A 72089-nucleotide genomic window follows, 5' to 3' on the forward strand; every position below is an offset into this window, starting at 1 on the left:
ACTGATCTAACTTCATATGATATGTTAGATCTATTTTATAATAAAAATAACTTTACAATCTAACATATTACGCAAAACCGCATTAATTTGTGAATTTACTTTTATAGGATCTCTTTGTGGCTAAAACATTTCTATTTCAGAATAAGTGGAAGCATGACAAGATTTATGATATATTTATTTATTTTAGAAGATAAAATTAAAAATATATATTTAAGAATAGGAGTTATTTGATTTATAAGTGAAATAAAAAAAAATAGATCTTACAAATCAAAAATCCCTTCATATGCAATTTGAATGGTGTAATATTTATACACTGACTTACAAGTTTAAAGATAGAAAATTATTAGGTATTTCTAAAAACGGATGACGTTGTGCTCTTTTCCTATCACAACATATTATGAATAAAAAGTATTTGTGTAAGTATCAATTTTAATGGACATTACATCCTGTGATAGAATAAAATTACCACGTGTTTGTACTCCAAGAATATCTAATAAATAATGTAAAGATTATAAAGTATTGTACGTCAATATGATAGTAGTATTGCCTATGATCTTTCTTTCAAAAAATTAGTTCTTGTAATGTTAAAAAATTTGAGTGGTTTTTTTAAGGGTGGGCGGTAGGGACCTGCCAATCGTCCGTTTGTCACCACTAGCCGACCCCTACTTGACTGATCGGGCACCTTCAACCGTCAGATGTCAAGGTGCGTGCCCCTGCCCACACCATGAAACTCAAGCAGAGACGGGACCCGAGCTGGGCCCAAGCCTGCCCATGCTAGGCCCTGTCCATCTGCATATATAAATGGGTAGTGATAGGGTTACTACATATTTACTACCCATTTACTACCTGTAGTGTATTTATTTTTTTATTATTTTCTTTTAAGTATTTTTTTAGTATCCTTAATCATTAAGAAAAAATTAAAAAAATATATAATTTTACTAATAGTTACTTCCTTAACTATTAAGTAAAATTAAAAATTAAAAAAAATCAAATACAAAAATAATAGTAAATTGGTAGTAAGAGGGTAATAACTCTAACATTTTCCTATATAAATATAAAAAACAACGTCTATGTAATTTAGGGTTTCGTTATTTCGTATAAAAGGTCATCCCCCAAGCAATCCCCTCTCTCACTGGTCTCTCTCTCTCTCCCGCTCGCCATTGCCCCCAACCGGTATATATATATATATATATTTCTCTCTCTCTCTCTCTCTCTTTCCTCTCTCAAACTCTCAATGCCTCTATTTTAGTGTTTTATGGCATCTCTATCGCCATCATGGTCTCTCTCTCCCTCTCGCTGTCACCCACAACCGATATATATTTATATATATATATATATTTCTCTCTCTCTAGTTGGTGGTTCACTAGTTAGGCAGTGGCTAGCTAGTTAGCTAGTATTTTATCACTAGTTGGTTAATGGTGGGTGGGCGGTGGGCGCTCTGTATTTACCAATGGGCGTATGGACCAGAGAGTCAATCTGCCCCTCGACAGCTAGTTGGCCTCGGGGACCCAAACCTCCCTCCCAAGTACAGGGGCGAGGGTGGGGGCAGGACAGGGGCACCCCTAGTTGTTTTCCTAACAATAACTTAACAACGAAAAAATCATTCAAAATGTAGAGTAAAAAATTTCAAAATGTGGGTCCCAAAATTGACCCTTTTTTTAGAGAAAGTGCACGTGATTTGTACACCATAAGACTGCAAATATCAAATTTCTTACTTAACATTAATGATATAGTTATAAGGTCTTCCCACTAAATACTTCTTATTAAATTTTTCAAAAAACAAAAACTATATCCCCGTCGCTTATAACAAAGAGTATCAATTCTAACCTTGTCTTAAAGAGACTTGCTCTAAGTCAGTTGGTTACTAGAAAAAAGAAAACTAATTCGAAATACATATTATTCTCATCTTACTGTGTTGATGTTGTATTTTGTATGAACGCTACTTCCATGAGCTCGTATATAAGAAAAATGGAAAGATAAAAGAGATGAAGAACAATCTCACGTCATGATCATAGTAAAATATGAGTAAAATAGAAGTTTAGTATAAACTTGTTTTTCAATTCCAAATGGCCACTTAATTATTAACTTTAGAATTAAAAATAGGAGGAAACAGTAATCATTCAGTCTTGAATCTTTTACGCTCATGAATAAAGCATTGTTGACATATTTTAAAGAACATTAGGAGTTTTGTTTTATGATGCGTTGCGTTCACTCCAAGACAAAGCATCCTATATATAGTTTGTTTATTCGCATTCTTTCATTTGAGGCATGATCTCATCAGGCCATCTTGACAACGACTTGCCTGAGTGTGCCTTCCAAACCTCAATTAAATAATTGCAATTTCGAAAAGCTTATAAATTCTCATTTCATCATAAAAGAAATATGAAGCAAATAAATAAATAAATAAAAGTTTGTGGCGATTTCACTATAAGAAAACTGATTAATTGTATCCAGCTATTTCATGCGAAAATGACTATTTCTTACCGAAATAAGTCTATTCTCGTCATAAGTAATATGTCATAAATACTCATTTTTCTTGTAATGTTTGGCTATTATGTAGCCTAAATTTGGCTATTGTGTGGGTGGCAAGATTCGGCCACCACCACGAGGGTGGTTAAATCTAGCCACTCATGTGGTAGCTAGACTTGGGACATCACAAGATAGCTGAATCCAACATCCCATGATGGCATATGCTCGATCAGCATAGGAATTGCTAGATTCTACCACCCCATGGTGGCCACAGCCTTGTGGCCAAAGGGACTATGTTTTTTTTTTTTTTTTTCTATTTTTAAAAATAAATATTACTTGCTTTTCTATTTTTCAATCATTAAAATATAATTTTGCACATGGTAATCCCAAAAGCTTCTACATGATTTTTGTTGGAGTTTTGCTAGACATCATCCCTACATATCACACTTTTTTTTTTCTTCTTTTTAAATTTATTGAATTTTTTTACTCATCATCCGTATATCACATATTTGATAAGATAAAAAAAAAAAATATGGTGTGAGGTGTGTGAGAATGATAAATATAATTTTTCTTTCTGTTAACTAAGATAGACGAAAATCCTAGGAGAGTATCCTTATTCAAAACTTGTCATAATACAAAACTCCTAAAAAGAAATTTCTCTTTCAAGGAACAAATTTCAAATAACCGAGGCACAAGGGATTACTAGTAAAATACTTTAACAATTAAAACAACGTAAAAATACATATTTTAAATAAACTAGAGTTGGGCCACCAGACAGTTGGCCACCTGCGAGTTGCGGGCCCTATGGATGGCCATATCGGCCACCCCAATCTGCCCACCATTTTTTTTTTATTTTTTTTAATTTAAATAATATGTTTTTAAACATTTAAACATGTTTTTATGGTGGGACTTACAAATTTCACAAAAGATATAAAATTTTGCATCAACTTCATTTTTTCAAAAAAAAAATACTTTAGCTACAAAAAAAATCATAAAAGTAGACACAAACTGACGTAACTTTGTGTGGTAGGTTAGACTGTAAACCTACTTTTATTGTAAAATAGGTCTAATATATCATATAAAACTATATCAATTTATGGATTTATTTTTATAGAATCTTTTTGTGGTTGTAGCACGTCTCTTTTTTCAATATGCATAAAAAAACCTTTCTAAAATTTTTACCTCCAGATCAACGTTCTAAATCTTCTTTTCTTAAATAAAAGTTTCATTAATGAAATTGGCATTCAACCATTACAGTAGAGTGAATAAAAGGCACAACGTAATCTATAGCAATAAGCTATGCAGTTCCTTGTAGTACGTCCTTGGCCAGTATATGAGTTGGCATTCCCATCTTGCATTAAAAAGGAAAAAAAAAAAAAACATAGAGAGTAAACAAACGAATACAGTGAATTGTATAATGCATGGCTTAGGGTAGTGGACTAGATGACTAATCTAAGTTCTAGTTGAGGTTCAGTAGGCCAAAATTATTTAAACAAAACTAGGCTTTCGCTTTGGGTTCTTGATTGGTGTTGTTAGCATAGGCGCGCACTCGCAACCATGACATGTTTTATCATAGTTTTTCTTTTTCTTTCTCTTTTTTTTTTTAAAGATATTTTATCATAGTTAGTGCAACCATTTGAAGGTATTTGTAAGCTATCAGGAGTTGGTGCTAAGTGATGATTGATTATACTTTCAACAAGACTTACATATACGGCAATAGTTGCTTCGACTTTTCACAAGTGTTAAGATTGTTTACAAAAATGAGATATATTTTTTAAGCAAATAAATATATAGAACATCAAACAAGAACATAAAAAAGAGGGTGGGGAGCTCAAAAAGCACCTCATAACAACCAAAATAGTGTCAATTTTTTTTTTTTTTTATTGGCAATGAGTGTCCAAAAACAAAGTCTTGACTAATCTCGAGGGTGCACAGGCCCTTAGTAAGGATAATTCAAGGAAAAGTTCCCTCAATCCAAATGCCCTTAGCAATAGTTTATACACAGGAGGATTTCAACATTAGACCTGAAGGAATTATACCACCAAGACCAAGGTCTTTACCACTCAAGCCAACCCCTAGAGGTTCAAAATAATGACAATTAAAAACTAGAGAAAAAATAAAGTTGAATGTGTCGAAAATGTGTCCACGGGAGCATTATCCCATGGATAGATCCTCTAGAGTTTTTTTTATCAAATTCTAAGATCAAGACTGAGAGAAAGATACATAAATAGCTTTCATGGCACTTATTGAATATTTAGTGCTGCTTAAGTAATTCACTTGGGCAACCATTAATGTTGTGGAAAAATTTCATTCATCTATTTCTCTTTCACTCTAAGCCATAGAGTTTTTTTAAGAATTCTAGGAGATCCAAATCCTTCTCCCATGATTTCTGGTTTTGGACTGCTTTCATTGCTTAAAAAATTTCGGTTTAGTAAAGAATGTTGCCACTAAAGAACATTAAAAAAACTACTTCCAACTTCCAAGATTGATATCCAAGGAACAAGAAGCATTCTTGAAAGGGCGAAGTATTTTATGGAACACCTCACTAGCTCACTCAAAGTTGGGACAAAAGACTAATAAAATAGTGAGTGGAGGAAAGTGGACATGTCACCTCAACAAATTTGAGTTTTTTTTTACGGTTACGTTTTTGGGTCAAAACGAAAACCATCACAAAATGGTATTTTAATTTTATATCTATGAAAAATTTGACTTTTTATGACGATTATGTTTTTGTGACGGTTATGTTTTTATGTCCGCCACAAAAACTGTAAACTGATGTAGTGTGACCAAAGCATATGATAAATTGGATTGAACATGTGACTTGATATCCTTGGGGAGTTTGGGTTTTCTCAAATTTGGATTAAGATTATTCTAAATACATCTCCACTCCTTTCTTTCCAATTGTAAATAAATGGGACTTACAAAGGTTTATTGAAGTCCTCATGAGTGATTAGCTAGGCAAGATGACAATCCCTTGGCATATATCATAGATGCTATGTATGCAAAATGACCATCATTTTCCTGAAGAAAAATAATTTGTATAATTTTAGAAGATGCAAATCTCATGCACTCATTTAGAAACAAGTGAGCAAATTTGAAATTCACATAAAAAATGTGTTTTTAAATGGTAGATCTCATTCTTTTCAAAATAAATGCGCAAGACTTGCACAATATAAGATTGTATTTAATATTACTCTTTTATGAATAATTCAACTGTGAAAGATATTATGCAATCATATGAAGAAATCTCAATGCAGCTGGTTAATTAGAAGTCCAAATTAAGCACATGCCTTGTATCCCACACGAAAGTCCATGTCATTGCATGTCATTTCACTACTATTCACAAATTATTTTACTATTATTCATAAATTTTTCATCCCATCTCATTCCTCAAATAATGTCTTGGTAATATTACTTTTATTCAACTTAAAAGTAGACATGAAAGTAGAGAGAGAAATAAATGATAAAATACATATTTAATGTATCTACAGTAACTAGCAAATTTGAAAATGATTTTAGTATTCACTATAGCTGATCTAAATATTTAGATTTTAGCTAATTCATTGCGATGATATTTTAAGATCTAATAGTAAAATATGTGATGAATTTAACTTTTAGCAAGATGCTCCGATGCGTGTCGTGAATTCAGATCAAATAGTTGGCTATTGACCTGACTAACTATATTTTACCAAAAAGTCCCTTATTCCAAACAACCACCACATGGGGGTAGTAATAGAATTAGTGGACTCGATAGAGAAAGACCAGCCCTAGGCCCCCGAGCCTATATAGCATTATGACAGAGAAAGATCAACCAAATATTTTCTCTAAAATTAAACTTGACAACTGGTCAGTGGTCATACTAAAATTTTCAATTTGAATAAAATGAGAAAATCGCATCATATATATAGTTTGTGTATTTTAATTTTTTTTAATTTTTTGAAGGAGAAAAAGAAATTGATTGAAAAGGCTTAGGGGGAGGATATAAGAATGACAGATTTTAATAACCTTTTAACTTCAAAAAAATGGAACAAGTTTGAGTTTTACAAGGAAAAAACCATGAAAAATGCTAAAGCGAGGCATGAACCGGGCCTCCCCATGGACGACTTCCTACGTGGACTCAAAATACACCGTTTTGTAATAAATAAAACGGTGCGTTTTGAGTCCACTGATATGCCAGCCTTCGACCCAAAAAACACACCGTTTTACACTTTTGATGAAATTTGGTTCTCCCTCCCAAGCGCTCTCTGCTCCTTCGTTTCTCCTCGGATTCACTCGATCTGCAGCGGATTCACTCAATTTGCAGGTTCGTTTCTCTTCCTTTCTCTTGGTTTCTATTGGTTTCTCGATTTGTTCTTTGTTTCTCTTCGTTTCTCCTTCCAGGAATCTCTCCCCTGCCCGATCTCTCTCCCAAACCTAAACCTAACCCTAAGAGAGTCGTGCGACGTCGAGGAAGAAAATTCCTCAATCTGGGTATGGGTTTCTATTATATTTTTTGTTTTGGTTTGTTTTTGTTGATTTTGCTTCTGATAGCACTATCTTTGTGTGGGAGTGCATAATTTTTAATAATATCATACTCAATATTGCAAAGATTGATTTAGTTTTCCAGAATTAAGGAATTTTCTTCCTCGGCATCGCACATTGGGGGTGGCTTGTAAGGCATGCCTAAATGTCATCTAAATGGTTGTGGCATTATGCAATAGAGAGAGGCTTTGTGCTGTTGGTGGTAATTGGTGATGGAAAAAAGGTGTGGGTCAATGGGTCCTGCAGAGTAGGGGTGTGGGAAAACATTCATTGAGGATGATGAGATTTTTCTAGATCCATTAGATATAAGGTGGGAACCACACTTAAGAATTGATGAAATTATTAATGGGTGTGAAAACTGTTGACTATAAAATGGTTTTGAACTTTTCATAGCTGAATATGCTACATTCAAGACATGCTACATTGATGGTAAGCTCCACGTTTGGCTTTGTTGCTTTTTTCAAGTTCTTGAATTTTTTTGCCATGCCATAATGTTACCTCTTCTACATATATTTTCTTTAAAGTATTGTCATTAATGCACATGAACCAATTCTCTTGGGACATGAAACCATTCATCTCATGGCTTTATTGTAGATTATTTTTAGTCCTAATAGCATGATGTTTTTCAAAAGGGGTGTTAGCTCATGAGTCCACTTTTTCAAGTCCTGTTTGTTGGTGTGAAAACCTCCATTGATCCTATTACGTGTTGAAATTTTCAGGTTAAAGGACCTTCTGGTGGTCATATTCATGATTTTTGTGACAAGATAAGTGAGAAGTTTGAGTTTGTGGCTACCAAGGGACTCCACCATTTCTGCTTTACTAACAAATCTCCCTATCATGAAACAATAGACTTTGATGTTCATGTTAGCCATTAGACATACCATGATCAGCATGCCAATGACGGTGAACCATTCTTAATCATTGTTTTGGTATTTGTCATCATGCCCTTTGAATTATGAATCCTGACTTGCTGGCTTTGTAATATCTGCAGAGCATTTGAACCCTTTGTTAGAACATATATCGAAGTAAGAGGAAGCTCTTTACAACATTCAGTTTGAACAGCATTGGCTAGAGGCTCAGACTGAACGCCAGGCAATAGGTATCTGTTGGAACCATGAATACTTATATAGAAATGATGAATAGAAAAAAAAAAAAAGAAAACATGGTGTTAAAATGCTTTGATGCTTGCATCTTTTTTCTTTTCGTTGTTCTGTCCTTGGGATTCCACTAGGTCTCATTTTCCTTCTTCTCATGGATTAAAACCTATCAAGGCATATGAGCAAGACTCTGTTCTTCCAACTAATTGCCCAACCTTTACCTTTCTGGGAAAAATTAACCTCGTTGGCTTCATTATCCCTTATCTGCAACAAATAGTTGAGTAGTTCTGTGATTCAATTATCATATCTACCATGCCGATCACTCCATAAAATAGGGAATCTCTTATTTTGCCACTACCCTGGGGGTTTACAAGCTTGATTCTTTATTATTATTGTTTAGTATTGTCATTGCTACATAAAAAAACTGTTTAGTTTCAATGAAAATTTTTTCTTGTTTGAATAGATTAAAAAAACTGACTATACTATTGGAGGTGCTATTTATTCCAAGAACAGATTTAAAATGTCGTCATCAGTTGCTTCAACATCATTGCTTAATCCCGAGACTTTGAGCAACGTCCTAATGTGTAGCTGTGGAAAACAAGCTGTACTTAGAATATCAAATACTCGAAGAAATTCAGGGCGAGCATTCTTTGGGTGTCCACTATACAACAAAGAGATAGATGCAATTAATAGTACTTCCGTGTGTCTGTTTTCATATTAATGTTTTATTCAAAATTTTGAGTTGTAGACATATTATCTACATTTATTTATGTATAATCAGGGGTTACCGCACTGCAAGTTTTTCAAGTGATCAGATAGTAGTGAATACAAAGAGCAAGCCCTTGTAAAGAAAGAAGCAGAAGTATTAAGGAAAGAGGAAGAGCTAAAAAAGAGAGAAGCAGAATTAAGGAAAGATGAAGAACTTAAAAACAAATAAGCAGAAGTATGGAGAAAAAACCAAGAACTTAAAAAGAGAGAAGCAGAAGTATTAAGAAAAGACAAAGAAGTTAAAAAGAGAGAAGAAGAGATCGGGAAGAGAGAGTTGGCACTCCATAACGATCAAGTCTAGTTTCGCAGTCAAGAAGCCGACATGTGGCATGCACAGAAACTATTTCGTGTATTTTGGCTAATAGCCATAGTTATTTACTTGTATTTGATACTCTCAATGGGTTGACAACTTTGTATCTGTATTTTATACAAACTTAGCGTTGTATGTCGAGACTTTAAAATTATGTATTTCATCTTCAATCCCAAGACTTTATTTTGTATTAACGTGCCATTGCTTATTAAAAGAGTATGTATATTGCGTGAAAATAACTTATCAGCCTGATATCATTTTGTCAGAATATTTGACAAGACTAATTACAGGTTTATTGATTATTTTTTTTTCACCTGGACATATGAGGCAATATCAAAAACAGTGTAATCTCAACTCACTAATTCCATTCACATTCAATCAAAATAACATAAATTGAGTACTTGGATACAAACTCACTGCCACATAAATAGCGTACTTGGATACAAATTGTGCAAAACATGGGCTCAAATACTAAGATACAATACAAAATGTATGCTTGCACCACTAATACATAACATACTCCAACATACCATACACCAACACGCAAATTCTTACAAATCACTCCTAACACACAAATGCATACAAACCACATCCAACACTAATTCCAACATAAGTAGGCATAATGAATCTATAAAGTCTTGCTACAAGAAGTTGCTTGGCTGCGTTCGGTCTACCATCTCCGGCTGCGTTCCATCTGCCATGGGTGGCTGCGTTCCATCTACTCCTAGTTGCATATGTGAACATAATAGCAGCCAAAGTAAGACCCACATAAAAAACCACGAACTATACAATAAAATCAATTTAAGTGGTAATTGTACACTTTCTTGTGTCCCTATCACTGGAGTTTGTACACATTCTGGTGTCCCCATCACATCTTGTTGTCCACTTTCTTGATCCACCATTATGGGAGTTTGTACATTTTCTTGCAAAATGGGCATTCCTGATATCCAGAGTTGGTTTCCACTGGTTTCCAATAGTTCGGTATCCAATCTACGCCTCTAACAACATAAAAAATAATTAGAGTTCACAAGTAAGTGGAAATAATAGTATATGATCAAATACTCAAAGATTTGATCATCAGGTAACTATGCTCTCACTGGTCTGCTTTTTCCCTTATCTTTTTTCTTATTTGCAGCCTTAGTTTTTATTTTCTTCAATTGTTCATCCATCTTCGACATCCTCCTCTTACACAGGGGTCTTCCCTTGCCTCTGACAACATGTGGACTTAGCACCTTTTTGGAACTTCCTTCTGTTTCTGCATTCACGGTACTTCCTCCAATATTGGAATCTATGTTGTTAGGCTTCGAAGTGCGCCATGCCTCATTCATCGCATACAATTTCGAAATCATTTCCTCAATATGCCTATGGATATGGGTAGGCGCTTGGAGGAGGTCCCATCATTGGTACGGGAGAACTATACAAGGTAGCAGTACTACTTAGGGCAGTAGTACTTGAGGTGGCAGCGGCATTAGAGCTCCATGGGTGTTGCTGTAGAATTCCAACAAAAATTAGATCAAATATTCAAATTCATAAAATAAAGCACATGAACTACTTTACCATCTAACGATCACCTGATTGCTCCATGGATATGGGCTAGCACTTGGAGGAGGCACAAAAGGTTGTAACCACGCATGAGGTACTAGACCATAGTAACTTGGCATGTAATTTGAAAAAGTTGGATAGTGGTCTTGATATGTTGTCCTAACATATAGCAGCGTAATGTTAATCAACCCAAGTCGATAATGACTACACATAAAATAAACACACGCCAACTGTTGAAAGAGGTTTACAATTCCTGGGTTGATGGATTGGTGATAGGAACTGTTATGCGGGATACATCTTCTCTCTCTTTCTCCATTTATCTCAATAATAAAATCAAGATGCACGCACCTACAATATTATATTGGAATGACTTTCAATATGGCAAAAATACTTTTTTTTCCTATTACACATAGCGACCAGAAGTCAAGATATCCCTTTCGGACTTAGCTTAGCATCATAATTTATTCTATGCCTTTAAAATTAAAATTTTATTCTATACGAGAAGTCAATCTTTACAAATATATAAGTAAAATGAAAAATCTTTACATAAATACTTGAATAAGAAAAAATAATTTAGTTGGACACTTTTATATATATACAACTTTTTACTATATTTTTCACTCAGTATTTTTTGACACAAAAAAATTACAATCAGTTTGGGTATACTCTTTCGAACTGAATGCAAATGTTCATCCCAAATAAAATTCTCCCTTTCAGATGCAAGATGTAGGAAAATGCTAGCCATTTTCTATTAAAACTTATCAATAAGAAAAAATAGACTAAAAAAACAGAAACATCTAAACAAAATAAATTTCTTTTTTCCATTTTTTTCAAACAACAAATCACTTAATAGTTGCAGCAACTGGATATGTATATTACCAATTTCAAATGGAAATGGGTTGCAGCAATTGGGCGTTTTCCCCTTCCGGAGACGGCAGATGGTCACTCATGGCGGAGACTCACGGCAGATGTTCACTCACGGCGTTTCCCCTTCCGCTCGAACTGGCGTCGACGGCTTACACAGGTTGTTTCTCCTGACAGCAGATGGAACGCAGATGGTCCCTCACGGCGGTAGATGGTCACTCACGGCAGATTCACTCACAACAGATTCACTCACGGCGTTTTCCCCTTCTGCTCGAACTGGCTTCGACAGCTTACACGAAATATTTCTCCCGCTCGTTTACATTCTCAGCTTCTATTTCTATTGTTTTTTATTTCAATTTCCTTTTTTTTTTAATATGTAGTTGCTGACGTGGCAAAATGCCACATCAGTGTCGTCCGCGGGCAGGCACAGCCTGTAGCAGTACCCAAACTATATATGCACACATAGCTAGTACATGAAAAAATATTGAGGTAAGGGCTGAAAGCAGTTCAAGAAAAAGTAGAAGGAATCATCACTACCACATTCTTGACCTTTTTCTCATCCGCCCCAAACGTGGGGTTGGGGGAGAAAAGTCTCCACATCCATTGAAGTCTTTGACGAGATCAGTGCGGAAGTCTTTTCTTGTCGACAAGTGATCAGAACTAAAAATAAAGACCAAACAATACGTCGAACAATAATTTTTCCAATCGAACTCTGTTTCTTGCCCAATATTTTCAACTAATTAAATCTTATTATTGGTTGTATGAATAAATTATTGACACAAAAATATTAACAAAATAATATTAGTACAACTTAATCAATTTAATTGGAGTTAAATCTGAAAACGAGCTATATAAAAGAAACATTGAAAATCCCGTATTTATAGGAAAAGAATAAAATTGTTGAGGAGGAAAAGGTTGAAAGCATTTCAAAGGAAAAGCAAAAGGAAGCATCACTACCGCATACGTGTTCTAGACCTTTCGTTTCGTTTCTTTCTCACATTTATAAAATTTGAAAATATAATTTATTTGTGTTATATAGGTCATGAATTGTGGGTTTATTAATCGTATCTTACGATTCAATCTGTTTTGACCCAAATCTATTTATTTCGTATTATGTTTTTGTTAGGTTCACGGATCGTGTCATATATTCCTATCCATAATTTCATATTGTTGGAGTTTTCATTTTTAGCTAAATTCAGTTTCAAAACAACGAGTTATGTTTGTTATTTGAGTTAGGTTGATATTTGGCAAATATATAAGATTTATCTATAAGAAAGTTTAATAAGAAATTAAATATATCCACAAATGTGCTATTTGAACATATAAATTACAATATTGGAATTCCTTATCGAATGGCCTATATATGGGAAACATTAATAACTGAAACAAGCCCCCATTGTGCAACTATTTCTGGGACAATTTTGAACTAATAATTAAAAACCTGCCCTTCGTTTCATCAATTTCCCGCCCTTTGTTTTAGCATCCCAGCGTTGAGGAGGAAACTTCTCGTTTCATTTTCTCCCTTGACTGCACGATCTCAATTCCCCACTGCACATAGAAAATGTTTCTGGTCCCACTCACCCGCAAAGCCATGTTTCATTACTTTTTCAAAGCGCAAGTCTCGGGAAAAAAAAAATGAAATGGGAAAATGATTTACACTATAACTTTTACAAACGTAGGCTTGGGTGAGAAAAGTCTTTCACGTCCGTCGAAGTCTTTGACGGGGTGAAGTCTTTTCTCGCAAGTGATAGAATTAAAAGGTAAAGACAAAATAATACGTCGGTATGAATAAATTATTGATACAAAAATATTAACAAAATAATATTAGTACAACTTAATCAATTTCATTAGAGTTATATTTGAAAACGAGCTACGTAAAAAAACATTGAAAATCTCCTATTTATAGGAAAAGAATAAAATTATTAAGAGGAAAAGATTGAAAGTAGTGCAAAGGAAAAGCGAAATGATAATAATATTAAAAAATAATATTCTAACAATATTTTATTATCTCAACTCAATTCAGTTTAACATCTAAACGAAGACAAACTCTTCAATATATAAAATTACTTTTCTAAAAACCTGACTATAAATTTCAATAATTTTAAAGGCTGTGGAATCTTAAAATAATATGAATGGTTATGGAGTGTTAAAATTACTAAAAAAAACACAATATATTTTGTCCTCTTTCATTTTGTATTTCATTGAAATTAGTACTCACAAAGTTTAAAATAGAAAATAATTTTTTTTTAAAAAAAAAAAAGTAAAATAGAAAATAGTTAATAACTTTACAATGACGTCCCACAAATTGCGCATGCAACTATTAGTATTTAATCACATCAAGTACATCGTTAAGATGCAATAATACACTATAAATTCTGTAGTAGTACCGTGTTGAAACTATATATAAGATCAATTCCCCAAATGGAACCTATATATAATTAATACATGAATATAGTCAATGAGTCGTCGCATGCATGTGGGACAAGTCTTTGAGAGTCGATTTCAAGGATTAATAAATGTATTGGCTTTCAAAAGGAAATTTCAATGCAAGATGAATATTCATTCCATGAAAATTTCCAGGATGATTCATTCAATTATTTCACAAGCCTAGCTTGAGAGTATCTTTTCTTATATATAAAAGTCTTGCCTAGTACTAATCGGTCATTACTTTCTCATAAAAATGGCAACAGCCTCCCTTTCCATTTCCATACCAATAGTAGCATGGACTATCTGGATCTTGTTATGCGGAAAGTGTTTGGATAATGCACTTCATCAGCTGCTTGTTGCTGCATCTGGATCATCTGACCTTCAACTTAAACGAGCCAAGGCTTTGAGGGAGACTAGGTGGTGGTCGTCCACTACTACCCAAGCCAGTAGTAATTATTCAAGTGCTTGCTACTGGGATGGTATTACTTGCAATGTTGGTGGAATCGTCATAGCCATCAATAAATCTCATTATGGTTTGGGAGGTCAGTTAAACAAACTCAACTTCTCTTTCTTTCCAAATTTAGATAGGCTTGATCTTAATTGGAACTTCCTCACGGGGTTCATCCCAATTGAGATAGGGATGCTAAAGAACTTGGTCTATTTAGACCTTCATTCAAATATGCTCGTCGGTCCAATCCCTGCCACTTTGAGTGATTTAACTAATTTGGAATATTTAGACCTTGGTTTGAACTACTACATCAATGGATCCATTCCTCCCAAGATAGGGATGCTGAAAAATCTGACCACTTTATACCTTGGTTCGAACATGCTCGTTGGTCCAATCCCTTTCATTTGGGATAATTTGACTAATCTGAAAGTTTTAGACCTTAGTCAGAACAAAATCAATGGATCCATTCCTTCTGAAATAGGGATGCTGAAAAATTTGACTTTTTTATACCTTTATTCGAACAAGCTCGATGGTCCAATCCCTATCACTCTGGGTCATTTAACTAATTTGGAATATTTAGACCTTCATCAGAATCAAATCAATGGATTCATTCCCCCCGAAATAAGGATGCTGAAAAATCTGACATCTTTATACCTTTCTTCGAACATGTTCGTTGGTCCAATCCCTTCCACTCTGAGCCATTTAACTAATTTGGAATCTTTAGGCCTTAGTCGGAATAAAATCAATGGATTCATTCCCCCTGAAATAGGGATGCTGAAGAATTTGATAATTTTAGGCGTTAGTTCGAACATGCTCATTGGTCCAATCCCTTTCAGCCTAGGTCATTTCACTAATTTGAAACATTTGGACCTTTCTCGGAATAAAATCAATGTATCCATTCCCTCCGAAATAGGGATGCTTAAATATTTGAGCTACGTTAACCTTAGCCATAACTTTATTAGTGGAGAAATACCTAGTGCACTTGGGAGTATTGCCCCACTATTGACCTTGGATCTTAGCTACAATAATCTTACGGGCAACATTCCCTCTTCTCTCACTGGTATATAAAGACTCGACTTTTCACATAATTCCTTGGAGGGTCAAATTCCAGACGGTTATGCTCTGTATCATACCTCCAACACATTAAATGGCAATAAGGATTTATGCGGTCAGTTCAAGGTTTTCCCTCCATGTCCAAAAGGTAAAAAATCAATCATAGTCGAAATAGAAACTTTTGTACCCATCAGCATTTTCCTCGGATTCCTGTTTATTGGAGGGAGTATTCTCTTGTCTCGTTGTGCATTCAAGAAAAATCAGATTGAGTTTAGGGGATCAAAGAATGGAAACATATTCTCGATATGGAATTATGACGGACATATTGCATATAAAGACATTATTGAAGCAACCGAGGATTTTGATATCAGATATTGCATTGGAACTGGTGGTTATGGTAGCGTTTACAGAGCAGAATCACCAAGCGGAAATGTGGTTGCCTTAAAGAAACTTCATCAAAGAGAGGCTGAGAATCCAGTTTTCTTTATGAGTTTTATAAATGAGGTGAGGGTGTTAACAGAGATAAGACATCGAAATATTGTGAAGCTGCATCGGTTCTGTGTACATAAAGGATGCAGATTTTTAATTTATGAGTACATGGAAAGGGGAAGCCTATTTTGTGTCCTAAGAAATGTTGACGAAGTTATGGAATTGGATTGGAGTAAGAGGGTAAACATCATCAAAGGTACAGCACACGCTTTATCTTACATGCATCATGAATGCATCCCAACAATTGTTCATAGAGATATATCATCCAACAACATTTTGCTGAACTCTGAATTCCAAGGTTTTATATCTGACTTTGGAACAGCTAAACTCCTTGATCCTGACACTTCCAATCAAACATTGGTTGCTGGCACTTATGGTTACATTGCCCCAAGTAAATTGTTAATTGGTTATTTCTACCACAACAATGTCATTTAAATTATTTAATTAAGATTTCTTTACTTTTTTCTTATTGTTAGATTTACAATTTATGAATAGCTATAACCAATTAAGCTAAAAGGATATTAAGTTGATAAAACTAAAAAGACATGCAATAAAATCTAAAATCCCAATAATCTTAAATTATAAATTTAATCAGATATATTTGTTGTTCATTTAATTTTATGTTTAGCATAATCGCATATATTATTTAAGAATAATACATTTGGAGAGTGGATAGTGAGACTATATAGGAATAGTTTGCAACTAGCAATAATATAATAATATATATAGTACCTTTCCATACTCAAAGTTTCATGATTTAAAAATCATATAATACTAGTCCTAGATCTGATCGAATAATGTGCGAGCTAGCTGAATAATCTAAGATATCGATTAAGAATATCATATATAATTTCTAAATATTTAATTTTAAGATATTTCAAATAAATTTAAAATATTTTTTAAAATTTATAAAAAATTTTTGATTCAAATTATATCCTCTATGCAAAAAAATTAAAAAATAAATAATTGAAGCTAGAACCCATTTTTGTGAACTTTGTTTATTCTTCAAAATATTATATAATGAAGTTGTCACGTCTTTATTTAAAAGATTTGTATTTTGAAACCTAAAGATTATTATCGATAACTTGATTAAATATTATTCTTCATTCAATAATTTTACTGTTAAATTATAATTATCAAATTAATTAGATGTATTACTGTTCATTGACCGCATTTAGTCATTCTCATTGTTTTTTTCTTTCTCTATAGAGTTTGCCTACACGATGACAGTTACTGAAAAATGCGATGTATATAGCTTTGGAGTAGTGGCACTAGAAGTATTAATGGGAAGGCATCCGGGAGAACTCTTGTCCTCATTATCATCATCATCATCATCATCTCAAAATATGATGCTAAATGAAATATTAGACCAATGCTTGCCACCTCCAAATCGTCTAATTGGACAAGATATCTTGCTTGTTGCTACAATAGCATTTGCATGCCTTCACACTCAGCCAAAGTCTCGGCCTACAATGAAATGTGTGTCACAAGAATTTATCTCTCCTAGGAAGCCAAATCCCATACCCTTGACTACGGTTTCACTCCTGCAATTGTGGAAACAAGCAACATATGTGGCTGGATCAGGATTTGTTTATTGTTAGGGTGTTTTGTGTGATGTCAATGTGTCGTTTACATTTATCGGTCCTTTTCAAGAATAATATTATTTGTAAGCATTCTAAATCACCCCCATAAAACCTGAAGTACTCACTTTTCAAGGTTGGAAGCGGCTAAAACAAAATAGGGCCAATGTGTTTGTATGAGATAAGTGTGCAAATAGAAAGTAGAATTGAATTAAGTAAAATCTGAGAGAATTTCAGCAAACTCATCATTTCTTCTTCATGAACAAAAGGCTTTCAGAATATATTTGATATTAGGATCATCCCCAGCTTCTTTGTCCTACTCAAAAAGAAAAAAACAAATTTTACATCTAGTTAGAGTAGTATCTAGCATAAGAGCTTAGAACTTTAAAGCCTTGAGTGGAGTCTTTCAATACTCCTCTCCGATCTTAATTGCATAAGAAAATATATTTAGATAAGGTTAATAAAAGTGTAAAAATATACACGTTAATTAGTCTATGCGTTAGGAAAAAAAGGAAACTGTTGATTAATAACAAATATATAACAATGGTCATATTGATGATTAACCATGTTCTGGCATGAGGACAAAAGAGAAAGGGGACACGCTGTGTTGAGGAACTTAATTACCTTGTGAATGAATGAGATGTTAGTTTTGCCAGGACCTGCAATTATAATTCCACCTTGCTGCCTGAGAAACAACAAACTTCTACTTGTTAATTTTAAAAAAATGAAAAAAAATCATCACTAAGAAAATAGTATTTTCTACCATTGTAGCAGACAACTCATATTTGACAAGCTCAGCCAAAATAGATAATGATCATTAAACCAATTGTCTTATTGAATGCAGGGCTTATACTCTATGCACTTCTATACTTTTTTTTTTTTCAATTTACACATTAGTGTAGAGTCATCTGTTGTCAGATTTCTTTGGTGGCTTCCTCGGGATCTTGTTTAAGCCACCAAGGAGATTTTGTTGTGACGGATCTAGATTCTGTTGATAATACCATTAAGTCAAGTTAGGATGGAGGTTTTGTTGATAGTTGCTAGGAGTTCAAGAAAAGTACATAACTGGATACTTAGATCTCATCATAAAAAAAAATTAAATAAATAAATGGACACAGTAGTTGCAACTAGATGTTTTGCATACCAACCACCTCTAGTCATGGTGTCCTTTTCAAATGAAAGCTTCTAGTCTTGTCGATAACCTTCCATGTATAACTGTATTATTTTGAGACCTGCATGTAGTGCCACATAAACAACTAAACTAAGAATTTCTAGATGGAATCACAAAGTGCTAATTTTCACAAGCACCTTATGTAAGCCACAAGTACTAGTAGAGTTACCAAAAATGGATTCACACATTTAGGAGTGAATGTAGTTGAAACACCTGAGACAAATTGTAAAACCTCATACAACGAGTGGGTCGGGTTGGCATAAACTTCTGAAACAAACAAGAAGTTTTATTAGCAGGCTGCAAAATTAAGACACATTACAATTTTTTCAGTTGGAAGTATAGACTCCACAGCATAAAATTGAAGAGATTTCATTTTCATTCTTTTGCACCCTTGCTTTGATGAGTAGTAAGGTCTTTCCACAATGCAGGCTGCTTTGCAACAACATGAATGACACTGTCATTGTTGCCATCACCAAACCTTCACCATCTCATCCTCATCATTGTCACATTATTATTGTTATCATCATCATCAATTAACAACAGAAACAATGGTTCCTTATCCAAACAAATTTCTACAACATAAAATTGAACAAATTTCTCCTTCATTCTTTTACATCGCTGCTTTGATGACTAGTAAGGTATTTTCATAATACATGTTGCTTTGCAACAATGAAAATGACACCATCATTGCTGTCATCACCAAACCTTCACCATCTCATCCTTAACATTATCACATTATTGCGTTATCATTATCATCAATTGGCAATAGAAACAATGGTTCCATATTCACACAGACCCCTTTATTATAGAGTAATTGAAATTTCAAGATATAAATATTGCAAGAACTTAAATATAAACAAGAAATTTAAAACAGAAAACAAAATGGAACCAGAAGTGCACATGTAATTTACCCAAAGACACTATCTCATCTCCATGTTTCCATTTTACTCCATTGACAGTAAAATTAAAGTAGAACTTGATATACCACTGCTGATATAATAGAATTCAAGTAGTATACAAATTCGTCAGAAAAATACCTCATTTGAATTTTGTTTGCCCAGTAAATGCCCTTGTTTGCATAAAATTACGGCTTCATGTTGGTTAAAAAATTTATTTTATTTCCTTTATAAAAAATTGGGGCAAAGGGTGAGAAATGATTTCAGTGAAGCATAACATTGTTAGTCATATTTACCCTTAAAATTCACGTGAAGAGTGCCATTGGTTTCCTCATGAAACTTTCATACATATTTACAATTACCTTTATTCCAAGGATGGCATATTGACACCCAACAAATGCACAAGCATCTTATTATTGTATACTTAATTCATCTATTAAGTCTTACTGAAGCAAGTAGCAACAGTTCAATTAATCATCAGTACATACCTGATCAATACTACCAAGTCCGATTACAACCAAAGCCACACCTGATGCATCCATTATATCTTGTCAACATATCATATATCAATACTATGCTGACATAAGCACTTCCCACTTATCATTTTAAACCAACAAAAATTAAGGGGAAGATGACAATAAGTTATTAAATCTTTTTTTTTTTTTTTTGGCTACTTGTAAGGGTATGAGGGGTGACTAGAAATGGCTTCTTTACCTGGATGTGAACATAGTAGCACCCTACCTATTGGGAACCGATCGAATATGAGGGTCCTAGCCGAAGAGAGGCCTCAGGTGCTTCTTGAAGTCTAGTTTAAATCACAACTTAGACCCTAGCCCTACTAGGGAATTGAATGAATCCTTTGGTAGCTAATACTAAGAGTCTAAGGTGAGTCCATATTCAGATTCGAGCTCATGATCTAGTACATGTCAAACCACTTAGGCGTAACCCAAAAAATATTGAGTCACCACCCTTGGTGGCAGGTTATTATGTCTTCTACAGGCTACAGGAACTCATCCTAAATCTAACTATGTATTGCCCTTGGAAACGTCCATTCAATTGATTTGAAGCTGGCAGTGATATAAAATAAAATTTTTTCCTCTTCACAGATCCAACAATTTCTAATTAGCATCAACGTTTTCATCTAATTTATGCTCCTTAACAATCTTGCTTTGTTGTTAATATCATGGGGGAGCAAATATTTTGTTTCTTTTCGCAAGTAGAATTTATGTTATAACAAAATGAATGAACGCATGGTATCTATAGTCCATCCACTCACTTACCTTCTTGGTGGCAAGATAATCAGCTCGTTTGCTGCAAAAGACACACATGCAAAATCAAAGACAAGTACAATACACAAAAGAATGATCGGTGTGCACTATTTGAGTGAAAATATTACCTCCATTAGCCTTTATCTATTTTCTATTCATTGTGACAGAAATTCGTTCAGAATAATGAGATATATATATATATATATATATATAATATTTATATAAGAAACTGACCCGAAATGGCGAGCGAATGCCATGACAACTTTCTTATCTTTCCACAAATTAGAAATCAGGATCGTGTTTCCATTCAAATCAAACACTTTCACCGTGTCCAACACACTTGCGGTATCTTCACCCACCACTAAAGTTTCGGTACCTATTGGCATCCGCACAAGTCATAATTGATCCGCTCCAAAATACCGTACAAAATAATTACGTTTGTTTGCCGAGAAAATGAGGAAATATAAACATAATGATACTCATTATTTTCAATGTAAAACGATGGAAATTAATAAAAGGACACATATTATTCTTTACTTTTTTTTCCCTTTTTCTATTTATAGAAACCAAATAAACATGATTAGTGCAAGAAATTAAACAGACCTACCAAGAGAACCCGATATTGCAGAAGTCATGACGAGGGTTTGCCGTGGTGAGAAACTGGTTGTATACTTAAGGTGTTTGGGAATTGTAGAAAGTTTGAGAGTGCGATTGGGTGATAGGCCAGGAAGCAGATGTGTTGAAGTCAGGTTGGTGATCCTGTTGGAGTAGAGATTATTGGTCGAAAGTGTGGTAGACAGAAAAGTCACCATGGATGGATGCTCGAAGGATAAGCAGAAACTCTGCCCAAGGACTCTGGTTGGAGTAGAGATTACTGGACAACTTCCTGACCATTGGGCCATAAGAAAAAATGATAGATTCAACCGCCTAGTGCAACCGGCGTGTCCAAGCCACCGTTTCATTTTCCCTTTCCTCTCCCTCTCCATTTCGTTCCCCCTCTCTCTCCCTCAAAATGTCATTTCCCCTCCCTCTCCCTCCCTCCCTACCTCCTTCTCCCTCTCCCTCTAAAAAACTAATCATTCTGTTTGTTACAGGTCAGGCCCCGAAATTGGGACTGCTACGTTGGGCCACCGATGAGTGAAACATGATGCTCTCATGGTTATTAGGCCTGGTCCACTATATTAAATTTTTATTTCTTTAGTTGAATTAGTTAATTGCAAATAACCAATCTGATACTAAAAGTTGTTGGTCGACAGATTATTGTGGGGAGTTGTTGGGTCGTGTCTTAAATTTCGGTCTGTTATTTAATTCCAAATATTTCGGCAGCATGTGCTAGTCAGTCATTTAATTCCTTGTAAGTAGGCAATTATTTTGTCAAGTCAGTAAAGTCATTTGTCTATAAATATTGTTTGCATAAATGAAAAAGACAAATTATTCAAGCCAACTAATATCTCTAGAGAGTGATCTTCTCGAACAGATCAATTCCTATCCATTCCATTAATATCTTATTTTCTATCCTAACATTGGTATCAAGAGCCGGTGCATCCATGACTGAGGGTAATGTCAGTACTCGTTATTCCCAGTTAGCCGACTCATTAGCCACTTTAAAGCAGGTTCAAGAGACACATGAAAAACAGCAAGCACACCTGCAACAAACTGTGGAAGGATTAGTACAACAAGTGAAAGTAGTGGCTTCTAATTTAGAACTACTTTTGAAGCATGAAGGCAAGAAAGTGGACGCTGAAACCAATGTCATGGTCACACACTCTTCGAGTCCTCTATTTGAAGATACCAGTGGCATTCAAACCAAAACAATTCGCTTGGAGTTTCCCACGTTTGATGGAGCTGACCCTAATGGTTGGTTGTATCGAGCCAATCAATTTTTTAAATACCATCAACCACACCCAAAGCATCGTGTTTTACTAGCTTCCATTCATATGGAAGGCAAAGCATTGACATGGTTCTAGGAACTAGAAGCAGCTGGTGCATTCACAAATTGGGAAGTAATTGAACGTGCCTTGCTTACTCGTTTTGGGCCATCCGTTTATGAAGATGCCATGGAAGCCCTCACAAAGCTACGACAAACAACAACGGTGGAAGCTTACACGTCTGACTTTGAGCATCTTTCTAATCAACTCCATGGATTAGCTTAATCTTATAAACTCAGCTATTTCTTGGGTGGATTACGTGAAGATATTCGATATATGGTGCGCATGATGAGGCCAACTTCATTATTGATTGCTTTTGGCATCGCTAAGATGCAAGAAGAAAATATGGCAGCATTAAAGAGAATTGTTCGCATTCCAATGGGTTCTCCTAAATCCCAATGGGCTCTTCCCGAGCCAACAACCAAGATGTCGGTTCCCATTCAACGTTTATCTCTAGCCCACATGAAAGAAAGAAGAGACAAATGATTGTGCTATAATTGTGATGACAAGTGGGGTCTTGGCCACCGTTGCAAATCAGCTAAGCTTTTTATTATGGAATGTGAAGATTCTGATGACGAGGATGCGGTTCCATGCCCTAACAATATTCTGGAAGCAGGAGGGACGAGTTCAAAGCTTATAAGCCTAGAACCCGATGCCAAAGAACCAAAACTAGCAATCTCCATCCATGTTCTTGTTGGTTCTCCAAACCCAAGAACCATCAAGCTTATTGGCTCTATTGGTGGTGTACGAATTGTCATGTTGATCGACACCGGAAGCACCCACAATTTTGTAGATCCCTCAATTGTAATAAAGGCACAATTACCTCTATGCCATACATCGGGGTTGACAGTCAACGTAGCAAATGGCGAAGCTGTCCGCAGCGAAGGACTTACGCAATCGGAAGCTTTTCAGATGCAAGGTATTGACTTTCGTACATAATTTTGTATCCTCACCTTGGGTGATTGTGATGTGGTCTTAGGTGTTCAATGGCTGAAAACTCTTGGGCCTATTCTCTCTGATTTTTCAAAGTTATATATGGCCTTTACTTATAAGGGCAGCAAGGTGGCGCTTTAAGGCCTTACTCCTGCATTCTCACTGGTGGAAGGTGACAACTTCGGGAAGGCGGCTAAGATGGACAAAAGAGGTATGATGTTACACTTAATTGAGAGTCCTGAATTCCCCACCACTACTACTCAAATTCACCCCAAACTCCAGCCTCTTTTAGACACTTTTCAATCTATTTTTCAGACTCCTACTGGTTTACCACCAACCAGCACTCATGATCACCATATTGATCTCTATGAAGGAACCAAACCAGTTTTCACTAGGCCCATTATCCATATTTAAAAAAAACTGAAATTGAAAAATTAATCATAGAAATGCTCACTATCGAAGTTATTCGACCTAGCCAAAGCCCATTTGCATCACCCGTTTTATTGGCACGTAAACAAGATGGAAGTTGGAGATTGTGTGTCGATTATAAGGCTCTAAATAAAGAGACTATTAAAGCCAAATTTCCAATTCCTATTGTAGATGAACTACTTGATGAATTACACGGGGCCACCATTTTTCCAAACTTGACCTTCGTTCGGGATACCATAAAATCAGAGTTTTTCCTAGTGATGTCCCAAAAACAGCTTTCCACACCCATGATGGCCATTATGAATTCCTAGTTATGCCATTCGGCTTGACTAACGCCCCTGCTACCTTTCAAAGTTTAATGAATGAAATTTTTTGCCCCTATCTCCGTAAGTTCCTTTCGATTTTTTTTTTTTTTTAATTTTTATTTATGATATTTTAGTCTATAGTAAAACTATGGATGAACATATTCATCACTTGAAACTTGTGCTTGAGACTTTGCGGCAAAATCAACTCTATGCTAAACTTTCAAAGCGTAGTTTTGGTTGCAAGGAAATTAATTACCTTACTCATCTCATTTCTAAAGAAGATGTGTAGGCCGATCCATCCAAAATAGAGTCTATGCACAATTGGCCTTTTCCTAGTACTCTAAAGTCACTTCGTGGGTTCCTAGGACTTACGAGATATTATTGGAATTTCATTAAAAATTATGGCATCATAGCAACCCCATTAACAGCCTTACATCGTAAGAACAATTTCACTTGGTCCGACGAAGCCAAAGTCTCATTTCAGGACCTCAAAAGGGCTATAAAATCACCTCCTATTTTAGTGCTTCCTGATTTTTCTAAACCTTTTACAATTCAATATGATGCATCAGGTTATGGCATTGGAGCAGTTCTCTTACATCAAGGCAAACCAATTGCTTTTGTGAGTCAAGCATTGAAAGGAAAGGCTCTTGTACTTTCCACTTATGAAAAGGAATTGCTAGCTTTAGTCTTGGCAATTAAAAAGTGGCAACCCTATGTCTTGGGACATAAATTTGTGGTTCAAACTGACAAACAAAGTCTCAAATATTTGTTGGATCAACGTGTGGGTACTCCCGCTCAACAACGATGGCTCACTAAACTTTTGGGGTATGACTTTGAAGTGCACTACAAGAAGGGCAAAGAAAATTCTGTTACGGATGCATTATCCAAGAAGGATCATGGAGAACTCTCGACTCTTACACTTCCCTTAGCTTCTTGGTTATCTACTTTACATTCTAAATATGCTACTACTTCTGAACTAATTAATTTGCAAGGATCAATTTCGTTAAGGGAACCTCGATACTTCTATTTATTCCATCAAGGATGGACTATTTTTTACAAAAATAGAATTTTTGTTTCTGCACAATCTCTTATGTGAGATATGCTTATGGAACTCATGCACTCCAGCCCTCTTGGAGGACACTCTAGGTTCCACAAGACCTACCACAGATTAAAATCTCAATTTTATTGGAAAGGCATGCGTAGAGACATACGCACCATCATTCGGGAGTTTGAAAATTGTGAAAGGAATAAATCTGAAAATATTCCTACACTTGGTCTACTTCAACCTCTCCCAATTCCTACTAAGATATGGACGGATATTTCTATGGATTTTATCAAAGGTCTACCCCTCTCTCATGGGTGTAGTGTTATTATGGTCATTGTGGATCGACTCTTCAGTCTCCAAGTATGCACATTTCATTGCCATATCTCATCCTTATACAGCTTCGAAAATAGCTACTATTTTTCTAGAGCACATATTTAAATTACATATCTCTTCGGCTTATCATCCACAATTTGATGACCAGACAGAGATCGTGAATAAAAGTGTGGAACAATATTTACGAAGTTTTTCGGGTGCTAAACCCAGGGATTGCAAAAATTGGTTGGCTTTGGCTGAATGGTGGTACAACACAAACATTCATACTTCCACAAAGCTAACACCTTTTGAAGTCGTCTATGGATACCCACCCCCGAAGTTCCTTTTTCTCTAGGTACAACGAAACTACAAGCTGTCGAGGACACCTTGCGCTCTAGGGATGAGATACTACAATTATTACAGCATAATCTTCACTTTGCACAAGCTAGAATGAAGAAATGTGCCGATATGAGAAGGTCAGAGCGTGCATTTCGGGTTAAGGATTTGTTTATTTACGTTTACAACCCTACCAACAACAATCTCTAGTGACTCGGCGCAATCAGAAATTATATCCTCGTTTCTATGGTGCCTATAAGATTCTCGAGAAATAGGGACAATAGCTTACCGATTGGAGCTTCCAGGTGACTCTAGGGTTCATCCCACCTTCCATGTCTCCAGCTTGAAGCCAAAGTTGGGTCGCCGCAACCTCCTCTCCACCAAGTTGCCACCAACTGCTGCGGATGGATCACTTCGACCTGAGCCAAAGAAGCTTCTTCAACACCGAGTGGTGAAACAAAATAAAAGGCTGGCGTCGAGGTACTGGTTCAATGGAGAGGTCTCGCTCCTGAAGATGCTTTGTGGAAAAATTACTACAAATTGAAGAAGGAATTTCCAGACCTTATGGACAAGGTCACAAAAGGGGAGGGGATTGTTACGAGTCAGGCCCCGTAATTTGGACTACTATGCTGGGGCACCGATGAGTGAAACATGATGCTCTCATGGTTATTAGGCCCATAGGTCCACTGTATTAAATTCTTATTTCTTTAGTTTAATTAGTCAATTGCAAATACCAAAAGTTGCTGGTCTATAGATTATCTTGTGGAGTTGTTGAGTCGTGTCTTAAATTTCGGTCTGTTATTTAATTCTAAGTAATTCGGCAGCATGTGCTAGTCATTCATTTAATTCCCTGTAAGTAGGCAATTATTTTGCCAAGTCAGTAGAATCATTTGTCTATAAATATTGTTTACATCAATGAAAAAGATAGATTATTCAAGCCAACTAATATCTCTGGATAGGGCTGTTCATCCGGGTTCCAACCCGAGAACCTGGGTAAACCTGGACCGAGACCAGGATTTTAAATCTGAGCCGGAACCAGGACTGGGTTGGTCCGGGTCAGACCTGGGCCAGAACCCAGGTGGATCTGGATTTTCAAAACCCAAAAATCCGGATTCCGGATTGTACCCCCCTTTTTTTTTCAAGTAAAAGCCTTTATTTTATTAAATATTTTTGTAATATGCATATGCTGGGCAAGACAGGTTGGGAATCAAATTTCAGGGGAGAAGAGATTAGATGATGATTGTAATTTTACCATACTAAACAAAACATAATGGGCTTTTAACCCCGTGATTTTCTTCCAATCGATCCCAAAGCTTATTCCCAAACTACAAAAAAAAAATCCCATCCACCACTTCCTCGTGTGAGCCCAACTGAAAGAACAAGAGCTGTACCGTCATCGAATTCGACATTTATTACCTCTAAACCTACACCCAAAAACCTATTCTTTCATCTTCTTCACCATTTTTTTCTTCATTCTTTCAGACACTGTATCTTAATATAACTATTCCTATAGCAAATTAAAAGCTTCCAAATTTCTTTTGCTTCCTAAAACTCCCAAAAAACAAGGATATGAAGAACATAGATTGAAATGGGAATCAATAAGTCCACTCCTTTGGTAGCCTAATCTCATGGTTCGTTTCTGGTAGTGGCCAAATATTACGCTTCTGATGAGAATAGACGGTGTTACTCCTAAGCCTCGAAGCAGTATCTGCAAGAAAACAAACAAAAAAAAAGAGGAGATCGAAGAAAACATTAATCCATCACTTTCACCCCAAAGTTTAAAACCCATCACAACCGAATAATTATGTTTATAATATATATGGAGTAGCTACTTCTTATCTATTAAACAAAAATCTAGGTGACGAAATAAAACCCAAAAAGAAAAGAATAGATTTAGCCAAACAGCAGCTCTACTAGTCACAGAGACGATGGCTAGGGTTTCGGCTTCCCTAACACACTCTAGATACGAAAGAAACCTCCCCCTAAGAGAAGAGATCTAAACACTCAAAAAAAAAAAAAAAAATATATATATATATATAGAGAGAGAGAGAGAGGAACATACCAAGAGTAGCGAATAGGCTTTTGTCTTCTGTGGACAGTGGCCTCTGATAGCACCGGCGGCGATGGTTGTGGTTTTGAATTTCGGAGCTAGGGTTTCTGTTTGACACTTTGGGCAAGAGAGAGAAATGGAGAGCTAGGGAGTTAGGGACGAGGGTTTGGAGCTGGAGTTTGAGCGAGAGAGAGAGAGCACATCTCACGGAAGATTCAAGAATGAGAGTTTTTGTTTTTATATATAACCTGGGTACCAGATGTTAAATCCGAAACCCAAGTTTCATAACTGGATCCGGCCCGGATTAATCTGGGTTTTGTAATGCAAACCGGAATCTGGTTATCTGGGTTCCGAACCGGACCCGAAAAAAACTCGACCCGGATGAACAGTCTTATCTCTGGAGAGTGATCTTCTCAAACATATCAATTCCTATCCATTCCATTAATATCTTATTTTCTATCCTAACACTGTTACCAAACTCTGGAGATGAGTGTTTTGCACGAACGAATCCTTCCAGAGAAAACGGACGTCCCTTTCTCTGCCTCGAACCAGAGTCTTCTTCTTCTCACGTTCCCGACTGCACGAAGCTCTTCTTCTTCCCACGTTCCTCCCTCAATGCTCTCCCTACTTTCCATGACAGCTCTGCCTTTGCCTCTCCCTCCCTTCTCCACGAAAGCACAAATACCATGGCCCCTTGCCTCTGCCTCTGCCGCATGCTCAAATACCATGGCCCCTTGTTCTGAAATCACTCCAGACCCTCAAGTTCGCCAAGGAACTCGCCGCTTCACGGGTTCGTTCTTTTAGAAACTTGCTGTTGGTTTGGTTGAATGAAGAAATGGTATAAATGCAGAAGAGCGGTTGCGATGGGGGTTAAGAATGCATGCAAAGTGTTTGATAAATTGTTGAAGAGAAAATCACTAACTGGTTTGGCCATGGGAGACTCACCAATAACATTTTCTCCTTCAACCTCACAGTCTGCATATCCTGGGCTCATCTTTCGTGTTTTGTTTTTTTAAATCATCTGACGTTAGCCGATTACACCGCGGTTGTACGTAGCAGTTCTGTACCACATTACTCAAAGCAATGCCATTTCATCTTCAAATTAAACAAATATCATTCATATTTGCTCCACATTGAATTAGCTAAATTGTTTTTATCTAAAATATAAGCTACAGTAAATTCATTGTTCTTTTCAAATATGAAAAGAACTATAACAAGTCTAAAATTATTTTTTGAGATTATTATATTATAGATATGAGATTTTTATTCATGTGAGATTTTATCAGTTATATATATATGAGATTTTTATATTATAGATTGTTGGATTGTGAAAATAAAAATAAATATGATTGTTAGAGGTTATTAAAGATTATGAAAATAAAATATAAATTAATTAAAATAATAAAAATAATAAAAAATAATAAAATTCATATTAGTCAAAATTTAAAAAACAAGATGGCCAATCTAATGTTAATGTTCTTAGCAGGTCATCCTCATCCCTCTCTTTACTTGTCTGATCGTGTATGTTATGCCTACTTTCCTTTTTATTTTTTTGCATGAAATTCGGATTCTGGCACTGGGATGGTGTTTTTAGATTTGATAAGCTTAACTGCTAGGTAATTATTAGGACCTTCTGATATTTTTTATAATTACGTAATCTTGTGTGCTTTATCTAAGTTCCTTCTTGCTTGTTTAATTTGTAACTAGTTCGTTCCTGGTGATGCAAATTGGTTGAAGATCAAAAGTTTGCGGGTTCTTCAAATTGATTGCATTATTTTGAGATTTTGCTCATGGAAATAACGAAATGCTTGTGATTGTAAGACCATTTGTCTAGAGTTTCCCTATAATTTTCGTTTGATGTGTTCTACTAATTTAACATATTTTTCCATTTGTGTAGATGATGAGCCAGGAACACTTCGCCAAGGATGTCGTAGCAAAGAGCCACTATGGATTGTCTTTGAAGTTTCGGGCACCATTCATCTCTCTTCTTACTTGGCTGTGTCGTCTTATAAGACCATTGATGGTCGGGGCCAAAGGGTTAAATTCACAGGGAAGGGTTTGAGCTAAAGGAATGTGAACATGTAATTATATGCAATCTGGAGTTTGAAGGCGGTACGGTTCCTGATGCTGATGGTATTCCAATAAAGCCTAATTCAAAACATATATGGATAGATCGCTGCAGCCTCCGTGACTACGATGATGGACTTATAAACATCACGCGAAAGAGTACTGATATTACTGTTTCTAGGTAAGATCAAGTCCTTGTTTAGAAAACAAAGATAACAACAAAAAAATTGTCCTAAAATGAATAATAATAATAATACATTTCTTCAAACATTGGCTTCAGGTGTGACTTTTCACAGCATAGCAAGACAATGCTAACTGGGGCAGACCCTTCTCATATTGACAACAGATGCATCCGTGTGGCCATCCACCATTGCTTTTTTTTATGGGACCAGACAGAGGCATCCTAGAGTTAGATTTGCAAAAGTACAACAATTATACCAAAAACTGGGGCATTTATGCTGTTTGTGCTAGTGTAGAATCATAGGTGCTAATTTTATAGCTAATTCTAATATCTGTTAGTTTTAATATTGAAGGTTTTAATATGTTTCCTAGTGTAGGAGATTAAAGATCTTGTGATCTATATTTTGATACCAGATATATTCCCAATGCAATATATATGAAGCAGGGCAGAAGAAGACGGCATTTAAATGTCTCACAGAGAAGATATATGGCCTCGTTCTGTTTTCAACCTAGTACATTTCTGAATTCTGCTTATCATTTAGAATTTTTGGTTTTAATTAATTAGGGGATCGATTGAAGCATGAGTAGGTGTGTTCGCACATATAGAATTTTTGGTTTTAATTCAGCTCTTTGATCATATTTTTATTTGAAATGAAAAAAAAAAAAAAAAAAAAAAGCAACAGAAAGGCCTTAGTTGGGAACTATGTATGATAAATTAAGACACTTAACACCAATTAGATACACTTTTGCACTGAGATTAGAGATGGATATGGACGTCACTGGTATTTCTATTTTGAATTTCATATCCATTTCCAACATGTCTGCATGTTTTCATCTATCCTAACCTTCAGTGTTTTTCTCTCTCTCTCACTCACAACCTTTCTTATGTGTTGTAGGAACAATGACTTTAATTATGCAAGTTAAGAAAGTTTGGCTTTGTCCGTACATGACTGACTATATAGAAGTATCATACAAGCTTTCTTGCCCTCCTTTTCATTTCCTTTTACATCTGAAAATGGATGTCGTTCAAAAGTCCCTTTAGCCCTTCATATCAATTGGTGAGAATAAGAATCTAGGTTTCTAGAAACCATATAGCACCTGATCTTTGGAACAAAGGAAATAATACAAAAAAGAGCAATAGATCCAATGAAGAACCCTCTTGGTGCCTGTAGGATGGAATAATAGAAAGAAGACATCTCTGAGAGAAGAGTCCACCTAATAGCAACGAAATAGATGATAGACTCCTGCACTCGATTCAAATTTGAGCATATTGCTTTCTCATTTATAAAAGTGTGCGACTGTAAGTAATCTTTTCTAGCACTATGAAAGAGACTCCCAAGTCCTAACTTAATTAAGCATTATTAAAGAGACTCTTACAGTTCATACCTTTACTGTTGAAGTCGAGTTTCAAGCATGCTAGCAATTTTGGCATCCTCCCATGATAAAAGAAGACAGAGATCCCATGTAGTTAATTTTGCAACAGCATAAATCATTTATATCAACAATAGGAATACATTGTTAGACTACTTGAGATCATTGAAAATAGGAATCTTGATTGGGACACTGCCGAAGTGGCTAATTGCATTAATATTTATAATGGGGGTGGCTGTTTCCTGCTTTCATCGACTGGACAGTTGTCATTATGAATCAGCGATGATACTGCAAAACATTTGTGCTGCTTGACTAGTCAATGGAGGAAGCATGACATCATCTTATACTCTTTTAACTGTCATAATCCATAGTTTGACAGTGTTGTCCATATTACAAAGTTTTGCTTGTCAAGCCACACAGCTAGATGCCATAAAAGAGTGGTCGGAATTATGTCTAATACATTATGCAGGCTTAACAAGTTCTTAAGCCTCAGTCAATCCTCTGAAATCGTTCAATTTACTGGAAGCATGTGAATTTGTCTATAACCAACATATTTTTCAAGCTCCAACGTTGGAATTTTCATAATGAGATTGAAATTGGTTATTTGTGACATCTCTCTAGGCATCTGACAAGGAGGAGGCAATGACTGGCTGCATAAGGTCTGAAGGGGACTTGTTCGTGAGTGGAACTCAAGCAAGGTTGATGACTGAGAGTTCTGATCACAGCATGTTTCATCCAAGTGAATACTACCCCACTTGGACAGTGGAACCTCCCATCGGTGATCTTAAGCACGTTCTCCAACATTGCACTGGATGGCAGAGTGTTCTGCTACTAGGAGATCAGAAGGTGGATTCTTAGCTGCATGGAGTGATGGGTTAGTAGCTAAGCAGCCTAATTTACATGTATAATGTGTAATCTAGACCTTGATGTTCGCTATGGTTTGTCAGGTCTTAAATTTCGTTGTTCCTTAATTTTTTTGTTAGTAAATGTTCCGATATGCTTGGTCTGTTTTGAACTTATATCTCTGCCGAAAAGAAAATTAGCTGTTGAAATAGCAATTCAATCATAAGCGTTAAAAATTCTCATGCATTGAAGTGTTGTTTATGTCCCTGCGAATATTTTATGTAGCCTCTTATAGATTTGTAACCATATAATTCGACAAATTTCAAAGTTACATATACTGACTATGTGGTTTAGCTTCCAATATGATAGAATTAAAACAAATGAAAAGAAATGGGAAAGAATTTGAGGCGAACCTCCTCTCCCAAGAATTTCAAGTGAAATGAAGGAGTTACTATTCTTTGCCAAACGGGATCGATTGTTTTGTTGTTTTTATCACGTGCATCAACATTTATGATCAGATTATAGTGGTGATAGAAATTGCTAACAGGAACAACCCGTGTATGTGGCTGAATCTTTTGTTAAGCTCCAGCCCCTATTTCATCAAATAATAAACAATGAACTAAAAACCATAAACTAGGTCCATGGAGGTGAAATGTTCCCTCCAAATTGCAGCTGGATAGGATTTGAAAGGAGAAATTCGAGGAAGGTCTGTGTCTCCTCTGGATTAGAAAAAGACTAATCACTTTGGTATTCTATTTTTTCTCCCATTCAAAGTCAAAACAAATATAAAAAGGGATGACAGATGGCATCCAATCCTTTTTCATTGACTTACTTTCCTCAGTCTTTCTGATTGAAATGTTAGACTAAATGAACAGGACACTCCACCCTTCGACATTGGCCTCATCAATCATACACTCGAACATGGCATCATCTGCCTCCATCTCTGTCATTGCAGTAGTATGTGTTACCTGCATTTTGTTCTATGGAATTTATTTGGATACTGAGGTAGTTGTGTTTGTGGCAGCATCTAAATCATCACCTCTAGATCCAGAAATGAAAGCTCTGCTGGAGACGAAGTGGTGGTCAAGTGCCGAGACCAACAATTCCTCAAGTCCTGGCGAGTGCTATGGTATTTCTTGCACTGCCGGTGGAAGGGTCACAAAGATTAACTTAGCTAAGAGCTATTTGGAAGGTAAGTTGAAACTCAAATTTTCTTCCTTCCCAAATTTATACTTTGTTGATCTTCATGGAAATGGACTTCAAGGGAGCATCCCTAGTGACATAGGTACTCTATCAAACCTCACCGTCCTTGACCTGTCCTTCAATCAACTTACAGGTGAGATACCTCTTTCCATCGTAAACCTCACCCAATTACTGATATTTGACATTGCTTCTAACAACATCCATGGTTTCATTCCCTTGGAAATAGGCAACATGGAGAGCTTGAATCTCTTGTACCTTAGTTTGAACAAAATTATTGGTTCCATCCCAACAGGAATAGGAAACTTGAAGAATCTGATGCGTTTGCACCTCAAATCTAACAATCTCATTGGTCCAGTCCCTACTACTCTTGCTGGTTGCTCATATTTGCAAGAGTTGATATTGAGCCACAACTACTTGACTGGATGCTTTTCCCATCGCTTCGTTGACCTTTATTGGCTAAATACTAATCTCAGTCACAACTTTTTCAGTGGAGAGATACCAGGTAAACTTGGGGGTTCGGGCCATTTATCAATCTTATATCTCAGCTACAATAATCTTACAGGTAACATCCCCCTCTCTCATTTCTATACAAGATGTTGACTTGTCATACAACCCATTGAAGGGAAAAGTTCCTGACAATTTTGATCAATATCATTCGCTCGACGCGTTGATTGGCAACAATGATTTATGTGGTAACTTCACAGGTTTCCCTCCTTGTCATTCTTCAATCGGAAGCAAAATTAAACTTATTATTTCCATAGTCATTTTCCTTGGACACTACAACAAATTCTGTTTTTTGCGGCCAAACTTTTACGGGGAAGGAATTCTAGTCACAATTAACACCTTATTCCGACAAAAATCAACTTGCCGCAAGAGTCGGTGGGTAAAAGATGCCCACCATATTATGAACAGTATTTAAATATAAATACTGACCACTTTTTTTTAATCATGACAGTGTAGATCGTCGTAAATATTTTTACGATGTATCACTTACCAAAAAAAAAATATTTTTACGATGTATTTCGACAAGTCATAATCCTCATAAATATTTAAATTTGCGGTTTTGAGGAGTGAAGATTATAATTGCAAGCATTAACCAACACCGATATTAAGAAAAAAAAATTTATTATGTACTTTTCAATTATCTATCTAAAAGTCAACAACTCAACATATTTCATACATCTAAACAACTCAAAATGGATCTATAAATCCACTTCAATCTCTACTCATAACTATTCAAAAATATTCACAACATTTCTAAAATATTCTCACTGCCCAAACGTAGTGTCCATCGCCTACCTCTCTGAAATGTGAAATCGAAGCTTATTAACCATGAAATCCTACAAACATCTGGAGCTAAAGCTAGTAATACAATCACATTGAACCATTCCTTTGAAATCTGGAGCTAAAGCTAGTAATACAATCACATTGAACCATTCCTTTGAAATACCCAAATCCTTGTCTGATTTGAAACCCTCCTTCAAAATCCCCAAATTCACGTCTAAGCCCAAAATTTGGATTCAAGCTTTTAAATCAAGGAGAGGCTTTCAAATCAAGGTTGATAACACAAAGGGACCCTTTGAACATGAGTTTCATTTCTTGCTTGTTCTCACGAGGTCGTCGGCATCAACTCGATGGAGGGTCCATGTAGGCATAACCCAAGCTAATCGTTGAACTTACCCTGTTCTGAGGGTTCTTGTTGCCTTCCTCTAGGTTTGTCTCATGGGTCATTTTTGCTTTTTCTTTTTCTTTATGTTGAGGGAAAAATGAGTTAATTGGCATATTCTTGTGAAAACCTATGTAAAGTTGAGTTGTAACAAGTGTTGATGCATTGGTACATGAAAAAGATTGAAGTGTGCTCAACGTGGCTCGACTGGCGCTCGACTGGCGCTCGAGCGGAACCTTCCCAGAGAGGTTCGCTCGATGGGCGCTCGAGCGGAACCTTCCAGAGTGGTTCGCTCGATGTGCGCTCGACTCAGCGCTCGAGCGGAACCCAGGCAGAGTGGTTCGCTCGAGGTGAGCTTGACGTGGCGCTCGAGCAGAACCCCATCCAGAGTGGTTCGCTCGATATGCGCTCGACTCAGCGCTCGAGCGGAACCCAGGCAGAGTGGTTCGCTCGAGGTGAGCTTGACGTGGCGGTCGAGCAGAACCCTTCCAGAGTGGTTCGCTCGATGTGCGCTCGACTAAGCGCTTGAGCGTAAACCAAACAGACTGGTTCGCTCGAGGTGAGCTTGACGTGGCGCTCGAGCGGAACCCATCCAGAGTGGTTCGCTCGATGTTGCGCGCGAGCAGAACTCATCCAGAGACGTTCGCTCGACCTTCGCTCGACACCTCGCTCGAGCGGTTTCAGAAGATAACGTGCGCTCGACCTTCGCTCGACACCTCGCTCGAGCCAATGTTCAAGACAACCTAAAGATTCATGTTTTGAGCGCCGTGACTTGCTGGGGCTATAAATGGAACAGATCATTTCTGTTCTGTGGTGTGGAAAAATAGAGAAAAACCCTAAGTGTTTCAAGAGCCAAAGAGAGAAACCTATTCCTCACCTTGTGAATCTCTCTTGGACAAACACATCCACCACACCACACTCAAGATCAAATCTCGTTCAAAGTCCATTGAAGTGGACGTTTTATTGGCCGGATGGTTTCCGGAGCTGCTGTGATGCAGAGATCGAGAGGTTCTCGTGGAAAGCTATAGAAGGTCGGAGTTCCGACACTACATGCGTGTAGAGATCGAGTGGGTCACTCGTGATGTTGCAAGCCAGGTTTAGGAACTACAAAGGTTTTGTGAGTGTCTCTAAATTGATTGTAATAAACTTTTTCTATAGTGGATTTTAGGTGGTGCCTACACCCGGAGTGGTTTTAGAATTTGAAGAAGTTCTTCAAATGAGTTTCCACTTCGTGACCAAAATCATTGTGTTAATTGTTTTTGTCCATTGATTAACTGTTTATTTGTTTCTAATATTGAAAAGAAGATCAAAATTGGAATACATCTATTCACCCCCCTCTAGGTGTAGTGATTGGTAGAACCACTGCTTTTTCAATTGGTATCAGAGAGGGTTCACTCCGCTGGGATTAAATTCCTGAGTGTGATCCTGCTGTAGTGGTTAAAATGGATAAGTCTCAATCTCTCACATCGCCACCTTATTTTGATGGAAACAACTATGCTTATTGGAAAGTTCGAATGAGAGATTTTCTAAAATCTAGGGATGAAATTAGTGAGTGTGGTTGGAATAGCAAAGGCCTGAATGCGATTTTCATGGCCGTGTCCCAGGAGGAGTTCAAGCGAATCTCCATGTGTGAGAATTGCAAAGAAGCTTGGGACATTCTTGAGGTCACCTATGAGGGTACCAAGGCTGTAAAGAATTCTAAATTTCAAATGCTGACCACAAGTTTTGAAGAACTTAGAATGAAGGATGATGAAACCTTCGATGCCTTTTATGCCAAACTAAATGATGTCGTCAATTCTCGTTTTAATCTAGGGGACAAAATTCCTGAGAACAGAATTGTGAGAAAAGTTCTCAGATCACTCCTTGAGAGGTTTCGTCCTAAAGTTACTGCTATTGAAGAAAGCAAAGATCTAGACAGTATGAGAATTGAAGAATTGGTAGGCTCTCTACAAACATATGAACACACTTTTCCTATGGATAAGAAACACAAGTCCATAACCCTCAATACCATTAGAGAAGAGTCAGATGAGTCATCCGATGAGTCGGCTATGAGTGACAGAGAAATAGCATTTTATGCTAAGAAGTTCAGGAAAATGTTTGTGGCTAGAAACAATAAGAACCAGAGGCCAGAGAAGAAAAAGTTTGAAAGATATAATAGAGGCTCAAGTTCAGGGAACAAGGAGAGAAGCACTGAGAAGTACACTAGAACAAATAAAGACAAGGTACAATCAAGGGTGCAGTGTCATGAATGTCATGGATTTGGACACATTCGTCTGGAATGTGCAAATTACAAAAAGGCAAAAGAAAGAGCTAAGATTGCATCTCTAAGTGAGAGTGAATCAGAGTCGAGTGAATCATCAGATAACTCTTCTCCAAAAAGAAATCTTAACTACATGGCATTCACTACCTCTGTCAGCAGCAAAAGTCAATGTAGTGAATCAGTGTCTGATGATGGGAGCATATCTGGAAATGAATCTGGGTATGAAGATCAGTTGCAAGAAGTCTCCGAGAAGCTGTACAATGAATGTGTTAAATTGAGAAAACGCAACAAAGCGCACATTGAGGAGATAGACTTCAGCAAACGAGAAAATGAAGAGCTTCAAAGCAAATTAAATGAAGCTATTGGTTTAACTGATCAGTTAAAAATAAGGAATGGTTCTTTGGAAGAGGAATTAAAAAATCAAGAGAGAGATGATTCTGTTGAAGGATGAACTGAAATCCTTGTCCACTAGGAAAGAAAAGCTGGATGAAATCCTGAAGTCAGGAAAGCCTCCTGGTGACAAGAGTGGACTAGGATATAATATAGAGAAATCTGATGCAGCTACTGCCTCAAAAGTCTCTTATAAGAATGAGAGGAAAACTGTGTTTGTTCGTGAGTCAATTGCAAAAGGGAATGCTAACCCATCTGACAAGGGTAAGAAATCCTCTCATGTAAATATGGGTGTTCAGTCTCACAATAAGTCAAGAGTTCGAAATACAAGCCCTATGTGTCACCACTGTGGTAAGACTGGTCATGTTGTAGGAGACTGTTTTAAATTGAAGAGATACACCATGTATGATCATACACGCTCTCAAAGTAGAAGTGTGTACTCACCAAAAATGGGTAAAAATCTCATAACTGCTCCTAAGTATGCCTCATCCTTCAGGGGACAAAGAGATCGCAAAGATAATTATGTGTGCCATAATTGTGGTAAGTCTGGTCACATTCGACCAAACTGCTATGAGCTTAGGAGGAATCTTATGAGAGATGGAAATAGTAAATCAAGAAGAGGGCATTTGAATCTTTGGAGTCAAGTTAGGGCCCTAACTAGACAAAATGAGATGCTCAATGTCAAGATAGACCAACTGTCAACTAGCAAAAAGGACATCTCTCCAAAAGTTAGAAAAATGTGGGTCAGAACTGGAAAAAGACACACTTGCCATGTGGCATACATTGCTCTAAAGACCAGAGACACCTACATGTGGTACCTTGATAGCGGATGTTCTCGCCACATGTCAGGTGATAAAAGTCTATTTAAAACAGTTGAAGAGTACAAGTGTGGAACAGTAACATTTGGAGATGGCGGAAAAGCTGATATAATAGGAAGGGGTGAAATTGAAATACCTGGACTGCCCATCTTGAGAGAAGTCCTATTTGTTGATGGATTAAAAGCCTATCTCCTCAGTATAAGTCAAATGTGTGACAATGGTGCAGAAGTCCATTTTTCAAAAGATATGTGTATTGTTTCAGATAATAATGGAAATTGCATGATGCAAGGAACAAGGACATCTGATAATTGTTATGGCATTGCCCCTAAACCTCAGCATAGTTGCAATAGTGCTAAGAATGAGGCTACTGACCTCTGGCATCAAAGACTTGGACATGTGAATCACAAAAATCTGTCTAAGATTGCCAAGAAAGAGATGGTGGTAGGATTGCCTGAGCTGGGTAAAGTAGAGACTCCTGTTTGTGGGTCATGTCAGTTGGGAAAACAAGTTAGAACAGCTCACAAGCACACAACGGCTATTCTGACCGAACGACCATTAGATTTGCTGCACATTGATCTTATGGGACCCTCTAGAACTGAGAGCCTGGGGGGAAAGAAATACATACTGGTAATGGTAGATGATTTCACCAAATACTCCTGGGTAGAATTTCTGAGAGAAAAAGGTGAAATTCCTAATGTGATTAGAACTTTGTGCAAGAAACTTCAAAATGAGCAATGGAAAGCAATAGTCAGAATTAGGAGTGATCATGGAAGAGAGTTTGAAAACTCAAATCTTGAGAGTTTCTGTGATGAAGAAGGGATCAGTCAAGAATTTTCTGCCCCTATCACTCCACAACAAAATGGAGTGGTCGAAAGAAAGAACAGAGTTATTCAAGAAATGGCACGGGTCATGATTCACAGTAAAAATGTACCTACTCACTTCTGGGGAGAAGCTGTGAACACAGCATGTCATATTGTGAATAGAGTCTATCCACGACCAAACACTTCCAAAACACCATATGAGATGTGGAAAGGAAAGAAACCAAATGTGAAATACTTCCGGGTGTTTGGTAGTAAATGCTACATTTTGAGATATAGGGAAAACTTAGCTAAGTTTGACCCTAAGAGTGATGAGGGAATTTTTCTTGGATATTCCAGAAATAGTCGTGCGTATAGGAGCTACAATCTACGCACCCAAACCGTCATGGAATCCATAAATGTGGTGGTCAATGATGCTCTTGGTGAGGAGTTGAACAAGGAAGAGCAAACTCACACACCGAGTGAAACTGGACAAGAAGATTTTGGTGCTCTAAATGAGAACTTAGAGACCTCATCAAATGAGAAAGTGAGTTACCAAAAGGAGCCCTCTTCAAGAGTAAAGTTAAATCATCCTCAGGATAACATCATAGGACACATTGATAAAGGAATGAGGCTGAGGAGGAAAGTGATAAATCAATTGGCTTACTCAAGCTCCATCTCACAACTTGAACCAAAAAGAATCGAAGAAGCCTTAAATGATGAGAATTGGTTGAATGCTATGCATGAAGAAATAAACCAATTTGTGAGGACTAATGTGTGGTACTTGGTGCCAAGACCAGAGAATCACAATGTCGTGGGTACTAAGTGGATATTTAAGAATAAGTCAGATGAGAATGATACAATAGTGAGAAATAAAGCAAGATTGGTTGCACAAGGGTATGCGCAGATGGAAGGAATAGACTTTGACGAGACCTTTGCTCCAGTTGCCAGACTTGAATCTATCCGGATATTATTAAGCATTGCATGCCACATGTGTTTCAAGCTGTATCAAATGGATGTCAAGAGTGCATTTCTGAATGGGATCCTCCAAGAAGAAGTGTACGTCGAACAACCAAAAGGCTTTAATGATCCAAAATATCCTAATCATGTCTATAGGTTGAAGAAAGCCTTATATGGTTTGAAACAAGCTCCTAGAGCTTGGTATGAGAGGCTTACTTCATATCTTGAAGATTACAATTTTCTGAGAGGAAGTGTTGACAAAACACTGTTTATCAGAAAAGTTGGAGAAGACATAACAGTTGCTCAAATCTATGTGGATGACATTGTATTTGGATCATCGGTTGACGCCCTGGCTCTTGAGTTTGCTGAAGAAATGAAAAATGAATTTGAAATGAGCATGGTAGGTGAACTAACCTTTTTCTTAGGACTCCAGGTGAAACAGTTAGACAATGGGCTGTTTATATCTCAATCCAAATATGCAAAGGAATTAATCAAAAAATTTGGATTAGATGGGAAAAGCCATGCCAGAACCCCTATGAGCACGAGTGTTAAGCTTAGTACTGATGGGTCAGGCAAGAATATTGAGCAATCCTTGTATAGGAGCATAATTGAGAGTCTATTGTATCTCACTGCAAGTAGACCAGACATTGCTTTTAGTGTTGGGGTCTGTGCTAGATTTCAAGCTAATCCTAAGGAATCATATTTAGTAGCTGTCAAACGCATACTTCGCTATGTAAATGAGACAGTCAATTATGGGATCTGGTATTCTAGAGACTCTAATACTGAGCTTGCAGGCTATTCCGATGCTGATTGGGCAGGTAATGCAGATGATAGAAAAAGTACTTCTGGTGGGTGTTTCTATGTTGGCACAAACCTTGTTGCCTGGATGAGCAAGAAGCAAAATTCCATATCGCTGTCCACGGCTGAGGCTGAATATATTGCTGCAGGCAGCTGTTGCACGCAATTGTTGTGGATGAAGCAAATGTTGTGTGACTATGGTATTACTCAAGGTATGATGAGCATTTATTGTGACAATACTAGTGCCATAAACATTTCAAAAAATCCTGTCCAACACTCTAGGACCAAGCACATTGACATTAGACATCATCTTATTCGAGAGCTGGTAGAAACACGTGTGGTGACTCTTGAGTACATTCCCACCGAACACCAACTAGCCGACCTTTTCACTAAACCTTTGGATGGGCTTCGGTTTGAATTACTTAGAAAGGCTATTGGTATTTATGCATTGACCTGAGGGTTGAAACATGCATAACATGCATTGCATGCTTTACCTGCATTGTTTTTTGTTTTGTTTTTGTTTTTGTTATTCTGATTATTCATCCTCTTATTTTTTTTGGTATTACTACCTTTACATGCTCTCCTTGGTTGATATTAGTTATTGGTGTTGTTAATTCTAAAAATCTAGGTGCATGTGTCTTTTGAGAATTGTATCATATTTCTATGGCCTACAAAGGTTTGAAACATGAGTATTAGCTGTAATCTGTGACTAGCTTCACACACTTCACTCCATGCTTAGTCAATCGACGTTTCACCACTGTGAGTTTTTGGGGAGGCAATCAAAAGTGTTAGGAAACTCTACCTACACACAGAATTGACCATGGGCTAGACAACCTCATTATTGTTCCCTTGTGCAAAGAAAAAGAAAAGAAGATGATATTGTATGTCATTGAAAAGAAAAAGGGTTGTTGTTGCATATATATATTTATAAAAAAAAAAAAAAAAAAGGGTAAACAAGTATCTTAACATTGATACAGATAATCAAACAGAAGCATCTAGGTTCTAGCAGCATTGGGTTTGACTTTCTGCATCTTGGAAGAGTTTCTCAAACACTTATGGTTTCTTGTACAGCCCAACCCCGCTCACACCTTTTGGTTGAAATTTCTTGATTGAGCAAGGAATTTGTTAACACGGCTGTCTTTATTACTTGTGATACTTTGTGTTTATTACCTGCGTGTTTTATAAAGACATGATGCCTTTCTACATTTGATGTGTGTGAATGATTTAAAAATTAACTTCATTAATAGTTGGATCACACTGAATTTCTGTAAGAAAAAAAAAAGAAGAAGGAAAATTTCTGGGCATCCGCTCGAGCGAACTTAAAAGCCGCTCGAGCGAACGTGTTTTAAAATCGCCCCCTCCCTTTTCTTTTTCCCCAGCCCTTTATTTCCCCCTGCATCGTTTCCTCTCCCCACCCCGTGCGATAACTTCTCCCCTTCTCTCCGTGTGGTTTCCTTCATTTTCTCCCAAAATCTTGCTTCAATCACGGTAAGTCTCTTATTTCTCCCTCTTCTCAATCATTTTTGGACATTTTTTTTTCATTTTGCATCATACATCTCCATACATATACATTTCAGATATTAGGGCTTTAGATTTGGGGATTCCGAAATAGAACATTTTTGTTGGTTTGTTTGGTGTTTGAATGGACCTCTTGGTTGTCCAGTCCTATTCTCTTTGTATTTAGGAGGTTCTTAGAACCCCCAAGGGGTTTTTCATTTGGTTTGTACTTGGATGCACTCCAAGTGCTCGGTGAATTGCTTCAATGAAGTTTGATTTCCTATTTTCATCATGCTTTGGTATTGCTTTGTCCCCATGGTCATTTTTGTCTATTCTAGTGTAGGGATAGTGTTTGGCATTGAGGCTTGGGACCTCCATTGGGTTTAAAACCCAACATTGGCTTAGTTGCACTTGAAGTGCTCAAAATGCCAAATGGGTTGTTAAATTGTGTTTTTGGGCATGTGCATTGTGCATTTTAAAATGGTTTTTGACAACATTCATGACTTGTTTTTGAAATTTTTTTTTTTAACCTAAGTTTGGCTTGGTTCAAAATTAGGCATGTGCATTCATCAAGCATTGGGCATTTCACATTACCTTTAGCCTTGTCTAACGGTCACTGATTTTGTCCAGCTTCTGTCATGTCTCGAAGAGTTCGTTCACGCCAAAATCCTCCAGCCCCCGCTCAAGCACATTTCCGCAATCCTCGTGCAAGAGAACTTTACACTCAAAATTTTTCTACCCGTTCTCCTATTGTCGAGCGGGAAGTTCTCCTGGGTGAGCTTTCTGAGACTGTTATTCTCCGCATTTTGAGTCTCGCCAGTGGCTGGCCTTGACCATTGGTCATCCCACTCCTTCTGTAGAGTTGGTTAAGGAGTTTTACTCCAATATTGCTGCCATCTCTGATGATGGCTCTTTTGAAGTCAGTCTCCGGAACATTGTCTTCCGGGTGACTCTGGGCATGGTTGCGGATTTGCTAAATGTCCCGCGAGTGGCAAACCCCACATATCCATATACACAGACTTCTCCTCCTAGTCCGACTGTCATTGTTGAATGTTTAATCGGTCCATTTTCGAGTTGGGATGGTAAATCACCCATTCTCACCTCACGTTTTACACCCGAGTTTCTCATTCTCAGTAGGATAGTCCTTACAAACCTATATCCTACTGGTCATCAAAGTGATGTCGGTCCTGACCACGCCACTTTTTTGTATGCATTGATAAATGATGTCTCCATTGATCTGGGGAGTCATCTCTGTCGGGTTATGCTTGAGGCATTTAATTCCCCGAAATTACGGACTGGCTTGCCTCTCGCCTGCCTCATCACTAGGATAGCCCTCTCTCAGGCTGTTATGCTTCTTCCTAATGAGCCTAGAGTTCCTCTTAAGGCTCCTATTGGGCGTAGGACCATGCAGCTGAGTCATGCTCACATTACCCCTCACCCACTGAATGTTGAGCATCCTCCTGCATCCTCCTCCCAGCCATCCACGTCTCAGCCATCAAGCTCTCAGCCTTCAAGCTCACAGCCTCATAACTCGGCACTTGGTTTGACCGAGCCCAGCCTTCAGCGGGTCGTTGAGTATCTTGCCTGTCTTAAAGCCCGGTTTGATGCACGGTTTGATAGCCTTGATGCTAAAGTTAACAACCTGCAGCAGCTTGTGACTCAACGCTTCAACGATATAGAGGAGCGCTTTGATGATGATGGCAGTCAGCCTGATGGTGATGATGATGGCAGTTAGCCTCATGGTGATACTTGAGACCCTTGGCGTTTGTGACAAAAAGGGGGAGTATAGATTAAGGGGGAGTGGTATAGAGATTTAGGGGGAGAAGCAAGAAAGCTGTTGGAGCAGCTTTTGTTTTTGTTTTGTGGGGGAGCATCTATTTTTATTTGTATCACATGCTGCTTGTGCTAATATTGTTTGTCTAAATTGAAAACAATGTCTGATTTAATTCTTAATGAAAAGTCTTTTCTGAAAACTGTGCTACAGATGTTTATGCTTATGATTATTTCTTGCATATTGTTATTGGTACGTTTAACCGTTTGCTAAGTGTTTGCATAAATATCTCAATGTGCTCAAGACTTTTTGCCTGAAAAATGGGAATCCTGATTTGGGTGTGTTAGGATTAGGTCCTATGTATAGGTTAGAGGTTTTGTCATAGAAATGCCAAAGGGGGAGATTGTTGAGGGAAAAATGAGTTAATTGACATATTCTTGTGAAAACCTATGTAAAGTTGAGTTGTAACAAATGTTGATGCATTGGTACATGAAAAAGATTGAAGTGTGCTCAACGTGGCTTGACTGGCGCTCGACTGGCGCTCGAGCGGAACCTTCCCAGAGAGGTTCGCTCGATGGGCGCTTGACCTGGCGCTCGAGCGGAACCTTCCAGAGTGGTTCGCTCGATGTGCGCTCGACTCAGCGCTCGAGCGGAACCCAGGCAGAGTGGTTCGCTCGAGGTGAGCTTGACGTGGCGCTCGAGCAGAACCCCATCCAGAGTGGTTCGCTCGATATGCGCTCGACTCAGCGCTCGAGCGGAACCCAGGCAGAGTGGTTCGCTCGAGGTGAGCTTGACGTGGCGCTCGAGCAGAACCCTTCCAGAGTGGTTCGCTCGATGTGCGCTCGACTAAGCGCTCGAGCGTAAACCAAACAGACTGGTTCGCTCGAGGTGAGCTTGACGTGGCGCTCGAGCGGAACCCATCCAGAGTGGTTCGCTCAATGTTGCGCGCGAGCAGAACTCATCCAGAGACGTTCGCTCGACCTTCGCTCGACACCTCGCTCGAGCCAATGTTCAAGACAACCTAAAGATTCATGTTTTGAGCGCCGTGACTTGCTGGGGCTATAAATAGAACAGATCATTTATGTTCTGTGGTGTAGAAAAATAGAGAAAAATCCTAAGTGTTTCAAGAGCCAAAGAGAGAAATCTATTCCTCACCTTGTGAATCTCTCTTGGGCAAACACATATCCACCACACCACACTCAAGATCAAATCTCGTTCAAAGTCTATTGAAGTGGACGTTTTGTTGGCCGGAAGGTTTCCGGAGCTGCTGTGATGCAGAGATCGAGAGGTTCTCGTGGAAAGCTATAGAAGGTCGGAGTTCCGACACTACATGCGTGTAGAGATCGAGTGGGTCACTCGTGATGTTGCAAGCCAGGTTTAGGAACTACAAAGGTTTTGTGAGTGTCTCTAAATTGATTGTAATAAACTTTTTCTATAGTGGATTTTAGGTGGTGTCTTACACCCAGAGTGGTTTTAGAATTTGAAGAAATTCTTCAAATGAGTTTCCACTTCGTGACCAAAATCATTGTGTTAATTGTTTTTGTCCATTGATTAACTGTTTATTTGTTTCTAATATTGAAAAGAAGATCAAAATTGGAATACACCTATTCACCCCCCTCTAAGTGTAGTGATTGGTAGAACCACTGCTTTTTCACTTTAAATGTTCTCTCTTTTTCTTTTACATATGTTTTATATGACTTTAGGGCTGACAATCAAAGGATCCATGATTTAACCATTTTAGCCATTATAGCACTTGCTTCATCAATGTTGGAGTCTGAGCTATCTTTTATTTTGTTAGAAAGTTAACTGATGATGATCTTTCAAACACTTATGTCTTCACACCTAGTGTAATACTTGACATATTTGGCTTGATATGTGAACAACTGGCTTCTAATCTCACTTTACACATACTTGGGAATACTTGTGAGTTGGGGTCTTTATATCTTTCTTTGTTCATTTGCAACTTTATGTTTGTTCTTTCTTTTTTTCTCTTTTGTGTTGCTTACTATGTTCTTGCTAATTTGTTTATTCCACATAATGCTCCAATTGTATATTGACTGCCATGATGCAATAGAAGATTCTATTTTGCAGAGAAAGGTCAATAGAAATTGTCCTCGAATGAGCGGGCAGATGAGTGGGCAGAGTTATTTTTAAATCCATTATTGTCTAAAAGACCATTATTGTTGAAGAGGAGGTATGAGTCTTTTTGCTATTACATTCTTATGCTACATGGTTTGAATAGGTTGGGATGGAAAATGGTGCATTTATCAAAAGGGGGGGCGTCTTACTCTTACTAAGAGCACACTCTCTAACATACCCACATATTTCTTATCTCTTTTTCCGATTCCTGCAGGGGTGGCAAATAAGATTGAGAAAATGTTTAGGGCATTCTTATGGGGAGGTTTAGGGGAGGAGAAGAATTCCACCTAATTAGCTGGAAGACGGTATGTGCCCCAATTGTGAATGGTAGGTTGGGTGTTTGCAACTTGCGAACCTTTAATAAAGCACTATTGGGGAAATGGCTTTGGAGATATCATCGGGAGGGGGGAGCATTGTGGAAGGAAACAGTAGACGCGAGATATGGTGTTGCATGGGGTGGATGGGTTTCCAATGAAGTGAGGGGGGTATAGAGTGGGGTTATGGAAGTATATAAGGAAGGGGTGGAAATGTTTTAAAAATCATATTCGCTTTGAAGCCGGTGAGGGTAACCGAATCCGTTTTTGGCAAGATGTGTGGTGTGGAGATCAGACTTTGGAAAGGGTTTTTCCGGCATTATATCGTATTGCAGCTAATAGGGAGGTTTCAGTGGTTGATGTGCAGTTATTTTCTCATGGTTCGCATCAGTGGAATATTCTGTTTTATAGGGATTTTCATGATTGGGAACTAGACATGGTTACTGAATTTTTCAGCCTATTACATTCCTCGGGAACTGCTAGGGCTCAACATGATAGTTTGAAGTGGAGATTTAAGGTTCATAAGTTATGTACTGTTAAGGTGTATTATAACCTTTTGATCACACATGACCATACTCCATTCCCTTGGAAGAACATCTGGAGATCTCGGGTACCCTCCAAAGTTGCTTTTTTTGTTTGGAACACCGCCTTTGGGAAGATCTTGACCACCTACAATTTGAGGAAGAGAGGATGTGTGGTGATGGATTGGTGCTACATGTGCAAAAAGAATGGAGAATCAATGGATCATCTTCTACTACATTGTGAGGTAACAAGGGTGTTGTGAGATGAGATCTTTCGAAGGGTTGATGTCGCTTGGGTAATGCCTTTGAGGGTGGTGGATTTGATGGGCTGTTGGAGGAATTTGCAGGGTGATCGTCAAGTGGCAGCAGTATGGAAGATGATTCCGCTGTGTATCATGTGGTGTACTTGGATGGAAAGGAATGCGCGTTGTTTTGAAGACAAGGAACGTACAGTGGTGGAGCTGAAAATTTTCTTTTTAAATACTTTACTGCTTTGGTTTTCTGCTATTGTTTTAGTTGGGGATAATATTCATGACTTCTTGTCTTTAGTTCATCGCTCTTAGAATGTATTTAGGTGATCTGCGGTATACTTCCTGTGTACATGGCTTAGGCCTTTTTCATTAATAAAATTTATCTCTTACTTATGAAAAAAAAAAGAATAGCTTGATTCTAGTACTGAGGGTTCTTCCAAAGAGAAGAGTTTAGGAATCAATAAGCATTTCCTTGTTCAAACAATACACAATACCCTTGCAAGTTGCAACTTTTATGACCTTCATGCAAAAATCTGTTTTGAGTACTAGTATTTAAGTAAATTCTTCTCTGCTTCTAGTGGCCACTTGTGCTTAACTTTTTAAAATTACATTGGCGATTTTAAACCTGCTTATTTTATATACATGTAAGAATTATTGTTGAGAGTTCCATGAACTTGTAGATTTAAAGTTTTTGACTTAAATTATATAACCATAATTATTACACTCTTTTTCAAGTTGCCATCTCTCTGTGGAGCCTATGATACATCATTTCTTTTGTTAACTATGCACGCAAACCTGGGTATCAAGACAATCCATGGAGCCCCAAACTTCTTTGTTTTTTCATGTTTTTCTCATTGGATATTATGCTAATTAAATGTAAAATAAAGATTTTCTCTAGATAAGTGTGCCTGATACAACAAGTGGTGTTTAGTTAAACAAATAAACATATTTGGTCTCAAGATTTTAGAAATATGTTACGGCAATTGTCTCTTTCATGGACAATATTGAAAGTCAATTAATCTACAATTCTGGGGGCCAACAAGTTCTAAAAAACTTGCTGTACGTTGAGAATATAAGTTGGCAAACCCATCTTCAATAATTTCTATCTAATGTTTTGTTTCAATTTAACTGCACAGGCCATCCCCGCATCATTCACAGGGATATTAAATCATCAAACACTCTTCTTGATAGCAACTTTGAAGCTCATGTATGCTTGATTCTTTGTTCTCAATTTACATTTCTTTCTTCTATTACCGTGTTCTCTATAATGGCGTTTACTTTTGATGAATCAAAAAAATTATAGCCACATTATCTTTGCATATGCTATATGCTTTCTATATCCTATTACTGACATTATAGCCACATTATAGAGTAGGTGAAGAACCTTTGCTCATTGACCCTTCAACCATATTATCGACACAGCAGAACACAATTATGTAAGTTATATCTATTGATGTTTTTAAATTAAACCTTCTTTTATATTATGTAGTGGTATTCATTAATGGTGATGTAGAATCTGATGGTTGAGCGGTTGAATGAGAAAGACTTGGATGGGAATATGGATGATGCAGCTAATGCAGTGTTCAAGGGGGTTTTAGGACATCGACCAAGCTATGCAACAGGTCTAGGCCACACTGTTATACCTGAACCATCTCTTTCATTGCACAACAATAGGGATTATCAACGCATTATTGAGGAGAACGAGAAGAAAAAGAATGATGCAAATTTTTACAAGAGCCAATTTGAGGCATTGAGATCTAATTTACTAGAATTCAAGAACCAATTTCATGACTATGAGAAACTGATGAACATTCGCATGACAGAGTTGGAGTCTCAAAGGGTATTGAAGGTTGATCAGCCAATTAATGGGGATGATATCATTTTTGGCTGCTTTTGTTGAGTAACTTAGAATGTGGCTTGGTTGGAAGTGATAGGAAGGACATACAACCTATATATTGACAGGTGTTTTTTACTCCTCTGTAGGCTTGGTCCGTGGATGCTTTTTTATTCCCTTTGTTATCAGCTTTATGTCCTACCATGCATTTAGATAAATTTGAGAGTAATCATTTGACAAATGATAGGGTTGGTTCTGGATATTTAAGATAGCATCAAGTTTGTTATTTTTTAGCATTGCTTACATATCTAGGAATCATTAAATGAATCCAGAAGCTACCAATAAGGGTATCAAGTCATTGATGAGCTATCTCTACTTAAAGTCTGTTCAGTCTGCTAACTTGGAAATTTATTAATAACATGATAGTAATGGTTATTGTTTTCTTGATATTTTTATGCAGCAAGTCTCGATTTATTAGAGTCAAGATTGAAAGGGACTACTACTAAATACACAATGTTGCCTGAGAGACTAAGTGTAACGGCCCGATCTTTTATTTAGAAATAAAATTACAGATAAAATTTTTTATGAGTTAAAGCAAATTATCAGATGATTCTTTTTATAAACCTAGAGTTAAATCTCCATTATTATTATTATTATTCCCTCCAAACCCATGAATCCTCTTCATAATACAACTCTCTACCGGATTTTTTCTTCTTTGAATTTGAAACACGCACCAAACCTAATCCTCCCACATGCACATGCACATGCACGTCTCTTCCTTTATTTTTATGTAGGGTTTTCTTTAGGTTCTCAAACATATATACATATACACGTTTAACTCACCAAAGAATGCAAGCCGCAATGCCCTCCACCGTGAGTCTTCCAATCACGTATCAATAAAATGCATGCACGGCTCCATCTGTTTCCTCCGCTTGCACGACACAGTGTTTATTTATACACTCACACACAGCCTTACACACACTGCCTTTGATATATCCTAGGGTTTTCAGAACCGAAACCAACCCCACATTCAGTCCCGCAGCACGGCGACCCGCCTGTTCACCACTTAGCGTTCACCCTCCAAAAACAACCAACACTCACCGTAGAGCAAACGCGAGACCACTTCACAACTACAATCACACAGCAACCATAGCTCTTCCTCTCCACCCTCGAAAGCAGCCCAAACTCAGTAGCCACCATCATCATCTTCCGTTTTAGCCCATCGAAATAGAGCATCCTTCCCCAAACCGAGAGCCATGTTCTGCCACTAGTGGGCTGCGACGCCACCGTCAGCAGCAACAGATATCACCGGAGCTCTAGCCTCCACCGCCCAGTGACGCCCAATGCCACCACCCGAAGCCCCATGCACGTTGTGTGGTGTGAAAAATCTCTCTCCGTTCTCTCTCACTCATCCTCTCTCTCGGCGTCGCACTTACCAGCCCAAAGGAACCCAGTTGCGCCGCTTTGGTTCCAGCCGCCGTGCCGTGCAGCTCCTCCCTCGGTGAGCTCCTCCATCGCAAACCCATCTCTCTCTCTCTCTCAAACGTTGTTGTTTTTTTCTTGTTTTCGGATGTGCCATGATTTCGGGTTCTAGAAAGAACCTTAGTTCCTGTTGGGCCGTGAGCCTTAGGCCCGTAAAAGGGTGGGATGGGCTTATTCTTTTGTTTGGGCTCATGTGGTAATATCTTTATGGGCTAGAATTTGCAACTATTTCAGATTATAATAATGTTTAAATGGACTTGTATTTTTAAATTGGATTTGACTTAGCTGTGGCCTGGGCTTGAGGTTAATTAGATTTGTATCATGGTGATAGAGTTGTATTTTAAGTGGGACATATAAACTCTAGATATACAGAATTGATGTCAATATTATAGAGTCAATGTGATTTTAGAGTTTGAAAGACCAAAGTTAATGAAAAATATTGATTAAGTTGGAATTTCTAGTTTAATTAAGAGGTATGTCTTTAAGTAGAAATTTACGTAAGCTACGTGTCTATCTTATAGGAAATCAGTCGCGCCCGGAAATTATTGGATTAGTGCTACGAGGTAAGTAGCATGATCATATCCTTACGCGTATGTACAGTGAGCTGTTTGTCTTTTTATAAAAGATATTATGCATGTATGCCCTTTATTGGAAGCCCATTTTTACGTACCCAAAATATGATAAAATTATGAAGAAGTCATGATTTTATGTGAAAGACTATTCATGAAATTATTTATGAAATGCATGATTTTATGTGAAAGATTATTCATAAAATTATTTAAGAAATGCATGATTTTATGAGAGAGTTATTTCGTAAAATATTTATGAAAAATCATGATTTATGCGATGAAACATGTATCATGACGTTTATGAAAGAATGCGATTTCGTTTGAAATCTATGATACGATATGACAAGTATGTATGTGATTTCTTTTGAAATCTATGATATGATATGTATGTGATTTCTTTTGAAATCTATGAAATGTCAAGTATGCAAGTATGATTTGATAAAATATGTAACGGCCTATGTTATGATATGAAAACGGTACCTATGTTATGGGCATATTGCATTGTCAGGTCGTGCATGCTTGTAGTGCACCCAGTATTGTCTTCCTTATGTATGGATTCTACAACCCGCGGCCACGGGCGGAATCGAAATCTATTTAGATTCGCTAATCCTAACTCACGGGGGTCAATAGTGGGTAACGGCCTATGACAAGTGAAAGATAAGTTAATGTTTATGTCATGTTATTTATGAATGTATTTATGAATATGCATGCTTTTTAAGAAACCTTATGTTTATTATGTTTACTGTATGATGTGTTGCTTATTGAGTATTCGACTCATTTTAGTTTGTTTTTATGTTTTTAAATCACCCTAGGTGATGACATTTATGAAGACGAGACTGCAGGACAAAACTTGACCCAGGGAGGCGAGACAGAGGCCTAGACAGATTATGTTATAATTATTTTTATGGTTCTAAGTTTTAAATAAATTATTTTGATAAGCACATGAGACTTCCTTATTTTTCATAAGTGCTTTCGCAGACCTTATTTCGGATTTTCAGTATTTATTGAAGTTTGTTATTTTATAGAAATTTTTCGCATCTGGTGCATTGTTAAAAAGAAAAAGTTTTAAGTTTAAGTTTAGTAGTAGCATACTGGCTCCTCGAAAATTCTAAAATGTCTTTTCGAGAACGGGGTGTTACAGTTGGTATCAGAGACAGGTTGAAAGATTCTGTAGACTTTCCAAAATAGAGAGAGAAAAAAAAACTTTTGCAAAGAATTTAAAAAAAAAATTTGGAAAATAGAAAATGAAGGAAATGAATGTCTAGGCCAAGATCTCCCCAAGGCTGGTTCTGCTCTGCAGTAAGTATGTTATAAAATTTTCTTTTAGTAGTTGAATTCATTTTTTTATTGATATTGTTAAAACATGCATGTTAGAATGGCACCCCGTGGAAGAAGACCACGCGTACCCCTGTTTGAGAGCAATACTGTACAAGATGATAATTCAGAAGTACTCGCTGCTGCAGTGACACGTTTCTTTCAAAGGATGGTCAATGGTGATATGGTGGTAGGTAGAACCACACAAGTAGGATGCACATTAGAACAGTTCTCCCACCAACACCCACCTACTTTCGATGGCAGATTGAATTCCTTAGATACGGAAAGCTGGATTGAACGTATGGAGCATATTTTTGAAGTGCTCTACTGCACGGATGATCAGAAGGTGAAATATGCCACTTACCATTTGACTGACATGGCAAACAAATGGTGGAAGTGGACTCGGGCCTTGGTTCAGTTGGAATTAGGGGAAGCAGTCCCCATTTCTTGGGAGCATTTCATGAGAATATTTCTGGATCACTTTTTCCCACGAACTCTTCAAGAGTCGAGAGCTCGCCAATTTATAAACCTTACTCAAGGATCAATGACGGTAGCACAGTATGCTACGACATTCATGGAGCTTTCCCATTTTGCCAGTTACTTAATTCCAGATGAGGAAAAGAAAGCTGAAAAGTTTGAGCGCGGTCTGAATCGCAGGATTAGGGAGCGTGTACGTACTCTCAGGATTCGAAATTTCACGGAACTAGTCACCCGTGCTACTATTGCTGTGGCGCCCCCAATCCCCCTTATATAAATACACAGGGATTGAGACACCAGGAAGGTGACAACACGGTCACACATCCCAACGAAGTGCCAGTGTGTGTACATGCAACAGTGTACAAATAAAATAACCCAGCGGATAGTCAACTAAGTACCAGAATTTATTTACAATCAAACATCAGTAAAGATTTAAATAGCAGTTATACAGTCATCCATAAAATAATTTACAATAGTCCCAGATATACAAACGAGTGATCCCAGATCACTCCTCAGGCGGAGCCGTCTCCTCAGGCTCGCCCTCCTCCTCCTCAGCATCAAAATCTGCGTTACCACAAAATGGTATCGCAGGTAAGTATAACCCAAAACAACAACGTAATATAAAATGCATTAAATGCAACTAAAATGCATGCACATGATGAAATATGCATTTTTCCACAAAACATCATTTTCCCTGAAAATGATAATTTTCCAACACACACCAAAATCCCATTTTGGCCCAAAATATCCGTAAAACATTTTCCCAGAAAATGATTTACCCAAAATTCAACTCGCACTATTTTCTCAGAAAATAGTGCATTAATTCCAAATGCACCATGCATTATTTCCATATGCACCATGCATTATTTTCATATGCACCATGGCCTCCCCTATGGACCATCCGCACGTCCTGGCTTCGCAGCGGTGCTCAGTTCCGCGCCCAGCGCGTACATGGCCAAGCACCCACACTACGCAACGAGCGATGCCCAGTTCCGCGCCCAACACGTACGTGGCCAGACATCCTCTAGTCCCCGCCAGCAGAAGGACCACGGAGTCGGCACGAGACCATCTCGTCCGATCCCATTGTCGCCCGGCGACAATCCAGGGGACGTTACTCAGTATATTCCGCTCCCGAGTAACCAGAGGAGCTCCACCGAGTTAATGCCCCATCTCGGCTTCGGGTCATGATACACACGCACCAAAAATCCATTCTCACATGAAAACTCAGTTTTCATAAACACATGAACATGAATGCAACACACGAAAACCCAGTTTTCTTTCACAAACATGATCATGCATGAAATAATGAAATGCACATGTACCAACACGATATCCAAACCAACAATTACCAATCCAATCAAATCCAACCAAACAACTCCAATCACAAATCCATCCGACCCCCAAACTCCTCGGGCTCAGTCCGGCATGCCAAAAATACAGTGAAATGGGTTAGTGCAAAAATACATTTAAATTACGAAAGTTCTTTGGAGAAATACTTACAGTGCAATATAATAATTTCCGGAGGATCACGAAGCTGCAAGTGGTGATATCTGAGCAACACCACAGTGTAAATACACTGTGGCCGTGGGTCACAGATACCCACTTTTCAACGAGGACAAACGAAGACCCAAAAATGGTAGGGTAGGGCCTAGGGAGGTCGGTGAAGCTAGTGGTGGTGGTGGTTTGCCGTGGGTGGCGGCGCAAGGGGTGGTTTTAGGCCAAAAATGCACAAATCGGAAATGGACTTGGTGGGGCTTCACAGATGACGGATCGGAGCTGGGGTTGGGTCCAATGGGTTGCCAAGAGGTCGGGGATGATGTGGTAGGAAGATGGTGGCCAATGGCAGTGCGACGGCGGCGCAACGGCGGAAAGTGTGCCGCTGCTTCGTGGGTTTCGTGGGCTTCGTGGGGGCTAACGGCGGCACGAACGGAGGTGATATTGGTGGGGTGAGGTCGCCGGCGGCTGGGGAAGCTAGCGGGCTGGGCGGTGTCGACCACCGCCGATGCACGGCGGCGCTGGTTGGAGGAGAAGAAACGGACGCGGGGAGAGAGAGAAGGAGAGAGATCGCGCGCATGGGGGAGGAGAAATAAGGAAGAAGAAAAAAAAGAAAAGAAAGAAAAGAAAAGAAAAGGAGAGGAAGAAAAATGGAGGGAAAAGAAATGAGGTCCAATCCTCATAACTTGGGTCACAAAAATGATCCAATGGAGATGATTTTAAAACCACAAGTTAAATAAAATAATTTAAACGTAATGGTAAATTCAAATTGAAATAATTAAAATCCACGGTAAATAATTTAAATATTAAAAGTAATTTAAATGCATAACAATAAATAAATATTAAAAAAGCACATAAAAATAATTTTCACCAATTTAAAATCATAGAAATAAACTCACTAAAAATCCAACCAATTTAAAATAAGAGAATAAATTTTGATTACATAAAAATAATTCCTTCAGTAAAAATACACTAAAATACGGGGTGTTACAATTGCTGAAGAAGACATTCAAGAAAGTATCGATTACAATAATCAAAGAAAGCAACAGCAGCAGCAACAACTCCAACCAGCATCACATAGGGATAAGAGGCATTGTCAGGATAATGGACAACGGTCACGACAGGGCGAGACAGGATGGCTCCCCATGTGTGGGAAGTGTAGTAAGAGGCATGCAGGGAAATGTTTGATGGGAACCGGAGCATGTTTCAAATGTGAGAAGGAAGGACACCATCTTCGAGATTATCCTGGGAAGAACATAGCTACTACTCAAGCTACAAGAGATGGACAGAAGTATATGGCACCAGCTCTAGTTTTCTCCTTGGCACAGTTGCGTGGCACCAATGCGCCCGCCAATGAGAACACAGGTAACTAATTTCCTCAATTAGAAATATTGATTATTATTGGAATTTTAGCTATGTAAGTTGTGGTATTCATTATGACTATTGGAAATATTATAGGTGTTATAGGTAACGAAATTCTATCTTAGAATGAATTATAGGAGTTAGGATCTGAACTTTGGAGAGTCTCAGGTTATGATTCATTTGAGATTATTATTGCATGTGAAGAGTTTTATTATTCTATGTGGTGAGTCTTAATTACTTTTCTCTGGAGTTCAGATAATCGTCTAGTCAAATTATTTTAGGCTTACAATCGAACCCAGTATCGACGTTTACAATTTTGGAGAATCAGTACGTTGGTTGTTGAGGTCTAGCAAATTCTGAGGACGGAATTTTTATAAGGAGGGGAGATTGTAACGGCCCGATCTTTTATTTAGAAATAAAATTACAGATAAAATTTTTTATGAGTTAAAGCAAATTATCAGATGATTCTTTTTATAAACCTAGAGCGAAATCTCCATTATTATTATTATTTTTCCCTCCAAACCCATGAATCCTCTTCATAATACAACTCCTCTCTACCGGATTTTTTCTTCTTTGAATTTGAAACACGCACCAAACCTAATCCACCCACATGCACGTCTCTTCCTTTATTTTTATCTAGGGTTTTCTTTAGGTTCTCAAACATATATACATATACACGTTTCACTCACCAAAGAATGCAAGCCGCAATGCCCTCCACTGTGAGTCTTCCAATCACGTATCAATAAAATGCATGCATGGCTCCATCTGTTTCCTCTGCTTGCACGACACAGTTTTTTATTTATACACTCACAAACAGCCTTACACACACTGCCTTTGATATATCCTAGGGTTTTCAGAACCGAAACCAACCCCACATTCAGTCCCGCAGCACGGCGACCCGCCGGTTCACCACTTAGCGTTCACCCTCCAAACACAACCAACACTCACCGTAGAGCAAACGCGAGACCACCGCACAACTACAATCACACAGCAACCATAGCTCTTCCTCTCCACCCTCGAAAGCAGCCAAAACTCAGTAGCCACCATCATCATCTTCCGTGGAAAGCGGAAGCTGAAGCTCCTCTGTTTTAGCCCATCGAAACAGAGCATCCTTCCCCAAACCGAGAGCCATGTTCTGCCACTGGTGGGCCGCGACGCCACCGTCAGCAGCAACAGATATCGCCGGAGGTCTAGCCTCCACCGCCCAGTGACGCCCAACACCACCACCCGAAGCCCCCATGCACGTTGTATGGTGTGAAAAAATCTCTCTCCGTTCTCTCTCACTCATCCTCTCTCTCGGCGTCGCACTTACCAGCCCAAAGGAACCCAGTTGCACCGCTTTGGTTCCAGCCGCCGTGCCGTGCAGCTCCTCCCTCGGTGAGCTCCTCCATCGCAGACCCATCTCTCTCTCTCTCTCAAATGCTGTTGTTTTTTTTTCTTGTTTTCGGATGTGCCATGATTTCGGGCTCTAGAAAGAACCTTAGTTCCTGTTGGGCCGTGGGCCTTAGGCCCGTATAAGGGTGGGATGGGCTTATTCTTTTGTTTGGGCTCATGTGGTAATATCTTTATGGGCTAGAATTTGCAACTATTTCAGATTATAATAATGTTTAAATGGACTTGTATTTTTAAATTGGATTTGACTTAGCTGTGGGCTGGGCTTGAGGTTAATTAGATTTGTATCACGGTGATAGAGTTGTATTTTAAGTGGGACATATACACTCTAGATATACAGAATTGATGTCAATATTATAGAGTCAATGTGATTTTAGAGTTTGAAAGACCAAAGTTAATGAAAAATATAGATTAAGTTGGAATTTCTTGTTTAATTAAGAGGTATGTCTTTAAGTAGAAATTTACGTAAGCTACGTGTCTATCTTATAGGAAATCAGTCGCGCCCGAAATTATTAGATTAGCGCTACGAGGTAAGTAGCATGATCATATCCTTACGCGTATGTACAGTGAGCTGTTTGTCTTTTTATAAAAGATATTATGCATGTATACCCTTTATTGAAGCCCCTTTTTACGTACCCAAAATATGATAAAATTATGAAGAAGTCATGATTTTATGTGAAAGACTATTCATGAAATTATTTATGAAATGCATGATTTTATGTGAAAGATTATTCATAAAATTATTTAGGAAATTCATGATTTTATGAGAGAGTTATTTCGTAAAATATTTATGAAAAATCATGATTTTATGCGATGAAACATGTATCATGACGTTTATGAAAGAATGCGATTTCGTTTGAAATCTATGATACGATATGACAAGTATGTATGTGATTTCTTTTGAAATCTATGATACGATATGACAAGTATGTATGTGATTTCTTTTGAAATCTATGAAATGTCAAGTATGCAAGTATGATTTGATAAAATATGTAACGGCCTATGTTATGATATGAAAATGGTACCTATGTTATGGGCATATTGCATTGCCAAGTCGTGCATGCTGGTAGTGCACCCAGTATTGTCTTCCTTATGTATGGATTCCACACCCCGCAGCCACGGGCAGAATCGGAATCTATTTAGATTCGCTAACCCTAACTCACGGGGGTCAACAGTGGGTAACGGCCTATGACAAGTGAAAGATAAGTTAATGTTTATGTCATGTTATTTATGAATGTATTTATGAATATGCACGCTTTTTAAGAAACCTTATGTTTATTATGTTTACTGAATGATGTGTTGCTTATTGAGTATTCGACTCATTTTAGTTTGTTTTTATGTTTTTAAATCACCCCAGGTGATGACATTTATGAAGACGAGACTGCAGAACAGAACTTGACCCCGGGAGGTGAGACAGATGCCTAGACAGATTATGTTATGATTATTTTTATTGTTCTAAGTTTTAAATAAATTATTTTGATAAGCACATGAGACTTCCTTATTTTTTCATAAGTGCTTCCGCAGACTTTATTTTGGATTTTCAGTATTTATTGAAGTTTGTTATTTTATGAAAATTTTTCGCATCTGGTGCATTGTTAAAAAGAAAAAGTTTTAAGTTCAAGTTTAGTAGTAGCATACTGGCTCCTCGAAAATTCTAAAATGTCTTTTCGGGAACGGGGTGTTACACTAAGTGAATTGGAGGAAAAGTGTTTTTGAGCCAAGACCACAACTGCTTTCGACCAGTTAATCAAACTATTCACCATCAAGTAATTGAATCTAGATGTATGAACCCATCTGCAAGTTGCCATATTGTTGCACATTCCTGTTTTACCATGTTATTTATATTGGCTGATTGTCAAACGATGAATGAATTGTTAAGTTTGGCTTTTCATGTGCATCATGTTTAATGATAATAGAAGTAATATACAAAATATGTCTATGTATATATGGACGTGCTTTAGCTAGTTTTGGAGTCGATATAGTTCACGTAGTTTCAGTATTTATCTTGATGGCGTTTCTGCAACTTATTCTCAACAAAGTATATCAGATTGATGTCCTACTTATTTTGGGTCATTAATAATTTATGCCATTGTGATGTGAATATAATGGTAAAGATCCATAAAAATCATTGTAAAAATGACCTCGAGGTCATTACAGGTAGCAAATATGGGAATTAAATTTGACTAATACATGATAATGTATTAACCAGATAATACATGATAGATGCTACAATGCAACCCACAATGTATCCATCTTTTATTGGCGACATGTGAGACGTGCATAAAAGAATTAAAGAATGTTTTGAACTATCATGGCAAAATTTATTTTCCTACGCCATTTGATTGTGGAAAATAAATCTTTGCGGTGGCATCTTTACGTGGATATAAATTATTTTTCAGGATGTCTCTTTGCGAAATTGACTTTTAGCAGCAGCAGCATCAACTCGTCAATAAAAGCATATCCAACTAAACTTCTCGTCGAGAGACGCTTTTTTCGATGATGTCTCTTTGCGGGCAATACATTCTTGTGGCGATGTATGCTGTCAATATTCTATTTTGCAGCGATTGAAAAGAATTATCAACAAAATTTCTTCTCACAAAAAACATTTTGTGGCAATATATCAGCGTGGCAATAAATATTTTCGAGAATGTTGAATGATTTGAAGGAGTTATTTCTGACAATTTTTATTCTTATTTGCGATGAATCGAAATGCTGTCATAAGTTGATTTTGCCACAAATTACATTTTTGCCGAATAAAATACGTAAATTGGCATTTTATTATCTACAATCTTGTGGCCAAGATATTTTGCTAGTAAAAGAGTTTTTGTGGCAGTTTTTTTATGCTTTTTGCAATAAAATTAGTCGCCGCAAAAAAGCAATATTTATTGTAGTGTGTGCTAGAACATTCTTCTACTTTTAGATAGCTTGTTGAAGGATGTGCTCCCAATGTCAATTACTCAGTCAATAGAAATGATTACATAATGCGACACTATCTGCCGATGGTATATCTTTTTTATGAGAAATGCTAGTATACCTCCTAATTTTGCTCCCTCATTTTGACCGTTTATATATTTATTTATTTTTAAAATTTTTTTTCTTAATAGTTAAGGAGTATTGGTATTTTTTAAAATTTTTTTAAAAATATTTAAATATATTTAAACAAATATTTGAAATAAAATGGAAAAAAAAAGTGCAAATTTCACTAGGCAGCACACAAAGCGGGCATGGTGATATAGTAGCACCGCTCATCTTTTGATTTATAAAAAATAAAAATAAAAAACATGCCCTTCAAGGAACTAAAACAAATAAGATTTTATTGCAACCCAAGAGGGAAGAAAAGATATAAAAAGGACATTTGGATTGCTTCAAGCACTATTTATAATTGTGCGTGAAATGATTTTTTTATTATAAAACGCTTAAAGATATTATAATGGCATGCATAATTAATCGTAGAAGATGAGTGACATCTATACCTTGGGGTATAAGACTTTTTATACAAACAAAACGATTAGGCATCTCAAGATCCAGTGTCACATGATCATACAGATGAATTTGTAATTTTCACTTAATGTCATCATAGCATTAGAAATAGACAAGTTCATTCTCAACTCCAATTGAATCCCATTGAGCATTTATAGCTAATATATAATCAAATATTAAGTAATTATATTTTTAAGTTTCATTTCACCAGTTGGGTGTATCAGCTATTTAAGAACACTTTGACCTCTTGCTTTGAAGTGCACTCTGGATCCATTAGGTGGATTAGTGTGTGAATGAGAATATACAATCTTCTTCTTCTTCTTGGCTCTTGTTTCTATTTTTGTTTGTTTTTTTTTTTTTTTTTTTTTTTTTTTTTGGGTGCCCAAAATCATATCGTTGGGGTATGCCTGGTAGTTCATTCAAAAAAGTCCCTTCCACATGATGGGACCAAAGAAACCCAATTTATACTCTTGAGTCGGGGTCACAATTCATATTCGCGGATCATGTACGTGTCGTGTCAAATCATAATTTAAGATTATATAGATCAACCAAACACGACCCATTTAATGAAACAGGTCAGACCCTAAAATTCTAACACGGCTCACGAGCGACACCACACAACTTGCATTAACCCATTTAATGGATTATCCTGGACCCATTTAACTCATTTTATCCCATTTAACTCATTTTAATATATGGTTTGAACTGATCGTTATTGTGTTGAGCAAACACGTTTCATATGTTTAATAGTTTGAGATATTAAGTAATATTTTCATAAAATAAAAATTTCATATTAGCAAAAAAAGTTTAATAGTTTAAGATATTAAGTAGTTAAATACTAATATTAATATTACATCTCAACAATAAAAAATTAATTATTCATAAATTTGAAAATGGAATTTATTCATATTATACGGGTTGACTGCAGTTTTGTGGATTAACTTGCAATGAATCCATTTATTACTCGTATCTTATCGAGTCAACCAGTTTTGACCCAAACCCATTTATTTCGTGTTTTGTTCACGGGACCATTCATATATTGCCACCTCTAATCTTGAGAAGTAGCCAAAACATTATGGTAGAATAAAAAACATGACAAAATTAATTCTAGGGGGAGGTTTGGATACAAAAAACATTTTAACTCATCTCATTTAATCATTACAACTTTTCTAAATTTCCACACAAAGTTCAATAAAAAATTTAAAATTTTCAAATCTCAAACAATAATAATATTAAAAAATAATATTCTAACAATATTTTATTTAACTTTCATCTTAACTCATTTCATTTTAACTCAGTATCCAAACCTTCTACTTACATAATATAGCCTCAACAAAGTATTTCATTTGAACTTACACGCATCACAAATAAACAGGCATTAAAGTTGATAGCACAAGGCAAAGCGACGCACGAGGAAAAAAAAGCATTAATTTTAGAAGCAGCAGCAATAATGGTTCAAAAAAGTTTCGAGGTCAAAGATCTCAATCCAATAGCCATCAGGATCCTTAATAAAGGTCGTCCCTTTCACATCTTTATCATCTGGTTAATTTAATACCCAAACTCCACACTATGACAACTGCATGCCCATGAAATAAGACACTCAAACATTACTACAAGTCTCCAACCTGTATCTGTTGTATCAACTCCACTTTCACGTACAGCCCTCAAGCCCAAAACAAAGCAGAACGTTTGCCATTATACTGTCAAATACATGCAGCTAGCAAGAAAAAAAATATTAGCACGTACTACACCAACTAGACTATGCCTAACATGTTTTAACTTTCAGCAAGTTTAAGCTCAGAAGCCATTTTGCATATACACCAAACTAGACTATGCCGAACATGTTTAACTTTCAAACACTCAATCCAATGCAAACAACTACAAATATCCATTTTGGACCAAACTTGGACTGTTTGTTTGCCGGAAAAGACATTCATAGACTTAACTCATCTCATAAAAGCAGTTTTATGAGAGAGAATTATTCATTCCTTATAAATATGCCTAAGTCCTTGTCCACAAGTAATGTGAGATTATTCCTTAACACCTCCCTCACGTACATACGAATATTTTTTATAGTTTTTATCGCGGGATAAGTAGTGTAAAGTCCTCATTCGTCCTGTGGCAGGCTCTAATACTATAAAGAAATTTATGGGCCTAACTTATCTCATAAAATCGGTTCTACAATAGAGAATTACTCATTCATTATAAATATGCCTAAGATCTTGTCCACGAGCAATGTAAGATTATTCCTCAACAATAATAAGGAAATTCGACACTAAAAAAAAGAGAAAAACTCACTTGAAGGGACGATGATATTCCAAATTGGAAGCTGCCGAACCCAATGGCGTGCCTTTCTCTTCCAAGTTCTGAGCTTGAGGTTTTGCTACAGAGACAGGAACACCAACAACTGAATTATTAAGCTTGTTCTGCTCTATTGGGCTGTCTTCATGGGCTTTCATTAATTCAACATAAGTAGGCCGCAGGTGAAGTCCTAAGGCCTTTTTAGTATATAAGCCATTATCCTCTCCGTTACTCTTATTCCCTCTCTCTCATTCCCTCTATTTTTTTGAAAAATTCGATTTTTCCTCCATCGACTCATCCCATTTTGATCCTCCGGAAAAACCGCCGATAGTGTTTAATTTGACTCTATCATCTCTTCCTCCAACCAATGAGATTTGTGTTCATCTCCATCCTTTCCGAATTTTCCTGCTCGAACCGTACCCATTCCTGACACTACTATTTCTTCCTTCTCATTAGTCATCGGCTCGGCGGAAGTATTACCGGAAAATTCCTTCTATCGGTGACCCATACTCATGTCATTCAAATTTTCTTTTAAACTATAATGCTCCCAGGTGTTGTAACGATTGTAATTCTTGCTTTTGAGGATTGGGTATGCTCGCTACCATGGATCGAATTGTTCTGCTTTCTCCATTATTAAGCTTCTATGTTTCTCCTAAACTGCACGTCCTTTATGCCCATGAATAAATTGTCCACAAGCAAACCATATTCTAGGCAACTTTTGTTACAGTATGCTAGTAACTTGAACAAGAAAAGAAGAAAGAAAGACTTTTGATCATTTGAGGGATCAGAACCTCCAAGAAAATGATTTCTATATAATACGCTAGATGATTTTCCATTGAGTTCCGTAGGATTTTATACAACTGCTCATGTAGAATGAGTTAGTTATTTTTGTTAGAACTGAGGGCAATATTGTAACTACATATTTGTAAGTAAGGCTAGTACAGACTTATTACTCTTATTAATGAACACGTGCTTATCACATGATCCTATCTATACAATGCCTTGTACAATTCTTCTGCATCACACGATGAATCACAACACTGCAACCCTCATACTTCTTCACTGCACCAACCTTGAACACACTGCAACTCCCAAATTCCTGCATTGCACCATCCTAACAATTCCCTCCCCTTTAAAAGACCTTGTCCACAAGGTCAGGATATTAAAATCTGAGCTGCTCCACTGGAACCCATGAAGAATCTTCCTTACGTGCTCCTCTCCATTTCACAAGTAGCTCAATGAAAGGTTGATTATTGACAAGTGTCATTCTCCTCTCAAGAATACATTCTGGTTCCACTCTAGCATGTCCATGAACATCAGTAAAAGGAATTGAAGGAGACACATTCACATAAGGACCCACATGCTTCTTAAGCTTGGAAACATGAAAAACTTGGTGTATTACTGCATTTGGGGGCAATTCCAGCTTATAAGCAATTTCACCAATTCTTTCTAAAACCTTAAATGGCCCACAAAATCGAGGAGCCAACTCAGGATAAGGAGTAGCTACAACACTTTTCTGCCTATATTTTTACAACTTCAAGTAGACCATATCCCCTAGATCAAAATGTCTATTAGTATGCTTGTTATCATAACACTGCTTCATTCTAGATTGAGAAGCCAACAAGTTCATTTAAGAATTCCCAAAATTTCTTCCCTCAATTTGAGCTCAGAATCTACAGCATGATTCTATGTTGTACCAGCTACATACTGTATAACAAGGAAGGAGGTGGTCTGCCATACAAAGCTTCAAAATGAGTGATTCTTGTGGAAGAATGTGTAGAAGTATTGTACCAATACTCTGCCCAAGGTAGCCAATGAAGCCATTTTTTTGGTCTCTCAAACACAAAACACCTCAAATATTGTTATACTGCCTTATTCACTATCTCAATTTGACCATCAGATTGAGGATGGTAAGTTGAGGTAAAATTCAACTTTGTGCCATGTAGTCTGAAAATTTCCTTCCAAAAACTGCTAGTAAACACCACATCCCTATTTGTTACAATAGTGCTAGGCATCCCATATAACTTAAGAATCTAATTAATGAATAACTGAGCAACTATAGCAGCTGTATAGGGATGAGATAATGTTAAGAAATGAGCATATTTAGTAAATTTATCCACCACCACAAAGATTACAGAAAAACCCTTTGATGATGGAAATGCCTCAATAAAATTCATGGAGATATCACTCCATGAAAAAGTTGGTATTGGCAATAGTTGTAATAAGCCTGCTGGTAGCAGGTTTTCTGATTTGCACGTTTGACATATTGAACACTCCTTAATAAATTTCTTGACATCTTTCCTCATACAAGCCCATATAAAGTCTGCTTTAGCCCTCTGCAAGGACTTTTGATACCCTGAATGACCCCCATAGCACTATTGCGAACAAAATGAAGATTTTGATGTTTAAGTGGAGATGTAGCAGACAAAAATCTGTCCTTCTTGACAGCAAGCCATTCTTAACCTCGAACCCAGAAGTAGGTACGGAACCCTGCTGCAACTTCCCACAAATCTCAAATATTTCTTTACCAACAAATAAGAAGACTTTAATTCTTCCAATCAAATAGGATCCAATACTATTATAGCAGCCAAAATAGCATATGATTCAAGCCCTTCCTCTCTTCTAGACAAAGCATTAGCAATCACATTATCCTTCCCTTTCTTGTATTCAATCTTGAAATCATAACCAAGAAGCTTGCTAATCCACTTTTGTTATAAGGGAGTACCAATTTTCTACTCTAGCAGAAACTTCAAACTCTTCTAGTCTGTTTTAATCACAAATGTGCCTCCAAGCAAATAAGGCCTCCATTTTTTAATAGCCAACACTAATGCCAATAACTCTTTTTCATAGGTAGACAAATCTAATGCCTCACCCTTCAAAGCTTGACTCAAATAAGCCAAAGGCTTCCCATCTTACATTAACACAGCACCACTCCTTTACCACATGCATCACATTCAATCAAGAACTCTTTAGAAAAATTAGACATAGCTAACACAGGAGGATTAGTCAAAGCTAACTTTAAGGCCTCGGATGCCTTAGAAGCCTCAGGTCCTCAGTGAGTGGGCCAGCTATAATACCATAACCTCTCACAAATTTTCTGTAATAACCAGTTAGTCCGAGGAAACCCCTTAAGAACTTGATGGTTTTGGGCAATGGTCATTCAATCATGGCTTTAATTTTAGAGGGATCTGCTTCAACCCCCTTTGTAAAACCCAAATGGCCTAAGTAATCAATCTCCTCACAGCCAAAATGACACTTACTCCTCTTAGCAAATAATGTTTTTTTGCTAAGGTATCCAACACCAAAGATAAGTGTTGTCAATGATCTTCCTTAGTTTTGCTATAAACAAGAATGTCATCAAAGAAAACTATAACAAACTTCCTAAGGAAAGGTCGAAGTACCTCATTCATAAGGCCTTGAAAGGTTGCTGGAGCATTGGTTAAACCAAAAGACATAACCAAAAACTCATAATGCCCATGGTGTGTTCTGAAAGTAGTCTTCTCTATATCTTCTTCCCTTACTCTAATTTGATGGTACCCTGATCTAAGGTCCAACTTTGAGAAAATTGTGGCCCCAATCAGTTCATCCAAAAGCTCATCTATCACAGGTATTGGAAACTTGTCTTTAACAGTTTCTTTGTTGAAAGGCCTATAGCTCATGCATATACGCTATGTTCCATCTGATTTCCTCACCAAAAGTACAGGAGAAGAGAAAGGAGATTGGCTATTTCGAATCACCCCAGTAGTTAACAGTTCATGTACTATTTTTTCAATTTCAGACTTTTGATAAAAATGATATCTATATGGTCTTACAGATATAGGTTGAGTTCCCTCTCTCAAAATAATCTGATGACCTTTATTTCTTTTAGTAGTCAACCCTTTAGGCTCCTCAAATACCCTTCCAAACTTTAGCAAAATCTCTTCAATACTAGAATCCACAATTTGTAACTTCTTAGTGGAATCTTGAGGAACAATATGTAAAAATATACCCTTCCTTTCAACTGCAGTAAGTTGACAAAACTAAACTTCTTCCTCCAACTCAAGTCTATTGGGGCTTAAACCTTTCAACACCACAGGTTTTTATCAACCTCAAAAGTCATAGTGAGACTATTAAAATCCCACAACACAAATCCCAAAGTACTTAGCCACTGCATCCCAACAACTGCATCACAACCACCCAGTGAAACCAGAAAAAATCACTCATAAATTCAGTTCCTTGCATCTGAAACTGAACCCCTTGCAACAACCCCTCACTTCTTACCCTCTCCCCATTTGCAACTCGAACCTCAATCTGTTCTTTCATGTTTGCAAACATCTCAACTTTCATGGCCACCATTGAGTCAAGGAAATTATGAGTACTGCCAGTATCTACCTAGATAATGACAGAACACCCTTTTACCTTTCCCTTGATCCTCATGGTTCTTGGGCTTAAAGAACTAGCTATGGCACTCAAAGAAATCTCAGGCATCTCACACTCTAACCTGAACTCCTCAGAACTGTCAATATCCACCAGTTCCTCTTGCAACTCCTCATTAACATCTGAACACAGGTCCATGCCTTCCATCAAGTAAATTCTAGCATTTTTACACTCATGAGATGGATTCCATTTTTCTTCACAAAAATAACACATGCATTTATCTCTTCTTTCCTTCATTTCTGCTAGAGAAACTTTTTGAACAAGCAGTGTTTTTAAAATTCTTTCCCTTGTTTCCAGCATAAGGTTCCTTTTTAAAAACAAAATTTGTTGTCACATTTGTCCCTAAAGGATTAGAGGCATTACTTCCTACAGAATGTGAGACATGAGAAGAATGCTTTCCAATCACATTTCTAAAGCTTCCTCGAGTACTATTAATGTACTCTTCCTAGATATTAGACAACCCAAAAGTAGAATTTAAATCCTGTGGATGCAACATTCTAACTGGTAACCTTATTTCATCTCTTAGCACACTTAAGAAACAACTCAATTTATAGTTTTCGGACAACCCTTTCAGCCGATTAGAAATTGCCTCGAATTGTGACTTGTATGTTGCAACAAAAGCAGTTTGTCTAAGTCTAGTAATGGCTTCCATAGGATCATCATAGGAAGAATTACCAAATTTTAGTTGCAAGGCTGCCACAAATGCTGAAATTGCCAGTTTCCTCCACATCTTGGAACCAAACTAAAGCACTACCCTCCATATAGAAAGAAGACATTAAAACATTTTGACCATCAGGCATGGGATGCAAGGCAAATTAATGATTAGCCTTGTAAATCCATCATGTTGGATTCTCACCATCGAACCTTGGAAACTCAATCGCGATACTTCTAAAAGGAACTGCAAAGTTTTCTTACTCGTGTCTGCTACTTCCATTACCATTTCCATTTCTTGAACCCAATCTTCCTCCATTAAAAACCTCCAACAACAAATCCATCTTGGTACTTAATTCTTCCAAAGCACCTTGATGGTCTTCAACTCTCTGTTAGTCCTCGACCCTCTTTTGCTGCTGCTCTTGCGATTGCCTTAACCTCAAAATTAGCTTTTCCAAATCTTTGTATCTCGTACAATCCGCCATTTTCAGTAATTGAACAACTTCAATATCACCAAGAATCTATTGCTTTGATGTCACTTTGTTACAATTTTCATATTTTAAAGGTATCCACAACCAATTCCCCTAGACCATAATCATACCTGCTCTTGCAGTTGGCTTTGTTAATTTCATTTCTATAAGGACCCTGAGAAACTGTTGACTGAACATCTAGGTCGATCACACTTCCAATTGTCTCACCAATTAATTCACCACCTTCTTTATTCGTGTTGTCCAAAGGGAGATCATGCATCTGAACCCAAAAAATCTCATTCTCAAATCGTAGCTGATGTGGTGGAATTGTACACTCAAACAATTTTAGCACGAACATGTTGTTGTCAAATAACCATGATCTTCCATCGGGGTGTAGATCCATATACGGATCCGAATACTCGGCCATAACTGGATCGGTATCCGGATTTTGAAAATAGGATGGTTATCCACTCAGATAAACCCGGTCAAAGCTAGAACGGATAAGTGGATGTAAACCCCAAATATCTGGATTGTATATCCGGATTTATTACCTTTTTTTAAAAAAATATATTTTTCAAACTTTTTGAAAATATTTTTATATGACTTTTTCTTAAATGTGGACATTCGTGTTTAATACCCAGATTTTTTTTTAAAATCTTTTTAACACTTGAAAGGCATTTTTTATATAGGCCTTTACGTATATGATTTTTTATAGGTATTTTTTTTATATATAATGAATATTTTTATAGGCATTTTTTATACTTTTCATTAGGCCTACAACCTGGCTCAAAATATCGGGTCTGTGCCCGATCCTACCCTAATATCTCCATTTAAGGCTCTAACCCAACCTGAACCGGCCTTTCAAAAGAAAATCAGGTTGAACCGTATGACCCGACTGATCTTAAAAATAAATAAATAAATAAAAACTGAAAATACATCCTTCTTTCTTCTTCATTTGTAGAGGGACCTTTACCATCAAAGCAACTTCTAAATCTTATCTACAATTTCCATCATACAGATCGCTTCCTACCCCTTTTACATTTTCTTGGAAACCAAACAAGTAAAATCCTGATCCAAAGTACTACATTTATTTGCTTTGCTCTCATCAATGGTGGGTGTTATCAACCCTCTGTTTATTGAAATATCATAAGCAAATCTTCAAGCGGGCAAAGTTCCAACTGCGGGTAGGGTCGAAGTTCGCTTGGCCCATGCTTCTCTAGAAATCGACGACAACTTTTTCCTGCACGATAATCTTTTTTTTTTTTTAAACACCAAACCTTTTTATAAGCAACAATCCAATGATGTCCTTTGTAAATCCACGACAATAGACTATAATTCATGCACGCAAACACCACAGGACACATCAGCAACGATTCTCGCGTTGAGAAAATAGAAAACCTTAATTTTACATCAAAATAGAGGGAATTGGAATACCGAAAAGGGAAAGAGGGGGGGATCAGACGGGGAGATCGACGATGTCATTTTGGGAGTCTTGGTGGTGGAGGGCAAGAGGGCGGTCCATTGAGACGTCGTCTTTATCGTCGTTGGGGTCAATAGTGGTGACATTGAGGCTAGAGAAACGCTCGAGGCAAGAGAAGAAGTCAAAGACCACCATGGAGTCCACCCATTTCACCACCTGGTCCAACATCTCTCTTGATATGATGTTGTTGCTATTCTCCTCCATCTTCTCTTTCTTTTTCCTCTTTTGGTTCCAACTCCAAACTGCCCTGCACGATAATCTCATATGCCCTACACAATAATTCTGTTCAATGACCACAAGCCGTGGCCTGAAGAATCATGTCTTTCGCAGTGCAACGGTGACCATGAACGCCGAGTGGCTAGGGTTTGAGGAGAGAACTCGATTCAAAACTGAATTTGTCATCGGTTTCGACCGATATAATACGTAGCCAACCTGTTGTTCCACTTGACCCGATGAGCCTGACTTTTGTCGGGTGGGCTAATAGCGGGTCTTGCAGACGGATCGGCCCAGGGCGTTTTATTCATAGGCCTACTTTTCATTGCCCATTCAGATTTTTATTAAAAAAAAAATCAATAATAATAGACAATAGACACCTAATACAGTGCAAACTACATATTACATTGTTTACATCACAATGCAAAATATCAATTTTACAAAGAACATTTCCTATTTATCCCTCAGTTGCTCACTCAAGGCATCTCCATTATAGTTTTTTTCGTCACATTTGCATATCAAGATTAAATGAGACCAAATTTTCACTTACTCCATTTAAAACAGGCTGCCATAAACTTCTTCTTATTGTGCTTTCCAACATCCTCAAGTAGAGCTTTTGCTTGTGCAATCTCGTTGTATATTTCATCAAGGATCATTTGATTCTTCCTCTTCCTCTTCTCTCGAATCTACTATTGCTTTTTTCTTTTCATTTCTAAATTACATTCCTTGGAAGCACATAAAGAAAATTGCATTCAATTCAGACTAAAGTAAATAAAAAAAAAATTAAAGCACAGAGTGAGATTCGAGAGAGAGTAGTTATTTCGAAACATTTTTTTTTTTTAAAAAATCTAATTACGGATATTTGATTATATACCCTGATCTGTAACTGGATCCTAGCAGATAACCGCCCAGATTCACCCAAATTTCTGGGTTCTAGATTGGACCGAAAAAAAAATCTAGTCTGGATGCACAACCCTAGTCTTCCATCCCAGATTCTCTGCTTATCAGCTTGGGTAGCAAGCGTGATGATAAAGATATTCGAACATACTTCAAGAAATACGATCGAC

At 37.3% G+C, this 72089-nt stretch overlaps 4 protein-coding genes, 4 long non-coding RNA genes and 1 pseudogene across 8 annotated transcripts; 6 read left to right on the plus strand and 3 right to left on the minus strand.

The window, feature by feature from the left end:
* Nucleotides 1-9515: 9515 nt before the first annotated feature.
* On the minus strand, nt 9516-10310 carry LOC121265981. The gene is made up of 2 exons (XR_005940722.1): nt 10263-10310; nt 9516-10161 (listed from the first exon to the last, which is right to left on the minus strand). It is a non-coding gene; the product is annotated as an uncharacterized LOC121265981 (long non-coding RNA).
* A 3820-nt stretch (nt 10311-14130) lies between these two features.
* On the plus strand, nt 14131-15664 carry LOC121265812 (probable leucine-rich repeat receptor-like protein kinase At1g35710). Its single transcript, XM_041169476.1, has one exon. It carries the CDS (start codon nt 14252-14254, stop codon nt 15512-15514), a length of 1263 nt encoding a protein of 420 aa, XP_041025410.1. The 5' UTR covers nt 14131-14251; the 3' UTR covers nt 15515-15664.
* Nucleotides 15518-17792, plus strand: LOC121265813 (MDIS1-interacting receptor like kinase 2-like; the record flags this gene model as incomplete). The annotated part of the gene is made up of 2 exons (XM_041169477.1): nt 15518-16379; nt 17198-17792. Coding segments are annotated over 2 exons (1254 nt in total), but the record flags the coding sequence as incomplete, so codon positions are not given.
* Nucleotides 17793-17997: 205 nt separating this feature from the next.
* On the minus strand, nt 17998-20963 carry LOC121266442. Its single transcript, XR_005940805.1, has 2 exons — nt 20916-20963; nt 17998-18249 (listed from the first exon to the last, which is right to left on the minus strand). It is a non-coding gene; the product is annotated as an uncharacterized LOC121266442 (long non-coding RNA).
* Nucleotides 20964-22294: 1331 nt separating this feature from the next.
* On the minus strand, nt 22295-27143 carry LOC121266545. Its single transcript, XR_005940825.1, has 2 exons — nt 26481-27143; nt 22295-22549 (listed from the first exon to the last, which is right to left on the minus strand). It is a non-coding gene; the product is annotated as an uncharacterized LOC121266545 (long non-coding RNA).
* Nucleotides 27144-30098: 2955 nt separating this feature from the next.
* Nucleotides 30099-32847, plus strand: LOC121265814 (annotated as a pseudogene).
* A 776-nt stretch (nt 32848-33623) lies between these two features.
* On the plus strand, nt 33624-34505 carry LOC121265815 (probable leucine-rich repeat receptor-like protein kinase At1g35710). The gene has a single exon (XM_041169478.1). It carries the CDS (start codon nt 33624-33626, stop codon nt 34503-34505), a length of 882 nt encoding a protein of 293 aa, XP_041025412.1.
* An 801-nt stretch (nt 34506-35306) lies between these two features.
* On the plus strand, nt 35307-50456 carry LOC121266624. Its single transcript, XR_005940846.1, has 4 exons — nt 35307-35618; nt 46954-47056; nt 49224-49294; nt 50382-50456. It is a non-coding gene; the product is annotated as an uncharacterized LOC121266624 (long non-coding RNA).
* A 2891-nt stretch (nt 50457-53347) lies between these two features.
* On the plus strand, nt 53348-56744 carry LOC121265816. The gene is made up of 3 exons (XM_041169479.1): nt 53348-53960; nt 56260-56622; nt 56716-56744. The coding sequence occupies exons 1-3, from the start codon at nt 53348-53350 to the stop codon at nt 56742-56744; spliced, it is 1005 nt and encodes a 334-aa protein (XP_041025413.1).
* Nucleotides 56745-72089: the final 15345 nt, after the last annotated feature.

This window comes from Juglans microcarpa x Juglans regia, chromosome 5D (genome assembly GCF_004785595.1).
Source record: "Juglans microcarpa x Juglans regia isolate MS1-56 chromosome 5D, Jm3101_v1.0, whole genome shotgun sequence".
NCBI lineage: Eukaryota > Viridiplantae > Streptophyta > Magnoliopsida > Fagales > Juglandaceae > Juglans > Juglans microcarpa x Juglans regia.

What these genes read in the sequence shown, in the direction of transcription:
- LOC121265812 (XM_041169476.1), top strand. Translation starts at nt 14,252, where the DNA reads ATGGCAACAGCCTCCCTTTCCATTTCCATACCAATAGTAGCATGGACT.
- LOC121265815 (XM_041169478.1), top strand. Translation starts at nt 33,624, where the DNA reads ATGGCATCATCTGCCTCCATCTCTGTCATTGCAGTAGTATGTGTTACC.
- LOC121265816 (XM_041169479.1), top strand. Translation starts at nt 53,348, where the DNA reads ATGGCACCCCGTGGAAGAAGACCACGCGTACCCCTGTTTGAGAGCAAT. An exon ending in CAGGATTAGGGAGCGTGTAC is followed by an intron (nt 53,961 to 56,259) that starts GTACTCTCAGGA and finishes CAATTGCTGAAG; the next exon opens with AAGACATTCAAGAAAGTATC. An exon ending in GCCCGCCAATGAGAACACAG is followed by an intron (nt 56,623 to 56,715) that starts GTAACTAATTTC and finishes GAAATATTATAG; the next exon opens with GTGTTATAGGTAACGAAATT.